The sequence below is a fragment of the Melospiza melodia genome, chromosome 16 (assembly GCF_035770615.1).
Source record: "Melospiza melodia melodia isolate bMelMel2 chromosome 16, bMelMel2.pri, whole genome shotgun sequence".
NCBI lineage: Eukaryota > Metazoa > Chordata > Aves > Passeriformes > Passerellidae > Melospiza > Melospiza melodia.
Genome location: NC_086209.1, coordinates 8,450,916 through 8,523,004, shown reverse-complemented (window position 1 = coordinate 8,523,004; position 72,089 = coordinate 8,450,916). Strand labels below are relative to the sequence as shown.

General features: G+C 46.2%; 1 protein-coding gene across 2 annotated transcripts; it reads right to left on the bottom strand.

Annotated features, from left to right (window-relative positions):
* Nucleotides 1–17,038: 17,038 nt before the first annotated feature.
* GPR50 (G protein-coupled receptor 50) lies at nt 17,039–61,573 on the bottom strand. 2 transcript variants are annotated; one of them, XM_063170526.1, is made up of 4 exons: nt 61,399–61,435; nt 60,911–60,996; nt 28,037–28,097; nt 17,039–21,457 (listed from the first exon to the last, which is right to left on the bottom strand). In XM_063170526.1, exons 3-4 carry the CDS (start codon nt 28,038–28,040, stop codon nt 20,589–20,591), a joined length of 873 nt encoding a protein of 290 aa, XP_063026596.1. In that variant the 5' UTR covers nt 28,041–28,097; nt 60,911–60,996; nt 61,399–61,435; the 3' UTR covers nt 17,039–20,588. The 2 variants fall into 2 exon arrangements, with proteins under 2 accessions (XP_063026596.1, XP_063026595.1); XM_063170525.1 differs by lacking the exons at nt 28,037–28,097; nt 60,911–60,996 and having other exon boundaries at nt 61,399–61,573.
* Between the last annotated feature and the right edge of the window lie 10,516 nt (nt 61,574–72,089).

Sequence of the window (72,089 nt, the reverse complement as noted above, 5' to 3'; positions counted from 1 at the left end):
TCTCACTCTTACATAAAACAGGTTTCTTGCCTGCTGGTTTTAATGTGATACTAATTGTTAGAGTCATACAGGCTCACATCACACTGGGTAACTGCTACCAAACAATGAAAAGGCTTTTACTTCTCATTGCTGAAGCTGGGAAAACATGGATGGGAAGCTGGAAGTGCACAGACAACTCCCACATCTCTGTGCTCACCTATTCAAAAATGTAATGTAAAGTATCATGGCTGCACTGTCACTTTATTCCAGTGAAGAGGGATCAGCTCTTTACCAGTTCTCACAGCTGATGTCACCAGTCCTGTGGTGATCAGCACATCAAGTCTGGTACATTTGTACTGCAGTGATTCCCTGGAGATGGAGCCAAGTCCCATGGGGTCTCACTCAGGAACAAATCAGCTCCCTAAGGATCACAAAGAGTACATTTGCAGTAAATGGCTTTTCCTCCTTAGCTCTGTACTCAATATTCCATTCTCCTGTTGCTGCTGGAGCAGTTTGTGTGTTATAAACACAAACCATTGGGAAGGTCCTTACAGACCCATCAACCTGCTCATGTATGTTCCAGTTCTCAGGGCCATTTGCTCTTCCTCCTGCTCCCCAGTGCCTCTTAGCACCACATCTTACCCCATGAAGCATCATCAGCTGCAGCATCATTGCCGTGCCCTAAAGGAGGTGTCATTGAACACCTAGCTACCTCTTCCTGAATCTCACTGCTGCGTTTCCAGAGGTGGATTCATGCTGGCTGACATCAGGTGCTTCACATCTGCCTGGTCACACCCCTGACAGTGCCTCACCCAGGTAGCCTGGCTGGTGGGAAGAGCTGAGTGCCAGATCTGAGCTGGGTGGTGCCTGCTGCACAGGCAGACAGGCCTCGTGTCCCAGCAGAGAGCTGCTCCTGCAGCTCCACAATGGGGGGCTCTCACTGGCTTGTTTTATCAAACATCCTTTTGCCGGATTTTTCTCCTGAGAAGCCTCAGAAATGAAACGGAAACAATAATTATCTGATGGCTTGGAATGTGGTCTGGAGGTTGCTTACCAACAGGTGCATCTTTGATTGGTTCCATGTGAATTGTTTTTACTTAATGACCAACCCCAGTCCAGCTGTGTTGGGATTCTGGTCAGTCACGGGTTTATTATGATTCTTTTCTAGCCTTCTGATGTCTATTCTCTCTTTCTTTAGTATAGTTTCAGTATATAATTTTCTTTTAATAAGATAAATCAGCCTTCTGAGAACTTGGAGTCAATTCTCATCTCTCCCCTTGTCCTGGGACCCACAACAACACCACAACAATTAATAACCACGGGTGGTTGCCTTCCACAGAGACAGGATTGCAATCTCAGTGTCCCCAGTACCTCCCCCATGGTTTCTCATCAGGTTACTGGTCACCACTTTTCTTTGGAGACATCTGATTTTCCACAAGCCTCACTGCAGCTCATCTCATACTCCAGACCAAAACTCTAGAAACTGCAACTGGCACCAGCCCAGCCCTGCACCTGGCCTTCATTTCTCATCTGAAAAACACAGATACTCCATTCACCCCACAGAAGCCCAAACATTAAAAAACATGTGAGCCATTATTTGCCTTCAGCAGCAGATTGCCTCCTTATTGCCCTCTGAGTGTCATCCCTGGAAATCCCATGTCATCCCAGTGTCATCCACCAGTCTGCTTCCCTGGAGGGTCATGGAGCCTCTCTCAAGTGTTTTGTTGGCCAAAGCCCATCTACCAGCAGATAACACCAAGCCAGCTCTCAGCAAGAGCAGCTCTGGAAAGCTTGTTTACAAGAATTTTAGTCTAAAACTCTTGTAAAAAAACTTTGGACAAAAGTACAAGTTCTAGTTAAAAAGATACTCAGATATTTGTCTGAAATTCACTCTCAAGCTACAGCCAGCCAACCCATCTCAGCCAGCTCAATAAACTACAAGGGTTCAGGAGGAAAAAAGGGGTGGTGGATTTTTTTCAACCATAAAAGCCAAACATGAAAAATTAATATTTCTTGGGTAATACTCCATCATCCCAGTGAAAAAACAGGGTTTGATTTGGAGGAAGTAAAATGGCTTTATTTTCTAGCAGCCTTTACTTTCCCAAGCAAACAGGGATGGGAGCAGAATAAGAAAAACACCCACTGAGCTAAGGACAGTCCCAGCACTCAGCAACTTGCTGAGCACTGAGGCTGCACTCACAGACTGATGGGTCCCAGGGGTGGTTAAAGGAATAAGGCCATCAGGAAGAACTCAGGCTTTTGGAGAGCAGTAGAAGAATCTTCACAAGACATGGGGAGAAAAAAGCATATAAATAGCAGCTATCATTAGCAGATGCATACAGACTGGAAGGGAATGCAATGCACCATACCACAAATACTGTTGTAAGATGTGATGAGAATATATCTGACATATTTCCATTTTTTAAAGGTTTATGCATACTATGGTTGCACTGTACCCTAGTGGATGTCTGTCCACATAGGAAATATTTTTGTTGTTAGCATCTATACATCTCACCATCCAGAAAATGCACCTCCTCAAACAAGTGTGGGTATTTATTTCTTATTGGGCTATTCAGCAGCAGAACACCACCAGCACATCACCAGGATATGCTCTGGAAATGATGCAGTGCTCTCTGTTGGAAGAAAACCAGATCTAAACCAAAAAACTTTTGAAGTTTTCATGATAATTAGGTGCCTGTAACATCTCCTGCCTTCCAGGGAGGGAGGGAAAGAAGTAATTATCAGCCATCCAAACTCCCTGCTACACAAAGAGGGCTCCCACGCTGCTGTCATGTGTGACAAGAGCCAGTTCTCTGTGGGCAGCACCTGTCCTATCCCTGCCAAACAGCAGCTGAGCGAGGCTGCCTCAGCACCCTGGCATGGGCCACCCTCCTGCACAGCAAAGCTGCCAGGCTCACACTGAGCAGCTCATCCCAGCAACCTCCAGAGCACTTGGGAGAGACAGGGCTGAGTGCCAGCCTCAGTGCCCACAGCTGCCATCTGCAGAGATCACATCTGGGATCACATCTGGCCAGAGCAGAGAGCAGCACAGCAGCTTGGAGAGAACCTGGGATTGCTGTCCTGCCCCACGGGCAGCAGCTCTGCTCTCTCAGCCCTTGGATGGCTGATCCTGCCTCAAGGAACAGCAAAAGCTGAACATTCATTCTGTGCTCACAGATCTCAGTAGCGTTTCAGCCAACTTCAACAAGGGCAGAAGAGATTTTTCTTAGTTGGTTTTTTCTTCCGCTCAAAAATAGGTGACATCAATTTGACTTGTCAGTTTTAATTAGTATTTGCATTATGTTCTGCTCTAAAGAAGTTGTTCTGTTTTGACAAACAAGGGAGAAAAAAATCTGATCCATAAATCAAGCCTAGAATTTAGGATGTCAACATGAAAGGCAAAACTAATTAAGATGCTTCACAGGAGATCCCAGCGCTTCCCACATACACCAGTACATGATGTTTTAGACAGGCATTATTTGTATTTGTGTATGTACAGACACAGCCAAATAGTCAGGGATTCACAGAATTAAAACTGACATCAATTAGTGCCAGCAATGGAACACAGACCAAGACTTGTAGCTAAGTTCAAGCCTAATGACACTGGATATTGCTGCAAAAACACATCAAGAATCAATCCCTATTTCAAGTAATACAGTGTAGTGACTCAAGACAAGGATGTGAAGAAAGTGTTGTTAGCAGCAACAGCTAATGAATAGAAAACTGACAAAAAAGTGCAGATTCTCTAGACTGCACTGCTGTAGTCAGTCAGTATTGCATACAGATATAACCCCAGGGACACCAGCAGAAATAAGGATAATTTTTAAAATGTTATTTGACTCATTAGACATTTCAGTTGACTCTGAAGCAGACTGACAGAACAATTTTTTTTTCTTTTTTTGAAGCATCTAACCTAACCAAACTTACAGGTGAAGTGTACAGTCAGGGCAAACTTGTATGCACATTCCAAAGATTCTGTTTAATGTTTAGTGCCATTTCTGACACTGCAGAGTGTTAGAAGCATAAATGATGTAGAGCATTGAGGAGTATCATTGAGAAGTCAGTGAAAGCACACTGGGAGGTTGTTCTCCAACCCTTTGAGGAGCCTTCAGCTCTTAGAGCAGGAAGAGGACCCAAAAGATAGAAGCCATTATCAGTCCTAGAGCAATATTCAAGTTTGAATCGTTTTTCCGCTTGCCATAAATTGTTTAGATGCCACTGATGCTTTTAAACAAAGTGAAATGTGCACAGGACAGCTCTACTGAACAGAAACAGCAGAAATATTTCCAGCTGTGTGTATTCCCCTTTGCTCCCTCACCTGATCCCAGCAAGGCTTCCCACAGCACAGGGACAGCACAAGAGCTTCACTCTCCTGTTTTGTACTTCTGGCATCACCTGAGCTGGAAGCAGAACCTGCCAGCATTTACCAAGGCTTGAGTAAGGATAGAAACAGTAACTTTATTGGAATTCAGCACAAAGACAACCTCACTGAAGGGGGAAAAGCTAGGTAAGATGAACAGTGCAAAACAGCCCAAACTGTGGCATGCAGGTGAGTTTCACTGGGAACTCAGAGTCACTAGAACAGCCTTCTAGGAGCTAGAAAGGGCTGGAGTTGCCTTTCTGGGTTTAAGATGGAGTTTTGTTCTGCCTGTGACAGTCTGTGTGACACAGCTGGATGCAGTGGTGAGTGCTGGGGACACAGGCAGGACCCATGGCCAGGGTGACCTCTTGTACATTCCTTGTGCCAGCATCAACTGATGGCTTGAAGTGTGCTTGAATTTGAGCAAGAGTATTGGGGAAGCCTTGGTGGTAGAAGGGGTGGGCTGAACAGAAAGGAGAAGGGAGGAGAAGGCATGAATATTTTTAAGACAATACCTCAGTTTTGCAGGACAGGAGCTATTTACTTGTTGTACAGGCAAGTTGGGAATCAAGCTTTGTACTGAAGTAGCAATTGACCTCTGATTACAGCAGTGTGAGCTCTGCTGCTCTAATAAAACATCAAAATCAAAGCTGAACCATGCCACAAAGGCAAGATTTCAAAAAGATAATTTGTTTTGGTTTTTGTTGTTTTGTTTTTTGAATGGCTGTGACCTGACCACAATCAAATGAGCCAAAAAGCAGTTGGTGGGTGTTTTCCTTAGAAAACAGAGAGAAGAGTGCAGACAAGAAAGGTAACTCAAAAAAGGGAAATATTTCCATTAATAAAAATGCTGGAGTGTTTCAGTAGAAGAGACCAAGAGCTTTGGTTCATCTCCTCTTGTGTCACAAGCTGTCCCCTCAACATGTTACTGTGGTAGGACCAAGGCTTGCCAGAGGGCAGACATGCTCATGGCAGGGAGAAGACACCAAAACAAGCCCTGCATTGAGAGCTCTCTGACTACCCCCATGAACCTTGCCCCTGTAGAAATCACCAGGTCTTATTCCCCCTGGGTTTTCTGAAATGCTCTTTGGTTTTATCTAAACCTGATTATGGTGCTCACCCACAGACAAATTCAAGCTACTCCAGGTATTTAAATCTCTCCTCACAGAAGGTACTCAAATTCAAGTTCAGGGCTATAAATTTAAAAACAGGAGACCCAAGATGGGCCTGAGCATCTTTGTACATGGGCAGAGCAACAAACTCCATCTCATTTGTCAGATGGGAACCAAGGTGACAGCCTGTGACCCTCCAGGGTTAGAGCCCAAAGATGAACAGGGCAAGGCTGAGTGACACTGCTGGGCTCTGCGACCTGTCCCTCTGAGCACCTTCACCGTCTGTAGCTGTGTGCACAAAATCCTCAAAGCTGAGGAGCTGAGCTGACATCACCCAGGGTGGGACCTGCTCCAGCATCCCAACAGGTTCACAGCAAGATTCCCCATCATCTCCCAAGGGCTCCATGTCCCATGCCACAGCCACAAAGGGATCTGCAGCAGGGTGAGGAGCAAGCACAGCATGGCCACATCACCTTTTGTTAAAGCTCCAGCTGAGCAGAACAACATCACACGAATTAAGCCCAAGCATCAGCCTACTGGTCTGCTTCCAGAGTTAAAGTCTTTCTCTAAACACAACACAAAATGAAGGAGGCTTAAAAATCTCACCAGGCTCACATAAATGCCTCTTCTTAACCATGAAATACTGATGTTAATATAGGACATGAATAATTGAGCTCCTGATTTCTCTGGAAATCTAGCCTTACCAAATGTTACAGGACACATAATTTATATTTGGGTAGAGGAAGAAATAACAAATGGTTTCACCTCTTAAACCAGTCTCATAGGCAGCCTTAAGTGTACCAAAGTACAGTAATTGCTAGAATGGCAGCATGCCCACATTAAAGCTTAATGTTATAATAAAAAGAGTTTTTATGGCTCTTCTTTTTAGAATTGATTCACCTTAAAAAGTAATCAATAAATACATTTTTTCACTTTATCACTGCACACAGTTGCTTGGTACTTTTTAGCTTTTCCTTCACTCAGCTTTGCTGGAGTCCTACAACAGTGACCCAGCTGGTTATGGATGCTCTAGGCACCCCCTCAATCTGCAAATGGCCTGGGACAGATGGAGAAACAAGGGAAGGCAGGAGCAGTAATCCTGCTATGTTTCTGTCTGTCAGACTCCTCAGCCCCATTTCCTATCACTAGACCCCCAAGCACATTTTATTCCAACAAAAAAAACACCTAAAAATAAACAACAGAAGGGGGCTGGCCAGGGCTTGGCTGGCTACCAAAGCCTCTTCCAGACTTTCCCAAGAACTGCTGGGCCCTGCAAAGGACCCCGCGCAGAACTGCATCCACAGGCCAGGCCAGTGGTGATGGTGCTCCTGGCACAAGGGCTGCAGAGCTGTGCCTGGCTGAGCACATGGATCCCATGGCCAGGGAGCCCTCAGAGCAATCACTCTGAACCATCCTCCGTGCAGACTTTATGGTGTTACCCTTCCCTTTGGATCATGCCTTCCACACTGTTAACAGAATTTAAAACAGGCCTAAAACACAACATCTTCATTTCACCTGATTTAACCAGCTAATTAGAAATAAGTCCAAAGAAGAAGTGATTGCATTTCCCTTTACAAAAAGAAATAGCACCACAGCAATTATTCTTTACTGACAAAAGAATATTCTGATATCTCACCTAGGGCCAAAGGCAGTGCAGTGGGAGCCAGGCAGGTGCTCAAAGATGCCCATGCCCAGCCTAGTCCAGAGCTGAGGTGCTCTTAATTCAGGCTTATATTTCTCAGGATTCCTGCCTAACTCCATATATCACTTTAGGGCTGTATTTGAGCACTGAAGTCACCCATGCCCCAGTGACAGGGCAGGAAACAGATATCTAAGGGCAAAGAGTCAAGATGTCACTGCACAAGCTGCTCACCTGAAGCTGGCCCAGGGATGAGCATTTTGGTGGAATTTCACACAGCCAACAACAGCCCTAAAATCAGTTAAATTATTTAGAAAAGGATGAATACAAAAGCTCTGGATATCTTTCTGAATAATGAAACCCAGCAGATAATATAATTGAATAGCTAATTTCACAGCAGCTGTGAAATCATCTGCAAAACATTTACCCCTTGTGTGTCTCATCCCAACTACATAAAATCAACCCCAAGCGACTTAGAAGCAGCAGAAACTCAGTCTAGATGACAAACCAAAGCAGTGGATGCAACTTTACAGCTAATTGTGACAAATTCTGTTTGGGCCAGTCCTGTTTATGTTCTTTATCAGTTATCTGGGTGGGGAGATCAAGAGCACACTCAGTTTGCCTATGACACCCAGCTGGCTGGGAGGGCACGAAGGCTCTGGGCAGGCTGGGCTGGTGAGTCCAGAGCCATTGTGGAAGGCTCAACAAGGCAAAGGGCAGGATCCTACACACCCAACAACCCCTGCAGTGCTCCAGGGTCAGGGCAGAGGGGCTGGGAGGTGCCCAGAGGGCTGAAGGACCTGGGGGTGCTGGTAGAGAGCAGCTGAACAGAGCCAGGTGTGCACAGGTGGCCAGGAAGGGCAGGGGCACCTGGCCTGTGGCAGCAGCAGGGCAGGGACCATCCCCTGTGCTGGGCACTGGGCAGGGCACACCTGGGATCCTGTGCTCAGCTCTGGGCCCCTCAGGACAGGGAGAATGTCCAGAGAAGGGAATGGAGCTGGGAAAGGGGCTGGAACCATCCCGAGAAGGGAATGGAGCTGGGAAAGGGGCTGGAACCATCCAGAGAAGGGAATGGAGCTGGGAAAGGGGCTGGAACCATCCCGAGAAGGGAATGGAGCTGGGAAAGGGGCTGGAGCCATCCAGAGAAGGGAATGGAGCTGGGAAAGGGGCTGGAGCCATCCCGAGAAGGGAATGGAGCTGGGAAAGGGGCTGGAGCCATCCAGAGAAGGGAAAGGGGCTGGAGCCATCCAGAGAAGGGAATGGAGCTGGGAAAGGGGCTGGAGCCATCCAGAGAAGGGAATGGAGCTGGGAAAGGGGCTGGAACCATCCCGAGAAGGGAATGGAGCTGGGGAAGGGGCTGGAACCATCCAGAGAAGGGAATGGAGCTGGGAAAGGGGCTGGAGCCATCCCGAGAAGGGAATGGAGCTGGGAAAGGGGCTGGAGCTGATAAGGAGCAGCTGAGGGTGTTTGGCCTGGAGGAAAAGCAGCTCAAGGGGGACCTTGTCACTCTGACTGCCCCTGGCTACAAGCTCCTTTCAGGCAGGTGTACAGTCTCTTTTCCCAGGTGACAAACAACAGAAGAGGAAATGGCCTCAAGATGCTCCAGGGGATGTTTAGATTGGCTGTTCGGAGAAATTCCTTTAGTGGAAGGGTTGTCAAGCACTGGAACAGGGAAGTGGTGGAGTCACCATTTTGGCAAACAGTAAATGTAAGAAGATTTTCAGAAAGCTGTAAAAGTAGGCCTCAGAAAGAGCAGAGAACTTAGAGCTACAAAGTCTGAAATAGAAAAGTTACAACAGTGTAGCAAGCAAGGACATGAAACAATAGTTTGAGTTTTAGGTTCAGCTAAGATAGACCTTAAGACTGTAGAAAAATATGCCTAACAATACAGTAGAAGGTTTTAAACTTAATAATAGAGTATTGTGTATTGTTAATGGAAAAGCAGACAAGCAAGCATTGTGTGAAGCAAGTGTACGTGAGCTTTTAGTGATTAGCTAGAACAATCCTCTGTAGGCTTTAACAATGTGCTGTTGGCTAGAAAGTTTGTAAAATACTCTATAACAAAGAAATCTTCAGCAAGGCATGAGCTGTTGCCATCTTTCAGCTGTCTCAACCATGTAATGAGACTGATACACAATAAAACTCAAAGAATGTATCCCAGTTTGTGAAAATCTCCAACACAGCCATTCCTGGAGGGATTTAAAAGACACACAGATGTGGCACCTGGGGATATGGATTAGTGCAGGATTTGGCAGAGCTTGGTTGGACTCGGTCTTTTCCAGGTTCTAATGGTTTCCATGATTCTTCCATGGTTCTAATCTAAGTGATGAGATATTCTTGTTGAGAACACAAGCTACTATGCCTCAGTTTTGACAGGTTTTCACTGTAGCTTAAAATACACATTTTCTACATGAATATATCTATCTCTCACTAGTGCACACAGCCACTGCTATTTTCCCTCAAATTAAGAGACTCTAGCAGCAACAATACTACCTGTGTGAGTTTATATGTGTATATATATATATTAATGTAATATCTCTAATTTCTCTCTCCAAATACAGTCTTTCACTGCATTTAAGAATATTCAATACAGACATTATGTAGTTCTGTAGAGCATAGAAATAATTATAATACCTTTTTCATACATATGCACACCATTTTTTAATGGTATAGTGAGACATCATGGATATTGTTAATTTTGCCTGCACGTGAACTGCTGGAGCAACGTCCAATTTTTTTAAAAGATCTATTTATATTTCTATCATTAAATCACTTCTCACTTTCATTTTTTATTGCTACTTTTACCACCAACAGTCCTAATTTTCAACTGATAAAACCAAATCATTCTGGATTGGGCACAGTTCTCCTCCTACACCAATGTTACATTAGCATAACTACAGCTTTCAGTGAAATTAGTCTTGTTCACTTTGCTGGGAAACAAAGAAAGAATCAGTCCTACTGTTTCCTCCCTAATACTCTTAGAGGAGGAGTTTAGGCCAAAAACACATATGCATGACCCAATGCTGGAGGGAGAATTAATCAGTGTGGCCAAAGAATATTGCAGCAAATCTGAGGTCTCATTGTCACTAAGTGTTTTCACCAAGAAAACTGACTCATTTCAGTTATCACACCACCTTGCAGACACTAGAATTAGACAGTATACTTTAGTATGAACACCAAATAAACCAAAATAAAATCAGTCCTACATCTGCATTGAAACAACTCCACAAATCCCAAGAGGGAAATGATAAATGAGCTTGACTGGACTCTAATGTGTTACAGATAATTGCACATCCAAGCAAATCAAGCATGGCTGCAGATCTGATCTTTCCCCCACTGATTTTAACTGTTCTCACAACAGTTGTTCTGTTACAGGAAAAAAAATAATTAAAAAATCAGGGACTGCAGCAGGTGCCAACCTGTTACACACACCCAGCCCTGGGGTTTGCCCCAGGCCAATATAAAACCATGGGCTCTGCAGAACTATGCCACAGCTGACTTATCCAGTCCTCTACACTTCTAAAACCAATACTCACCTTTGATTTTTCACTTCAAAGGTCCTGCTTCAGCAGGCTTAATGAGAAACAAAGAAACCACAAAGCAAATTAAGGATTAATCATTGTGCAATTCCCTTAGATAACTTAATTGTCTCATCCTCAGTGTTTTGCAGTGTAATTAACTACATCTCAGAACCAAAGGTAAATCACACTTCAGTTCAAGGTCACAAAACAAATAGAGAGAGGCAAGAACAGAGGCAAATGTCCTGACTTGTCACCTCCACTCAGTCCCCTGCTTCAGCCACTAGGTAGCATCCCCTCCTCAAGCTGACACAAAACCCAGGACACCAAAGCCAGTGCTAGCTGCTAACTAAAAATATGAGAACAGAGGCTGGGAAAAGGAACCTTTCCACATTGGTCACATAAAGGAACTGCAGATTAAGCCAGTGTTTGATGTGCAGTGTGTCTGACAAATAGACTTGTGTACAAAGCTAGCTAGCTCTTTTTACACATCCTTGTAAAAACTTACAGCAACTATGGACTTTAAAGATTCAAGCACCATTTCTGAACTCAGCTGTAATTTACTCTTCCTTGCTGAGCTCTTTATCATCCTAATGGCCCTGCCAAAACTAGAATAAATTCCACCAGACATATCATTAAGGTATTTAGTAATCACTACAAGTCAGTTACATAATTCACTAAACACAAAATACCCCAAAATGCTGTTTCTGTCCCTTTACAGTTACTGAAGTGCCTTAATGAAATTCTATTTGGCTGCAAAGTCAAGATATGGATGGATTTACATATAACATAGAAATACTCCATTTAATTAGCAGCTGAGACATTTAATGGCCAGTATTAGTGTTAAACACTGAGACATAACTCAGCTGAAAGCTCTGAATTCAGACAGTTGATCAGGATTCATTTCACTTCAAAGGCTCAAAGGTAAATTTCAGATGAAACTGCACAACTAAGAAGTCTGAGCTAAGAGATCAACACTCAGAATTGAGAAGTTCTACAGAGATTGCTCCAAAGTGGCCATCCCACCTCCATCTCAGGCTGTAAGGGGTATTGTCTGCTGCAGCCCCAGGGGACAGTGAAGTTAGAGAGGTGCAATTACCCAAAAGTCTGATTACCAGACTCCACAGGGCATGGAGATGGAGACACTGTGCCATTGCCATCCCAGCTGTTATCACCAGCTGTGCTGCTCCAGCCCAGCCCCATGCCCCTTCAAAGGGGTAACAGCAATTCCTCAAACAGCAACACCCACAAACACACCCCAAGGCAAGCAACCAGCTCCAGGCATTCGCAAGATGCTGCCTCTTGGGGTGGGAGCAGTAAAGACTATTCATTTTTTTCCAAAATTTCAGCATCAGAAAACAGAGTGAGGGAAAGGCCTGCCATCTGAAATGACACATTTTGTCAGCCCAAGGACCCGCAATTAAAAACAAAGTCTTTATTTCCTCCTGGGAGTAAAGCCTGGTCAAATCTCTCCAGGCCTCAGAGGGATCAGCAGGGGAGAAGCATCCCCACTCCTGAACCCTTACAAAGCTCTGAGCAGCACCAGTCCCACTGCAGAACAGATAGACAGCACAACTGGCCTTGCTTTCATCTACAAACGCCACTTTTTAAACATGCTGAGCACAGGAAACCCTCCAGTGTCTGTATTACCAACCTCCTCATTCTTTTTCTGCACAGTCCTAAGAACATGGCAAAAATAAACTGAGCCTTCAGCTTCCTGTTGAAAAGCAAAGGAAAAGCTTGTGCATGGCAACTAAAGCAAAGCTCATTTTACACTTCTCAGTCAGGGATACACAAAGTGCAAACCCCTGCATTCCCTGATGGAAATACAGGGGCTGCAGGGTGACCTTACAGCATTTCCAGCATCTACAGGAGCCACAAGAGGCTGAAGAGGGATTTGTACGAGGGCATGGAATGACAGGACAAGGAATAATAGCTCCAAACTGATAGAGGACAGGCTTAGATTAGACATAAGGAAGAAATTCTTCCCTGTGAGAGTGGTGAGGCCCTGGCACAGGTTATCCAGAGAGGCTGTGGCTGCCCCATCTCTGGAAGTGTTCAAGGACAGGATGGGGCTTTGAGCAACCTGGTCCAGTGGAAAGTGTCCCTGCCCATGGCAGGGGAGCTGGGATTGAATGAGCTTTAGAGCCCCTTCCAACCCAAATAACTCCATGGCATTTCCTCAGTAAAAATAAAAATACCAGCTGTCTTCCACACGCACCAAAACCCACATTTTTCTTTGTTGCTTGTAAGTTATTGGTTTTCAATTGTTCAAGAATATGTGAATCTATAAGAGTTCATCTCTAACCACCCTGCATGTGCCTTTATGCTACAGAGCAGTTTCAGGCAGCAAAATGTCAAAATAAACAAGATAAACAGGTAACTGTGACACGTTTTCCCAAGGGTAGAAAAACATTAGCAGCACCTGCTGCATTTTCCATCTGTTCTGAAGTACCCAGAAGAAAAAAAACCCAGAACTTTTGTGTAGCAAATTATTTTAAATGTATGACTGGTCTTGATTCCTCTAGGAAAACCCAGGCTGTGTCAATAAATAAATAATCATACATATACACACTTCTATACAATGAGGAAAGCAGTATAAGGTCTACTCTAGATTCCAAAGGGCTTCCAGTCAAAGCACAGTTCTTTTTCCTTCATCTATCTATTATTCTCTTTCAGTGGTGACCGACAGGGAAGGGATGAGCCCGGGAAGGAGGGGAATTTCTGGCCTAGGAGACATCAGGAGAGTCTCAAGTGGAATCATTCGCACTCAAGGTTTGCAGACAAAGGCCCTGCTACCACTCTCAGGCAGGGCTTGGTTATGACCAACCCAGGCAGGGTTTAACCTGTGTCATTGCCTAAATATTTAACATTTCTCACGTCCCCAGGCAGGGCTAGGTGTACTTGGTGTCACCAGCTCAGTCAGGAGCACAGGTGGGCTGGGAGGGCACAGCCAGGGCAGGGCAACAAGGACAGGTCCTGGGTGTGAAAAACACCTCTTGTCACCACTGTAATTCCTCCATCACCACCAGCAGGGCAGAGACAGCCACAGGCTACGAGCACAGAGCAGCTCTGTTCCCCACAGGAGATATCTGCCTGCTGGAACACCTTTTGACTTTCCCACACAGAGCATTGTGCCAAGGAAGCAATCCTCCCTGCCACCCCCAGCAGAACTGCCCCATCCTGCCTCAGTGTGGTTGTCTCCTGGTTTAGTCCCACCAGACCCCACTGGAACTGGATGTGGCCCCAGTTTTGCACCACCTCAAGGTGCTGGAGCCCTGCAGTGCCCCTGGGGCTGGCACAGCAACCTGCCATTGTTGTCTGACTGTAAAGCTTCCATACCTTCTCTGTGAGCTCTCATGGGTAGCTCCTCACAGCCAGCTGGCTCCTTCCTCCTCACCACAGCACTGCCAAGTGACTCCAACTCTCTCTGAGCTCCCCAGCCCACCTTTATAACACTCAGCCTCATTGGACACACCTGTGCCCATCAAGGGCAGGCCTGTTCCCAATCCATGGTAATTAGCACAGCTGCAACTCCTCAGGGGTGAGATTGCCTGCTGCACTAGCTCTTATGCTTCAATCTTCAATCTTCAATCTCTTATTCTACAACCCATCTTCCCACAGCACAACAGCCTCCTCCTCTCCCAGCCATTCACTCCTGGGAAAGCAGAGCCTCTCCCCAGGGGGATTCCAGCCCTTGAGGGCTTCACTCTGCCCAGGGCCAGCTCATTAGCCCCATCCTATCCCTGCTGGCCAAGCTGCGCCCAGGCTGCCATTCCTACAGCTTGGGGCTCCCTAGAGACAGACACAAACCAAAGGCAAATTGTCTTTTGGGAGCACTTGACAGTGACTACTTAATTTCATTTACAATGAAATCGTAGCTGGGGAGGGAAAGAGAAGAAAGACCAAAAGCAAAATCTTACTAAACTACCAATACATGTGTTCATTGAATAGTTTCCAAAGTGTGCTCTGGTTTACTCTAGGTTTCTTTCATTTTCCTTACTGTATTGACTGTTTCTCTGCAGCCAGACACTCATTCCCTGCCATCTGCATGTCCCTGTGCCATAAAAATCCTTGGGTCATTTTTTATATTACAGGGTTTCTTAACTTCATTGTCCTGGCCAGGTCCCACTTTAATACAATCCCTTCAAATATTTCTCTCTTATTTCAACCAGAAATGTCTATTACAATTACTTCCTACAAATTGTTTTGGAGCTTTTTCTACACCCTTTTTTTAAAAATTGCTAACAGCTGTCACTTTTCAGCCAGAAGATAGTTGTATTTTGATGCCACATTAAACCTCTATCCTACACTTATCAAAACCAGTGGAAACCTATCTCGAGGCAAAGCAACCTGCCTACAGTTGAGAAAACAATTTTGCATCCTATTTCCAGTGAAATTCAGAAATTTTGCTTGCAGGAGAAGCACAATGATGAAGGAAGGACATAACAGTTTATTAAATGTGCTATGTATAAAATACTCCACATACAAAATAAATTATGTGCTTCAACTGGACAGACATAAAATGTTTGATGGCTCAAGTCTATTTAAAAGGTAATCCAAGCAAGCCGTGACTGTGCAGACATTGCACCTAATCTAAAAGACATTAAAGTTTCCCTGAACTCTTAGAAGCAATCATTTGAGTTAAAAACCTTATCAGGAGACCATGCTTGGCAGAAAATATAGAAACATATTTCAGTTAATGGTTCAGACCCACCTTGTTTGCTCTGGAAATCGACCCTGTACTGTAAATTCTATCTCTGCTGTACAGTACTTATAGCCCATGAATAATGGATATTATAAACAAGCACTTGAAAATGAAAATTCAGTTAACAATATTATGGAGCTTCCATTCACAAGTGTAGTTCCTGAGTGATATGAATTTTATGGTTCTTATCACCAATGAAAAAAATTTGCATATTCCATCACAGAGTTCTTACAAGAACCTATTCTGCATTTCTCATCTCAGGGTTTTTGTGGTAAGAAGTATTACATTAAGTCCAGTGATTTACATTTTTTCAATAAATTTCTAAATCCATATGCAGTAGCTCTTTACTGACTGGTTTCATGTTATAAATTATAAGCTTGGAGGTAAATACATTAGGACAAATATTGGTTTCTAAATAGTCACTATGAGTGAGATTTTATCCTGGTATTAAATTTCCACACCTCTTGTGTTTTATATCTCTGTCTTATCTCCCAGTTACTATACTTTGTGACAAGTAAGTAAATAAATAACACTGCCTTACTTCTGACAGTTCAATTCATTCTGTTCCACATGGTAGAAACAGCAGGTACAAGTCCATGAAAGGCTTTTCTGGCAGCTCTGCACAGAGAAACATTTTGAGATTTGCCACTGTCATAAACACTGCTTTTAGCATGTCACAATACCAAGCATTTCAGGCTTCATTGTAGAAGCAGCAGGTGAAGTCCAGTGCCGTTGGAAAAGATTAGGGGAAAAAAGTAACAAAACTGCTTGGGGATGTAATTGAATGAATATTCCTGGTTCATTCAACATGTCTGCTCCATGGCTTTTCAGCAGTTCTTTGGTTTAACAGATGTTCTTTGTTTTCCTAGATAATCTCAGCCTCTAGTACCTTAACACCATGGCTCTACGTGACATCTGGTTAGGAAACAGGAGCTCAAGTTGCAGTTACCATTGGGCCCCTCCATACTCCCACATTCCCTGCTTCACAACCAGCTCGGGGACTGCCCCAGAACAGCTCCAGTGAAGTCAGCACAGGAATATAATCAGTGCAAGCTGTGGATAGAACCTATTGGCTGAAGAACTCAATGAGTACAGCAAAACCTGCCCCAAAACAGAGGTGGGGGAAAGAGCACAAACAGAACATCTTGGGTACAGCATCCTCACAAAGCTCTGTGTGTGCCAGCCCTCCCTGTGCCCCCAGCCCGGGGTGACCCTCTCTGTCCCACCCCTTCCCTACAAGCCAACACCACCTTGTGCCCTGACTTAGAGCCCCCCGGCTCCCACACCCTCCTGCTGACAGCTCAGCTGTGCTGTCCTTCCCAGGAAAGAGCAAGGGAAGGGATTTGACAAACTCTGCTCCCACAGCACCCCTGGACAGACACGAGGGTCGGCAGGATAAGGACACTGCAGGGGCACACAGTGAGAAGAGCAATGGCTGTGTGGAGAAAGTTTCTTCCCTGATGAGGAAAGCCAGAGTGCATCAGGCAGCTGGCCCACAGGCAAGTGGAAGAAAACATGTGGATCCAAGGAGATGTCTCAGATGCCTTGGTCATTCACCTCCACGTCCAAGCTGGGCTGCTGAGATATGTGTGAACTCAAACACGTTTGTCAATTCAGTCTGCTTTCTAGGAGTCAACAAAACTCAAGCTGATGTTCCAAATATTTATTAAAAAGTAACTTCTACTGGAGAAAAAAAAAATCAGTAAATAGTCCAATGGCAGATTTATTACATTTTTAACAGGTAAAGGGAATTAATCTATTTTATGAACAAAAATGGCAAGAGGAAAGTATACTGAAGGATTCTCAATTAAACATTAAAATGGAAACAGTATATACAATATACATTTATATATAAATATATTGGTTACATTCTTCTTAAATTGATGAAACAACATTCATTAGCAACATCCAAAAAATATTTCTTTGTGGCAAGAGATTAATCTTTCTTCGCAGCAATACTGCCTCTCTGTAAGTTTCCACCACAACAATTTTAGAGCTTGGGACTAGAATAGATATTCAACACACCATATCAAACCCAGAGCAAGTGATTTGAAACTAGTTTATATGAGATCTCAATGAGACTTAAGGCCAGATATGCAACAGGTGGAACTGGCAGAATGCAATTAAAATTGTAGCATCTCACTGAAATCTCAAATTTGGACTAAAGCTAGATTCCCATAGGGAAACTGTGACACTGCTCAGAATTCTCAGCTAAAACACACTTCCCTTTTTCTGTAAACAAATGCTAACAAAAATAAACTCTCTGTACCCTGTTAACCATTTCCTAACATAAAAATAAGGAGCTGCTTGGGTAGTTTTAAAATAAGTCAATATAAAACTCCATGCTATCCTAAGCGCTGCCTCTCTCAAAGTGCTAACAAACTGCACAGTGTTTCCTCTTTGAGGCTACATTCCCTGCTTCCCATGGTTCATATGGCAAACCTCAGCTCCAGCAGACTGAGCTCAAGCCTCCAGCCATGGTGGCTGAACCAGCCCAGCCCTGGCACCTCCCTGGGACACCCGGAGCCTTCTGAGCAGGTCCTGGGCAGGGCTGTGCTCCCCGTGCTGCCAGAGCAACCCCAGCTCTGCAGGTACTTCACCTGGCCCCTGCAGAGATCTGGGCAGCAGCTGGGCTCAGAGCCTGTGGCACAAGAGGAGCAGATCATTTTGCATAGTTTGGTTGAGTGGTGACTCTGTGAGTCCTGGGGAGATGCCCTGTCGTGCTCCTGCTGCTCCCATCCATTCCTGCCAGCTGGAGAAGGGACTCTCGCAGCTTGCCTGTTCAGGACCTCTTTGGACTTGGTTTGGTTCAAATACTTGCTGGCTGTTAACTTTGGAGCCTGAATAGGAAATAGTGCAAATACAAGCTTAAGGAATAAAATAATAATAAACCCCCCCCCACATTTCCTCCACTGAACATTCAGTTAAAAAGACAAGAATCCTAAAATGAAACCCCAGCTTTGGGATATTTGAGATATTTGGCAAACTTGCACAAGATTCTTCACAATTGTGTTAAAGCAGAATATTTCACTTGGCACTAGATGCTTCAAATAATTTGCTAATGTGATTCTAACTAACACTGTTGTGGCTAATTGCAAATGACTTTGAAGGCAAGTCATGGAACACGGGACATCTCCCAGGCGTGGTGGGACAAACACTCCCTGCAGCTATGTGCCCTCAGTGCTTTTCTTATCCAAGTTTAATTCAAAATGATTTTGCTTGCATGGAATGGTGTGAATTCATCCAGGGTGGTTTTTCTGGAAGGCGAACAGACAACAGTTATTTCTGAGGGTCAAAATACCTTTATTTGGCCATGCTGAGACAGATTAAGAGGCCAAAACAGAACTCAGTTTGATTCCTATTATGGGAGGCTGGCTGCAGTGCATTTTAAAACAACATTCATCTGAAGTGGCTGAGATGTTCAAGTTTGAAACTTCCTAAGTGCCAGGGCACCCTATTAATGCAGGGCCCCCCTGTTACTGCAGTGACCTTCACCACATGGCAGCAGAGACACTCAGTCCTCATGGAGGCAACGCAGCATGCAAAGTTCCTTGGCCCACTTCAGAAAGAGCCTTAATTTCTCTCAATTCCTCTTCCCCCAAAAAAATCAGCAGAAGGGACATTCAGCAGCAAGTTGGTTTCAGAAAGCAGTGCACAAATGGCTTATTATTTTCACTAAGGATTAGGCACACTGCCTGCTCCGGCTTTGGGGAAATCCTACATACATCTCCAGGAGCCTGTGAAGTCTGGTCTCAGTCTTTGAGGCTCAGTGCTGGGAACTAGTCCTGACTAGAACCAAAGAGAGAAGAGTGCAGTCCTTGAGCAGGGGCAGGGCTGCCTGCTGTCCTCGTTAGACCCCCAGGGCTCAGACCTGCCCCTCTCCCTGCTGTGCCCCTCAGCACACCAGCATCAAGGCAGGGGTGCTCACCTGAAGGTAGAGTTGCACCAGGGGAGTCTTACCTGTTCATTTTATGGGATTGTTTCAAAGCAGGGTCCACATTTAAAGCCATAAAGAGATGAATTCACAATGAAGCTAAGGAAACAAAGAAGTCCTATCTACAGACAGCTGCCATCACACACACACACCCCTTTCATACTCCATTAAAGAAACAGCCTTATCTTTGCCCATGTGCTTATGTCTAATGTGATACTGGCTTCCCCAGAACTTCATGACATGGTTTCCAGTGATACAGATAGCACAGCCCAGGCTTAAACAGAACTGATGCATAATTATGCTTAAGCAGCTTTCGTCTCCCCACTCTGTGAGTTAATTACAGTTCTGTACGTGAATAAAATGGGAAAACAACCTCTACTTTTTCTCCCATCAGCAAATTCATGTGCTGTGATGTGCAAAAAAAAGGATTTTTGTAACAACACTGCCTTCCCCTTCTGCCTTTGTCTGCAAGTGTAAATGTTACTGGAACTTAAAAGTCACAATCTGTGTTACACAGATGGGACTGTGCTATGTTCATCTTTTTTACTGTGATGTTCATGTAGCAGTGACTAGTGAAAGATGTTTGGAATGACTGCTGGCCATGATAGGATACTGCCTAAATTAGAATCAGGCTCCAAGTATCTTACTGCAATTAGATTATGTCATATGTCATAAACTTACTCATAGCCTGGGAAGGAGAGTGCAGGGGTACTTAATGTCTGTAGATACTCAATTAAAATGAGTGCATCAGACACACACTGGTCTGGCTTCTGCCTGCCTCACATCTAGCCCAGGCTAGCTCCTAAACCTTAAGAGAAAAGAAAAAGGAAAACACACACCATGCCCATACATACACCTGCTGGCTAATATGGTTACTTATCTATAATATAAAAAGCCATGCAGTTTACACTTTGTTTGATACAGTTCAGGTTAAGTTAATGCTAGAAAAATAGAATTCAGAGGGAGGGGAGAAAGGTTTGTGTGTAATAAATGGCAATTTTGCTGCCTCTCGAAGGTTGCATTTCAAGCATAACTGCATTTCTCCATGCACTCTGAACGCTTCCCTTTTCGGGTATTGGCATGCTCGTGGCAAAAGCAACCAAACCGATTAATTAGGCACACAGTGAAAGATGACATATAAAAAAAAAAAAAAATTCAGTTATTTCCCTTCTGGAAATCCTTATTCAAAGCCTTGATGTCACAGCAATAAGCTAAGCATGAAAGGTTGCAGACTCCTTCCTTGCATGAGGGCAACGCCAGCTGTGCAACGCACACAGCTAGAAAGGCTCTTATGTATTATATACACAACTGTAATCCAGAATAAATAGTAGTCCTGACTCATAGGTGTATTTCAGCGTGGTTGTTGTTGGTTGTTATGGCTGGAGAATGCTTGCTTTTCATCCCTTCTGTCCCGCCCTTGGACACATCAATGAACAGCAGCCTGGGAGTCCACAGTGTCAGCAATATCCTTTTGTATTCCTTCCGAAAATTCTGGTTAAGAAGTCCATAGATCACAGCATTGAGGCAGCTGTTAAAATAGGCCATAAAATAGCTCAGGACAAAAAGCCATTCCGGAATGTGTGGCTGCACTTTTGAAGGATTAATTGAAACAGCAAGGCCAATAAAGTTTAATGGTCCCCAGCACACAGCAAAAAGGACAAAAACCACAAACATAGTCAAGAAGTTTCGGATGTCAGCCGCCCTGAGTTTCTGCTTGCAGTCTTGTCTGACGCGGTGTTTGACTTGAATCACCAGGATCCAGATGCGCAGGTAGCAGAAGGTCACGACGGAGAGCGGGACAATGAAGTGAACCACCACCACCGTGATGGTGTACGACGTGCTCACCGTCTGGGCAAAGGTGCACGAGTAAATCCGGGGGTCATACTGCAGGGAGCCAACAAAGAAGTTTGGCACAATTGCCACCACCGTGAGCGCCCAGGTGAGGCAGAGATAGCAGCAGGTGTTCTTCAGGTTGAAGAGCTTGTCGTACCGAAGGCTGTGGCAGATGTAGCAGTAGCGGTTGATGGCGATCGCCGTGATGTTGAAAATGGACCCAATGACACTCAAACCCATCAGGAACCCACTTATCTGGCAGTGGACATTTCCCATGGTCCATCCATTGTGGAAGATGGCACTTAAGATCAGGGGGTAAGGATAAACTGCAACCACGAGGTCTGCAACGGACAAGCTGACAACAAAGATGTTGCCTACAAAAAAGAACAGACCACGAGAGGTTAGTGTAGGTCCAGATGGACAACTTGCAATTCCAAACTCCTCTTTAGGCCTAAGTCCTCTGATGGGCTTCACTCTACAGCCCATTTGGAATTTGAAACCCTAGAAAAGAAGACTTTGGTCTACTAGTGACAGCAAGGGAGAGTAACTAGGCATGATTGACCTGCATGTTCCTTCTTAGGAACAGTCTGCACTAGAAGCGTTACCTGTAACTTGGCTACAGCTGGGAGTCAGGTACCTGTGGTCCTCTAAGTTGTGTAGGAGAGAAGGATTTTGTTCTCCTTGTTAACCAGCCAGCTTGACTCTCTCTGACCATCATGGGCCAAAGGAGTGTGGTAGGCAAGTTATGTTTTCAGTGGTTTATTAATTTCATTGATAGCAATTGCACAGGAAAAGTCTCTTTTGTTCTCTTGCACGTAAGTAGGTATGCATTCACCAGAATTTCTGCACTGTTCATGTTAATGATTGTGTGTTCTTCAAGGAACCATGGTGCAGGCAGCCTTGATGTGCTTATCTTATTTGGTGTATTTTCCTGTCTTTTTAACGTTAAAGTTGTCCAGTTCAATATGGAAGGTCAGTCACTTCTTCGCTGTCTGGTCCTGGGCAGAGAATGTGATTAATAAGCTGCAGTCAGTCATCTCTGCAGAGTATGTGATGCAGCTTGTTCATTTAGGCTCTACAACAGAGAGTTGAGAGTCTCAGAAAGTATAAAATAATTTAAGCCTTATTGGACTGAAAATTCTGTATTGTGTGGGACAACACCTGACAGCTCCACTGTGAGGAGCAGCCTCCAATGACCCGGGTGACCAGTGACCTTCTAACAGCGCTTGCTGCTCATTTCATGAGTCTGGTGTATTTTCAGGGATGCAAAAAGCCTTTCTGTTCAGTCTGCCAGTCAGCATGGAGGACTGCATTAAGAAAAGGACCCCAAGGTCTTGTGGGAACTGGTGTAACTACAGCACTAGCTACAATGTGGAAAAGGACATCTGTCAATACTCAGCATTTCGATGACCACAGAGAGTGTCATGTCAGCAGGAGCTCAATACTTCAGTTAGAGGACAGCACACTAGAGAAAACAGTTGGTTTTCCTAACTCTGCAACTTTCAGGTGTATCTGCAGCAGTGGGAAGGAAAATATTACTAGACAGCAGATATATATACACATAGAGAGAGCATATATAGAGAATGCAGTTGTATGTAACACATTTGAGGTGTGAAGACCTGTGCCCCTATGTGATGCAGGCAACATCCCACCAAATGATCACACCTACACCTCCTCCTCAAACCCTCGTATCCTGCTGTCTAGTGGAGTAGATATATATTTTAAAATTACTAAAAAGAGGTATTTTTATGTAGTATCCCTGAAAGGACTCTCTTACACCTCGATTCAACCAGATCACAGGCTTTAGCATTTGGAAAAAACATGCAAGGGCTGTTGGAAAGCATGGCTGCATTGCCATTGCAGTTGGGTCACGGCTGTGTTTGTGCCAACAAAAACTATCAGGACAAGTCAACAGCTCATATCAGGGCACTTCATGCTGACCAGAAAGCAGTCCAGACTGGAGAACAGCACCTGGCAGTGTGCAGCTGAGGCAGCTGACACAGACTGTCACTTCAAAATAAGGATTAGCAGAGGTCATGTGAAGTGCTAAAATCTTTTTAGAGAGAAATTTTACATACACAGGTTTACCACAGCACACAGCTTCTGCATCTGCTGGGCCTCAGTGCTGCTTTCTTGCTGATTTAATAACTTACTGAGAGCCTTTTAAAATGCAGTTACTGAACCTGGTCCCCCATATAATTAATTCCATTTATGCCCATTTTCAAGGGCAGAACCAACTGTGGCCAGGTTTAGTGAGGCTGCAGGCAGCCCAGAGAGGGAATGCTCTTCTGCAGCAAAACTTTTATTCACTCGATCAAAAACATGCACTTCAACAAAAAGAAAATGTGACCCCAGCACCAGAATTTCCTTTTCTAAAACAATTTTCAAGAGAGTGAAACAGAGACAGAGGTATCAGCAATTTAGAGACTTCCAGAGGATACTGGAGATGGACTCCACTAACTGGACCACAACTGTCCCTGTTCACTAGACCTGTCCAACCTGGATACACATTTACACACTAGCAGCTAGAAAGCAAGTCTCTGCTTTTGCTGGGCATGAAAGAGACACATTCAATGTCCATTTCTGAACCAGGCAGAGCAGAACAAAGCTGAATGTTCCCTACTTAAAACACCACATCCATGGATTTAATCCAGAGCTTAGAAAAATCATAGGGAAAATTACTATTCTTACTTCACTGCCAGCTGCTGGAAGAAATAAGCAGTTTCTGTTGGTCTTTCTTAACCAACTTGAATATTTGAAAGTAAAAATAAAAGGAAAAAAAATCTATAGAAATAATATTCACAGGATGAACTTCATAGTTTGGATTCAATCCAAGAGCATGGTATTGTGTGTATTATTTTGACACAACTTCATTGCAAGGAGAAAATGAGACGGTTTTATCAAGAAAATAATCATCTCCTCCTCCACTCAGGGGGCAAATCTGCCCTGCTCTGTACCTTCAGTGGTGCAGTCTCACCTCTCCTACCCACCAGGCCTATGGCCCAGGAGGGCGCTGGGTGCCTGCAATACAGCCAGAAAGATTCACTCAGCACTGCTGCACAGAAACAAGATCATCTCCCAGTTTATGTGGCAATGTGCTCAACTTCATCCCTTTCTTCTGGTGAGGAGAAGGGGCAAGGCAGACCCATAAAACAGCCACTTGCAGGTCAGTCCTGCAAACCAGTGCATTTTTAATGGTGAGTACTGAAAAGAGGGGGCACACTGCATGCCACCAAAGCAGAACATGCCCTTCAAAGCATGGGAACTGGCTGTTGGCTAATTATTAAAATAGAAGTAATCTGAGTTAAACATTGCCTTAGCCTTGCAGTCCCTGGTTTGCTGTGAGACCACCGTGTGCTGAGCCCTGCACCAACAGCTTGTGTCCTTCCCTCTGTACCATGAGGTTGGACCCCCTTCCCAGAGACACTGCAGAATGGGAAGCCATCTAATATATGTGGCTTTTAGAAAAGGTGAAGAGCAATCTCCTGCCAATGATCCCCAGTACTGCTTTTTTTACATTTTCCCACTATAAAACAAAAGAGCCTGGCCCATAAATAATACCAGTAGGGCTTTATCTCCAATTTAAATTTATCTGCTTCTGCAACAATATTTTCAGATGTATCTTTTTCTCTTTGTTGGCATGTGACTATATTTCCTCATTAGCTTTCATATTTTCCATCCCTTTTTTAATTTCTACTTATTATAAACTGGCCCATGTGCCACTGTGCTCCATCCCCCAGTTACAGTCATACATGAAGAGGCAGGAATGGGGGAGAAAGGCAAATGTAACACTGGTAATACAGACTTCTCCACATTTTCAGAGAAATTACAAATTCTTTTACATTACAGAAGTCCAACACAAAGCTACAAATTACAGAGGTACAACACAGTGTACTCCACAATTGCTTAGGGAAAAAAAAACCCAACTCCAAGCAACCTGAAGCCCAGCTGCAGAGCAGATTACAGGCATGTGCAAGTGATGCCAAAGGGAATTTATTCCAGAACATCTCATGCCTTAGCACTTCTTTGAGTTCTCCCTCTGCTCCCATAAACCTATTTCTGCCCACTCCAGCAGTCTGCTCCTGTACTCCAGCAGTTGCCTGGCCTTGCCTCTCATTCTGCCTGGATTATCCAACAACACAGGTTATCTGAGGACATACCAAGCCCTGGTTCTAGGAAATGTGGAAATACCTCAATGAATTCTGCAAATCAATAAACCACATACGCAAAAGTCTTTACTGGCAGGCTGCCCCAGCAGCACCTGACTCATCCAAACAGGTATCATTCTGCAGAGCCTGACTGAGCATCACTGTACAAACAGCAGGGTCACTGGCACTGCCTGCCTCAAGAGGCTGTTGGAAATCCCCTGGTGCCCAAGCTCCTGTTGCACAGATCCAGCCTCTCCCTGGTTTTCCCACACAGCAGCTGCAGGCTGTCCTTTACAGGCTGTGGTTTAGCACATCCTGAACTGAGAACCAGAATTAAAAGTTGAGGGTGGAGAAGGAGATAAATTATTTTTCTGAAAGCTGTCACTTTTTGTACATCTCAAAATGTCCAAACCTCTTTGTTATTCATATGAAGTTCTTTTACAGAAGTATTACAGAACTACAAAACTGTTTCCTTCAGGTGAACAAGGCAGAGATGCTCAATGGAACCTGAAGTCAGCACTGTTACCTGTACACCCCCTGCTGAAACTGAACTGTCCTGAGTGACAGGATTTGCACCAAAGCAGAAACACAGCTGTGGACCAACTTCTGCTCACCTGGAACAGTCTAACTCCAAGTGAGCCTGCTGTCCCAGCTGCTGCTTCCTCCCCACTCTGTTCAGGGATTTGAGCTGTTCCCAAATAGACAGTGCCCAGCACAGCATTTTGAGGCAAACAAAACCACACACAACAGCTTCAGAGGCAGCAAGTGAGAAGCTGACCCATGGGCACAATGGATGAGTGCCATGGGGCTCACTGCATGACTGGTCACCTTGCTGTTCCAGCCTCTTCCCAGCAGTGAGATCAGACCCTGGTGTCTGTCCAGCTTCTGCCACATTAACTGACAGCTGTAGAAAAGCAGGTCTAAAAACCTGTATTATAAAAATGTGCTAAGATACACAATAACAGAATTACAGAATCACAGAATGAGCTAGGTTGGAAAAGACCTTTAAGATCATCTATTCCAACCTATTACCTGACACCTCCTGGTGCTAGGAGGCACTGAGTGCCATGTCCAGTCTTTTTTTAAACACCTCCAGGGACAGTGACTCCACCACCTCCCTGGGCAGATGGTTCCAGCACACAATCACTCTTTCAGTGGAGAATTTCTTTCTGACATTTAACCTAAACCTCCCTTGGCACAGCTTAAGACTGTGTCCTCTTGTTCTGTCAGTTGCTGCCTGGAGAAAGAGACCAACCCCAACCTGACTGCAACCATCTTTCAGGGAGTTGTAGAGAGTGATAAGGTCACCCTGAGTCTCCTTTTCTCCAGGCTGAGCACCCCCAGCTCCCTCAGTGGTTCTTCTCAGGGTTTGTGTTCCCAGCCTCGTTGCCTCCTCTGGATGTGCTCAGTGTCCCAAGGTCCTCCCCAAGCTGAGGGCCCAGAGCTGGGCACAGCACTCCAGGTGTGCCCTCATCAGTGGCAGGTACAGGGGCGCAGTGACCTCCCTGCTCCTGCTGGCCACACCTTTCCTGACACAGGCCAGGACTATTGGTCTTTCTGGCCACCTGGGCACTCTGCTGGCTCATGTTCAGTCTGCTGTCCAGCACACCCAGGTCCCTTTTACCTGGGCATTGTCCAGCCACCCTGTCCCCAGCCTGGAGCACTGCAGGGGTTGTTGTGGCCAAAGTGCAGGACTTGGCACTTGGACTTATTAGACTTCATGTTGTTGGACTTGGCCAACCCATCCAGCCTGTCCAGGGCCCATTGCAGAGCCCTCCTACCCTCCAGCAGATTAACACAAGCTCCCAGCTTGGTGCCATCTGCAAATTTACTGATGGTGGACTCAATCCCCTCATCCATTTCGTCAATGAAGATATTAAACAAAATGCTGAAAGTTTATTGATGTAACTGGTATGTTTGCAGTGACTTCTTACTACTGTAATTATACTATAAACCACAGTGTATAATAAAGAGAATCTTAAATTTTATGTTTGTTCATTTGTTCATTCAGGCTTTATAAAAAAATCAACAGACTCAGGTCTTCCAGATAGATGGGATTTAAGACACACATCAGCCTCAGAGACATATATAAAATGAGGTTCAGTAAACAATTTAACAGGCCATGACTGTAAAGCAAGCCTCTGATGACCACTTACCATAATCTAATACTTTCTGTTTAACTTTCCAAAGCTTATGCTCACTGCAAAACAGAAACAAAATGGACTATTTGCTTCAAGCAAAAAAATAAAGTCATAAAAAGCTTTATTCAGCGTGCAAGAAGACTCTTTATTAGCTGTGATGGCCTCTTTTTCCTGTTTGTTTTTACCTGCCACTTGCTGTGTGATTGCTTGTGTGTCACTAACACCCAGCCTGCAGATGTAAAGTGTGTGCTCAGTTCTGCTAAGTGGCAGTTCATAGGAAACGCTTCCAGATCAATTTTCTTCTTTTATGACATAAAGATACCACTGAGCATGTGCAATCATACTGACCATGCACTGCTGTAATTAAGTGGATGCTGTGGTGTTGGGGGATGCTGAGCCTGCAGCCCTCACTCTGAGAAGCATTTCTTACACCACAAACTCTGAAGGGTCATTCCTGGGTACACAATATTTACCCCATCAAAGTGCATTAAGAACAATCCTTCTGTAGGGGAGTGGGACCATTGCACTGATCCTTACAAGCTCCTGGCTTCCACACTACACACAATGACACAGGAGGAATCCCAGACTGTTGTCATCTCTTTCCACCATTCTGATAAGCACTGATACCCTGATGCACCCACATGACAGCTCAGTGTATACTTACCCATTATGACAACTGAAAATGTTTGACAGGGGAGCACAAGTGAAAATCAGCAAAATTCTCACTGAGATCCAGGCAAACAGAAAAAAAAAAAAAAAAAAAAAAAAGATTTGTTGTTCAATTCATTAATCCATAAATTTTAATTGAGGATTTTATTTGTGTATTGAGGGAGTATGCTCAAAGAGAGGAATAAACAAAAGAAAGGGAAAGGCATTCAATTAATTATCTGCTATCATTACTCCATTAGCATTCAGACAGGGATAAAATGTGGTTTCCTGCAGTTAAACAGACAGTGCAGTTGGGCTGTCAGCTGCTCTCAAATCCTGACTGTGCTGCACAAAATGATACACAGGATAATAACAAAAAGGGCAGGAGGTATTGCCAACCCACAGCATTCTTAGCATATAAGATTAGACAATGTGGAAATATCCAATTTAAGGACATTACAAAAGTCCTAAAAATGCATTAAACTCCAGAATAATTTCACTCCTGAAAACAGTCCTTTGAGATCCCTCAGCACAACCACAAAGCCAGAAAACACCAGTATGCAATGGGCTACCAACTATTAGCTGGTTTGCTGGCATCATTATTCCCTGTGGGAAAACTGGGGGCACTTAGAGCTGCTCCTGCCTTGTGCCAGCCCTGCAGATGCACAGAGCAAGGCCAAGGCAGTCCACAAAGCAAACTCTCCTCTGCCTTGCTGTGACCAGGCACTTTGGCACAGCTTTGGCATCCCTGACTCCACGAGCCCTCTCATCAGTACATCCCTCCAGATCTGAAAGCTGCCCTTCCCTCTGGACCTCTGAGAAAGGAGGAGAAAAACCTCAGAGATTTACTGGAGAAGAAAGGACCAGCCCTGTAGGGCTTCAATTACATTTGTTATGCACCATATATTATCATGGCTGGTGGCTCAAGGATTGTTTACATTGCCAGGTGAAGGACTGGATTTACTGGATTTTAAACTTTTAAGTCATGACTTTCTAATTGTCTTGCTGCCAAAACCATATTTGAGCCATGCTTTCAGCCACTCTAACTGAATGCAGAAATGGGCAACAGTTGGCAGTGTTCACACCCCAGAGATTCATAAGTTTCATTTGGCTAAGATCAGCCAGATTCACAGCCTTAGCTGAGCTCAGAAGTCTGTGGAAATGAGCTAGAAATTAGAGAACACCCTGTTAACATGATTTCATATCCTTCCTTACATCACTTACCATTGCACTGGAAGCAATGTAAAGGGGAGGATTTTTCTTTTGCTGCTACACAAATGGTAGCTGGACATTCGCTCTCATATGAATAAAAATTATTAAATTCTATCTTCTTCTGAACACCTAAAAAGTGGTCAGCCCTCTTTTGGTACCAATGCAGAGCAACTTCCCCATCTTCAGAATTTCAAATACTTTATAAATAAAAGGAAGTTTTTACACCATCCTAGGGAAACTGTATTTGGCAAGTTTCCAAATGTTGTTACCCATTAATCCTCACACATCCTGCTCACCTCAGGCACTCCCTCCTGAAAATGTGATCTGAATAGAATATAAAGAAAGGAAAAACAATATAAAGATGACATTTTACCTACCTTCAACATTTTTCAAATTTCTAAAATACCATTTAATGTTTATTTAAGTGTCTTTTAATGATTTCTTCCTGTATTTTCCTGTAAGCTCTGACCCTTCGCATTAGGGAAAACCACAGTGCTGTAATTCTTACGGATTTTTATACTTAGCTCTTGCTAGTGGGATATTTTTCCTGAATGCAATTATGGCAACTGAATCTGCTAGTAATGGAGAAGGAGTAAGTGGTGGTCTTGATCCAGCTCCTAATAAATACAAAAGAAGTGCTAAAAAGTGCCCTTTCTGCTTATGAGCCCCAGATTTCTGTCCTTTCACTGTTATATCCACCAAACTCATCACCTGCAGTAACACTGTGAGACAGTGAGCCAATCCACACAAAATCCTGATTCCTTCTCCTATCAATTCCAAATGCCTGGACTAAAGATGGGCCTGGAAATCCTGCCTGCCTTCACAGCACGTCCCAGCAAGGCTGATGGAGAGCAAGTGTCAGAGCCAAGAGGGCCTTGGGGCCATGTTCCAACTTGCATGGAGTGAGAGGGAGCCTGAGCACCTCTGTCAGTGCCAGGTGATCTGCAGAGCGTGTCTGACTCTGCAAGGACAGCAGGCTGGTGGCCACCTAACCCTAAGGCAGCTTCTTGTGGGACACAGGTGTCTCTGGGAAGAGTCTACACAAAACTCCACACAGCCAGAGGTCAGTCCAGGTACCCACAGTAGCAGCTGGCACCCTGGATACCACTGTCACCCCCTGAATTCCAGCTGTTTGCCCTCCTTTTCTGCCTGAAACCCCTGCTGAGTGGCACTCTGTTATGTAGAGCAGCTGCCCCATCCACACCCAGGCTGTGCAGGAAGCACAAGCCACTGCCCTTATGTTTACCCTCCCACACTGGCCACATGAGCTCAGGGATGAGCTCTACCAGCCCACGTTAACTCCAGGCCATTATTTATCACCTGGTTTGTAAAGTGCTCTCAAAGAGGAAAGACCCTGTATAAACACAAATATGAATTATTGCCAGCATCCACTGAAATGACAAACCAACATCCATCCTCTCCCAGTCCTAGCAGCTGTACCACCAGCATTTGCCATCTGTTACTATTCTAGAAAAAAAATCTGCCAACTCAGGCTTAGTAGACTTAATAATGCTCTTTTGCTATTGGTGTTGGTCAAAGGGTGCTCCCAGAAAGGAGCTGTGTGCAAGCAACCAACTCCTAGGCAGCTGTCAGGCAGAGCATACAGTCAGATATGAACACAGAGCTCATTTTAGTGATAAAAACCTTGCCTGACTGCCCTGGAGGGCCCTGCTGAACCACCACAGCTGAGCCTGGGAGTTGCTGCTGCTCCTCCTTGTGCCTCACCAGCAGTTTGTTGACTAAACCTTAGTGCCAGCACCAGTCACTACAACCATGGACATGCACTGCAAAGGAGCAGATGCCACAATTAATAACTTGTCTTGACATAGCAGGGATGATTCTCTCTCCAGTCCCAGCTCTTCCTTCTTAGCTGGGGAGAATGGGAGGTGGTTTTTTCCCCCCTGTAATTCTTTTGAATTGCATATGGAAATAATGAAGTTACTAAAGAAACAGTCACCACACAAAAATGAAGATCATTTAGTGTTTAACTCATTCTGAACCAATTCTAGGTTTCCTGAATGAAGGCTTGGGTGTTAGGGCAGTAGCAGGGTAACGATCACCTGTGCTTCTGCACAGCATTTGCCATTAGACTTAGGGAAAAGAAACATAATTTGGATCCAAATTATCTCCAAGGTGATAGCACAGTTGTAGGCTACAGCACAGTCCTGGTATGCCACACAGTGCTGTGCCCCAAATGATTGGCTTTCTTCAGAAGACCTTAACATATTTAAAAAAAAAAAAAAAAAAAAAAAAAAACCACAATACCCCATGGGCTAGATTTAGATCATAGAATTCCCTAGAGCCCATTTTTTCTCCTGTGGCCTCACGCTGAAGCTGGCATGAAGCAGGTACAGCCACAGTACACACAAGCAGTGGAGGTGAGGCTGGAAGAGAAATGATGCCATGAGGGACAGGAAAGCAGCATGACCAGGGACAATGGAAAGGGCTGAGATACCTGAAGAACTGCTCATCCAGCTTTCACAATCTGCTAGAAGAGGCCTAACAAAATGGACAGGCAAAGAAAGAATCCCAAGATGTCATGGCTTCATCAAGACTGTGTGAACTGTGAGAGACACAGTGAATGCAAGTAGGAGAAAAGAAAGTAAAAGAAAATCTGTTCTGGACCTCCTGGATCAGTCATAACTATTTACTAATCCCACAGGAAATGGAGAGTTACTTTCACCTGGAAACACTTTAGAGACTCTGATACAATTACACAGGCAAAAGTCCAATGCAAACAGTTAAAGTTGGTTCAGTAAGAATATAATGATACTGGAAAATAAAAAAACTCTCATGCCCTCATTTTCCCAGAAAGGAGTCCAAAAACATTGTTTCCCAGAACATCAGCAATAGTTTCACTCCAGATATTCCACAGGGTTTACAGAGCTCATGTCAAGCCTGGGTACAGGATGAACAAGAAGAAACGATCAATGATATGAGAAACTTGGACTAGGGAGTCCCAAATGTATTGCTGGATGTCATCTGCTACTGTTCTTTTCCTCATGACTTACAAAACACTGAGGTGCCATGTGTGGGTCTATAAAAGGAGAGAAGATGTTTTTGCAGTAAAGTCCAGAGTAAATGAGTTCCAGCATGAGCCTGTGTGAACAAATGGCTCAAGTGGGTGTGCTCCAACACCGATCTCAACGGGAGTCTAGTGGTGGATAATGTCCAAGTGGCTTGAAGGCAAATAAGACTCCATGGGACAGTGACACCTAAATTACTGAAGGCAGTAAGTAGTCAGACTTAGAGGCAGCAATACACACATTCAAGGGCAGATCTCACACCTGTGGATGATACTTGAAGAGGCTGGCAGACACTTTGCTATCAACAGCTTCCAGTAGAAGAGCACTGCTGGATTCTGATCTTACAAACTATGTTTTGCCCTCAGCAAAAAAGAAAAAAAAAAGCTCCACAAAGAATAAAAGGTGCTGTAAAAAAGACCATCCACATAAGGCAAAGAAACTCTGACGTATTTAGCTAAATTGCCTAATCCTGGAATACCCCTGAGTCCTACTCTCTAATCTGTAGTGATAAGGGTAGGCCTACTTTTAGAGTTGTATAACCACCATCAATTGATTATGCTTTCAGTGTCCCCTTAAAAATTTTCCCCTCCTTTCACTTTTTCTCCCTAATGAAATTTCTCAGGAAGAAATAAATCACAGACATTTCTTCTCTCTGAAACTACTTAGCATCCACATCCACACCTCCATACTTCAAAGTGGTAATGTGTTCACTTGAGCCTCACGATTCCCACTAGGAAGCCAGGAGGATGCAGCCCTTTAATGCTAACCCTGAGTGACCTTTCAAGCTAGTTGGAGGTTGGTAAAGGAGACTCTGCTCTCCACCTCCATGTTTGTGCAGCCAAGGGTGTGACTATAAAATCCATCAGCAACAACAGAGCTGGAGGGACCCTGGGAGGTCAACTGAACATCCCCCTCAGCCACAGTTCTTAAAAACTGCTAAAAGGAGGAGCCTTTCTTCACTTGGGACAGGCTGCCTAGGTAAATGGTGGAATCACCATCCCTTCAAGTGTTCCAAAAGTGTGAGGATGTGGCACTGGGGGGATATAGCTCAGTGGAGAACATGGCAGTGCTGGGCTAATGGTTAGACTTGATGACCTTAGAGTTCTTTCCTAACTTTAATGAATCTATGATTCTATGGTTTCTATAACTACATTGCCATTACTCAAATCCAAGCTACACCTTCCACCCTACTTGCTACCATAAAAAATGCTTTAGGCATGTGCTTGTTGAGTAAACTCAGAAACAAAGAAATAACTCAGCACCTTCAGTCAGTGTGAGATTTCTCCTCTCATAGGGGCAAAATAGAGGAAAAAGCTATAGCTTTTCACACTGCCTTTTGCTCCTGAAGTGTTGGAATTTCTATCAGTTTTAGAGGTCATGCTTTCATTTGCCACCCTCTCCAAAGACAAGAGAAATGGTCCAGTTTGTGAAATTTCTAAAAGAAAAACCATCTATCAGTCTGTGCAATTTCTGAAAAGTCCTCTTTATATTGCTTTATCTAACAGCATTTTTTGAAGGGCTGTCATTCATTAAGCATAAGATATTAATTCCTGCCTGCAAGTCTCTTCAGAGCCATTTATGACCCTCCATTTCCTCTCCTTAGGATTCCCCGCTACTTTTCATTTAATTGCTGAAACCCCATGTTGTTATCTGTCCCCAGTACAGTAATTTTGTTTATGAACTAACTCCGAAGTAAGAGAAGTTTTAAGGATTAAATGAGGCGTGGGCTTAATACAGAGTCTTCTAGGGAGAAGTATTTGTAACAAATACCGATGTCATACATTCAACATTAAATCTTCAGGGCAGTGGGACTATCACACATCATTAAAGATACTTTTTAAAGTGGGGGTTGATTTGGCAGGGTTAGAAAGGATGAGGGGTTCTAGTCCTCAGCAGCAGTGTAACGCAGACATATCGAGGTAGGGAATGCAAACCCACAGCATGTTTCCCACCTCCTCCTCCAAAGGGAACGCCAAAAGCACACAAACACAGAGAGGACAGGGAGACATAAGGCAAGGTTAGTGTGCATTACAAAGAGCTTCACAGAAATTCCATCCAAAAATTTGCTTGGCACATTGCTGGCAATGGAGGAGAGCTTTGCACACAAATGAGTGGAGTCCAGCAAACAGTCTCTGCTTCCCAAGCAGAGCTGGCAGCATGCAAGGATATGGTGTGTATTTCCCTGGCAGGCATGGGAGCACACCATGTTGGTTGTACATGCATTTAGGGAGCTCAAGAAACATCTTGAGAGTATGGGAGTCACCTTCAGCCCAGCAGAAGGTACAACAGTCACATGAAATGTCCAACACTGAAATAGCTCAGCTGAGCTCTGTGCGTACTCTAAGGAATCAGGGGGTTATCTGTAACGTCAGAGCTAGCAGAACCAGGATCTGCAGCTTCAATAACAGATTTACACAAAATAGCAGAGCCCAGCTCTTGCAGCAAACTCTCCATTCTGGACCAGCCAAGAGCCTCCCCAGGGCCACACCGTGCCCAGGCCATCACATCACCCAGCCCTACCGTCACATCTCCCCGCTCTGGGGCAGGGGAGGATGAGCCCCAAGGAGCGTGGGCCGTGTCTGCTGACTCAGCAGATCTCACACCCCTCATCTGGGAGCACAGAGCACAAACACAGAGTGTTTACTGCACTGCAGTGAAAAACAAACCTCCCATGACTGCCAGAAGTCAGTGTCTTGGCACTGGGAGCACAGGGCGTGGAGTTTAACTGCTAATTAGGACAGGACAGCAGCGGTGGGGAGAACAGGGGAAGAGGCTGGCTTTGGCTCCCTCAGGAGTTGAAAGGCTTTCCCTAATTCAGCCACATAACACATCCTTTAAAAGGAGAGCAATGGCTTCTTCTATGTTAGCAACAAAGCAGGAACTCTTATGCCAGCACTGCCTTCTGATACTAGCTGTCCTTTTATCATCTATTCAGGAATAAAACTCTCACAAGGCAGAGTTATATCAAATGACAAATAACAGCTGTAGGGAAAAGAAAAAAGTGTTGCACTTCATTAGAACTCCGTATGACTCTGACAACCAGAAACACACTGCCTAAGTGGCAAACACAGCCAAAAAGACAAGAGAGATCTCACAGCAGCTGTTAAACCAAATGGGAACTTGTTAAAATTAAGGGCCATTTCCCCTCTTTCATATTTAGTCTCAAAACATCATGTAAAGAAATTCAACCTCTTACAAAGACAGACTGAGTCATTAGCGCAGAGGAGATGCAACACCCTTGCAAAGTTTTCAGTTTAAAAGGAAGCAGCTAATACCCAAGCAGTTCCTAAAACCCTATGAATATGTTAATCTGGTATCAGCTTAAGCCCTCCAATATCAAAGTAATAAATCTTACCAGACTGAATTTTACTGCTGTTCACTTGGTGTTACAATATTCCATTCAACATGGAGGATGCTGATGGCCTGTAGAACAAACCACACATTTCCTTCTTCCCAGAGAGGTCAAGGCCACTCCTGTCACCACCTTTCAGCACTCCCAAATTCTCTATGCCACCAGGCACTGGTGACTACACCATGAAAGCAGCTGGGATTGCTGGGGGAACAGGACTGTATTAAGTCACACCTGGAGTTGATTTTGTAGAGGTACCACAGAAACCACAGAGAAATACTTGGGACTAAAAAGTATCCTGCAAGCCAAGCTGTACATTTTGCTAGAAGGATGCTGATTTCCAGAGGGGATGGGATGATTTTGCTTTAATCAGGCTCCTAATAAACACTGACAAACCAAACAAATTAAGTACATAACCAAGAGCCAGTTCCAGATTACCCCACAGCAGGAGAGTGCAGTGCTGACACGTTTTGTTCTCTATTTCTTCAGAGGACAGAAGGTGACTGCACTGTGTAATTCTGCATTTAATTAGTAAGAGCTAGTCTTATACTGAAGAACTGAATATAAGGACAAATGAGAGACACATCCTTGTCCAAGCAAGGACTTTTCCAGTTAATCGCCACACAGTGCGAGCAAACCGCTGCCTCTGCATGTTCCAGCTTCCTGCTCTGCCAGCAAAGATTTGCCTCCAGTGGATTCACTGCTGTCTGTGAGCACGAGGATGTCATTGACTGGAAGGCAGAACAGAAATTGAAACATTTCCAGCACGCTCACCTTGTGGCTCTGGGGAGTCCTCCCTCCCCGAGCACTTTGTACAGCTCTGTGCACAGCGGGCCCAGGGGCTGTGACAGCAACAACAAGCAAAGAAATGGGAGATAACTGGCAGAAGCACATCCCTGTTCACCAGTCCTGGAGCTCCCCACAATCCCCCACACTGGGAGGAGCTTATATGAGAAATGCTGAATGCAGCACACGCAACTCTAAATTCCATAGGCAACGCTCTTCCCACAACTCCATGGGGTCGTTCCCCCACCATGGCACCAGAGGAACATTTCCTGCTGAGAGGATGATGCTGACTTCAAGTGAAACTAACTCACCTTCAGTGTATCAGGTTAGAAGATGAAAACTCATTTTGGGAAGAAGTTATTAGCAGAAATCTCCTCTAAACCAGTATTTTCCTCTAAATCCCTAATTGCTTCAGCAACACCAGCAAAGGCAGGGATAATAGCTGGCATACATGTTTCTTGGAAGAATTTGAAAAATTTAATACCAGGGAATTAGAAAAGAATCCTCAAAAGATGGACATGTTAGAAATATTCCAAAGGTGAAAAAAGTCTCCATCACTGGTTGGACTTCAACTGACACCAGAACCTCTGTCTATGAGGAATCTCCAATCCTCTGTCACAGGAAACTCAAATGAGGAAAACAAAAGCTGCCAAGACAACCCCAAGCAAGCACACCATGGAGCCTGGAACAGGTATCCTGAAAGGAAACCCAGAGCTGGCACTGAATAATGATGGGCACATAAAAGTGCACAATTAATAGAGGCAACTTCTACTACAGGCATGTTCTGCAGCAGTCTACACAATGATTAGGATTGCACAGTCCCAGAAATTAGTTTTCAAAGAACTGGTACATTCACAGAAGAAGAAAAAGTTGCCATAAAAAAATAAAACTGAACAAAATCTGCTTTAAAAAATTTTAAGAGGGCAGTAAACCTAGTTTTATGCAGAGCAACCACCAGGCAATGCTGCAATACAGCAGTGAAAAGTTACCTAAACTGTCACCGAAGGAGAAAAAAAAAGACAGACAAAGAGGCTGAAATGGTATTAGCCAACACAGATAAATTGGTTGACTAATGGATTTGATGCTGACTTAATCTCCTTTTTGGCAGTGCCCTGAAAAGCCTGCTTTTTTGCCTTTCCTTACCTAAATGAAATTAACCTATTCCAGAAAATTAAGAACAATTTATCAAGTCACTGAAGACAGACTGCTTGTTGGATCTGGATCTGTATTTTCCATCCAAAACGCAAGATAAACTTTGCAATTCAGAAAAACCTGAAAATGGAAGGATTGGTAAAGTGTGGCATCTGGAGTGCCACTGCTCTTTCCTCACACACTTCCTGGCACACTCCAGCACACAGGTTGTACAAACAACCTTCTGTTTGGAACAAGAGTGTTTGGCTCCTGCTTCAACACAATTTGTTCTTCATTACCTCAGAAAATTTAATTTCCAGTGCATCAAACAAGAAGAAATTTGGGAGCAGAATATTTCACTGTGACTTCAAGCTCTTTTATTATCATTATAAAACTAAAGTGTTGGGTTGGGGCTTTTTTCAAGAAAGTTTTACATGAAGACCTTAATTTCTGAAGATGTCAAAACTACTATTTTGTTCTTCCTCTCAACACAAAAAATGTTTTCTGCAAAAAAGAATCTAGGAAATTGATTACATAATTTTTCACCAACAAAGGTTTCTTCTGTAAAACATTATCACTCATTTGAGGACCTGCAGGGCTGCCATTGCTCACTCCCTGGAAGAAAACATGGAAACAAATCTGCATCTCAGCATTTCAGAAACATCATTGGTTTGAAAGCCAACAGGGAAAAACCTAAGAGTAAGAATTAAAGACCATATTTTTTTCTAGTATTGCCTGGTCACATTCTAAAATGAAGGCTGACAAAGAAAAGTTGGCTGAAGAATCTGCTGGAGCCAGAATGCTCCATCACAAAGGAAATCCCCTCAGGGAAAGCCCAGCTTGGCACATCATTCCTCTCAACCTTTGAGCTCTGCCCGCGGGATGCAATAAAGATACAATTACCTGTAAAACCTTTAATGGCAATTTTTAACTTGGGACACGAAGTAGGGCAGGAGGAAACATGCTCAAGAATTTTAAAAAGGGTTCAATTAAAAGGGTTTTAAGTGAGAAAAAGGCTGATGAAAACACATAGGTTGCACTGTTTGCCTACATCAATACAACTCAGTGGAATTCCCACCCTCCTGCCAGACTCAGAGATGTGACTGCAAGGTTTGGCATCACCCTTGAAAGCAGTGGGAGCTCATGGGCAGTGTCCCCTCCTTCTGTAGTGCCTGCTTGCTGCAGCCAGCAGGACAGCTCCCTCTCTGACGAGAGGCTGCATTCAATGGGTAGAGAAAAATCAGGAATAAGAGCAGAACGTGCAGGACAGTGCTCAAAACTGGGGCTAGTTCACTTTAAACCCATAAGCCACCCTCAGATTCCTTCTGGGGTGGATGTGACAGCAGAAGGAAAATGACAGCCCCTGCCAACTCCCTCTGTTGTTTTCATACAGGATTGGGCCGAAGGCAGACAAAGCCCAGGAGGCAGCTGAGAGGGAGGAAGGGGACCAGGATGGATGGAATGCTGGGGAAGCTGGGGTGTGGGCACTGCACACTCTCTCTAGAGACCCAAAAAGTACAGTTGTCTTCAACTTTTGACACTTTGGGAACCATGCAAGACCCCTGTCAGCAGAAGCACAAGGCTCAGCCCTGCCCCTGCAGACAGCAGGGCAAGGCATAATGACACATCTGCATTTCACATTATCCATTTAAGCCAGGATTCACATATTTTTTCCCCTCAGACTGCTGTGTCATGGGAAGACAAACCCAGTTCTCACTGAACTAGTGTGACCTCTGCAAGGAGAAGCAGTAGGTCTTAGAATGCTCCTTCATTTCCCTACAGGCAGAGCTGGAAATCGAAATGCTCTGTCCCAGTGCACGCAGCCCGAGCCAGGGTGAGCGTGCTGGAGACTGCATGGGAACAAGCCCTCTGCAAACAAACCCAACCTTGCTGTTTCCTGGATGTGCTGGGTCCAGCCTCTTTGGGCACATGATGAGAAAGATGCTTTGTGCCTTACCTCACCACAGTGCATCCCACAACACGTTCTGGGGTGACGTGTCCCCAGCCCACACCCACTGGCTGCACGCTGTGACAGTACCTGCTCTAAATATTTACCCTCCCTCACTTACACATTCTCCTGCAATGTGCAAATGGTGTAGAAAGATGGTATCAGGATTAATTTGGATTGTTATCCATGGACAGGGGTTGTAAAGGAAGGCAAAGCTGGCTCCTCTCTGTATTAGGAAGAAAAGGGAAAACACGTTGGGAAGGTAACTATGCTGCTGACACCATTTAAAGTCCAGGAAAAGAAAGCCCTAACTTTAGTAGTCTTCTGATCATTTACAGATTTCTTTCCATGGATGTGGTCAGATGTTTACAACAATATTTGCAGCTGCTGCAACAGTCATATAAACATTGAAAGGACAAAAATTCAAAAGTTCAAATAATGACATTCCTTTAATTATGATTAATGTTCATTACTAATGATCCCAGAACCAATACTCTAGAGATGTATTTTGCAAACTTGAATGACATAATGTGAATTACTCACATAATATCAAAGACAAAACTAGATAGTTCATAAAGCCCAGGTTGGAAGCCATGAATTTCAACCCAACTCTGCAGGGTATGCAGTTGTTTAGATAATTACACAGATTTTGACTCTGGCAAAATCATGTGAATGATTATCTATCTAAACACATTTCCCGGAGACACAATCACAGAGCCCTTAATGGAGAACACCACACAACTACATATGGAAAAAATAACAAAAAATCAAACATACTTTTTCATAGAATCATAGAAAACCAGGCTGGAAAGGGGCCCCAAGGATCATCTGGTCCACCCTTTCTTGGGAAAAAGAAATCTCCCCAAGACATTGTTGAAGCACTGAAAAGATGTGGAAAACTGGAAAGAACACTCATTCTAAAAGCATAAATCATCATGCTCTTAAAGATAACAGAATTGCATGATTATTTCTCACTAGGAAAAGCAGAAAAGCATTTTATGAGACTCATAAATCCACATCCCACAGACAAGGGAATCCTTACCATTCCTCTCTTTCTCATTTCTACCCCACTCCCTTGGTGCTCTTCTTCTATTTTTCAGCAAAATATAGGAAAAGTGAGTGCAGTGGGAAACCTCATGTGGTAGGAAAACGAACCCTCTTGGTACTTCCCTTCTCACCACAGACAAGTCTCAAGGGTAAATTCCCTCCTTTCTCTTTATGGGAAGGGACATTCCCAACAGGGCTGATCCTGGTGTACTGGAACACTCACACTGCTTCTGTGGCACCATCCCTTTCAAGAAGCTTCTGAAGGATGGATTTAGCAGGGGATTATAGGTAACCTTATAAGAAACTGTTTCTGGTGCTTTTCCATTCTTTAAACTCCCTCTCATCCCATCCCACAGCATTAACTGTCCTGGTTTCAAGTTTTAGGAGGATAAAGAGCATCAAGCACCATAAAAAAAAAAAAAAAACTGCAGAAAGTACCCACTCATAAAGTAACTTAAAATTCTTCCTGTTCATTGGGAATATACTTGTATACATCTGAAGTGTATGAATTCACACAGCTATGTCTGATATAATAAATAAAAGGTTTACTAATGCAAGGGGTTGCAATACATGGAGCTGTAGAAAGCTTACATTTTGACTGTTTTCCTTTTGCTTCAGTACCCTGCATTTTCAGGTCTCTCTAAAAAAAATGCCTTGGACTTTCTGAGGGCCACGAGAAGCAGGAAGTTTTCAGAAAGCCAGGTAAGTAAGGTCAGTATTTGCCACATGGAGTTAATGCACAGAGGTCTGTTAAGGCAGCGTTCTCTCATACCTCATGGAGACCAAAGGGTTGAGGAATGCTCTGAGCCTGAGAACAGCCACATCAAAGCAGACCTGAGGGTCATCTGGTGCCATGCCCTGCACCACCACTGCCAGAAGGAGCTGCCTCAGGGAAAAGTTCCATTTTACCTTATATGCACATTTACATTTTTCAGCACTAATAAGAGTGTTTTGACAAGCTGCAATCGACCTCCAGTCCTCAGTGAATTTTGACTTTTTGTTCCAATTTTAAACACCAAAACCCAAATCTGGACATGACAATTCCCCATAGTACAGAAATTAAGAGTCAAAGACATTCACTCCCTAAAACAATATACAAGGCCAAATTTGTCATCTTTCTCTCTCTTTCCCCATTTGGCAGAGGGGAATAATCCCATACAATGGCACATGTCTGATATGATTTTCATGGGGAAATTAGAGTCTTATACCTAGAGAAGGAGAAGCCCTACATTAGTAAGGTTTCCTCTGCCACCAAGGGAAAGAAACATTGCCTCCTGGTGATTAAGACTGTTAATTATTATCATACATTCTGAAACACTTTGAATTACGAGGTACATTTTCTTTAAATGGGCACCATCGTTAGTGCAAGTTGATTTGAACCAATGATTTATTCATGCCTTAATAATCCTGTTTGCTCCACATGCTCAGCACATTTTGCTCAGTATATTGTATTACTGGCTGGTTGCTATAAACAGTCCATTTAAATTTAGACAGAAGCTTTTGGAAAAGTTCTATTTCTAACAGATATGTGAATTAGAACTGCATTGTGATCAGGAGCTACTGGTTCCTTCTAAACTCTCTAACATTTACCTTTGTGCCTTAGGTTCTCAAAAATGTTCACAGGTTCTAAAAAGGATTCAGCACACACTGAAGTTCCCATTCAAACAAAACTTTCTATTCAGGCCAATCCTAATATTCAGACAATTAACGATCAAGAGAAAGTCTGCCAGACAGCACTGCCAAACTGTGAAATTTCTGCAAATAAATCAGAATCAGACTTCCCCATCGTGGTGTTAATAAAATACATCCAGCCTTGCCAATAAATCTGCTGAACCTTTCTCCATGTTCTGAAGTAAAAAAGCTTTGGCTTTACTGGCATTGTTGCAAAGCAGGTCTTAATCAAAACCGGCCATGGAAGAAGAGAAAAGAGTATTTAAAATTTGCCAGATACACTTTTGTCAAGAAATGATACCTTTTTAACCACTGTGAAATTAAAATATAGTTTTGTTAATGAAATTCTTCCAAAGTCCTGGCTTGAAGGTGTTGGAGAAAAAACCAGACTACACCACTGATGCTGTACAGAGCTCTACAACCAGCTCCTCTTGGGCTACCTCATATTTTAATTTTTAAAGATATTGACAGGAACCGAGTACAGTTGTTTGCTCTCCACAGTGCTTACAGCACTTTATAAGGGTCCTATGCTGTTCCCTCTCCTGAAATTTCCATGTTGCCTTTTCTTAACTGGTCATCGTTATCAAGATGACAGCTTTTACTTGGCTCTTTGGAGAAGGAAACATTTCTAAAAGAAGCATCACAGTCAAGTATGTATAAAGCTGGGAGAAGCAACACCTGCTCCCTGTTATACTCCTTTACTCAGAGCAGAAGATTAAATTACATGTATGTTAAGAGGCACTGCTTGTTTAAAACCTTTTTTTTCTGAATGATGTGAAAAATTAGAATCTAAATCAAACATGAATTAGATAAAGCCATAAGCTGGAATGATGGGGCACTGCTGAGGGTACACCTGGAATGCTGAGCTCAGTTTTGGGCCCCTCACAAAAAGGACATTGAGGGGCTGCAGTGTGTCCAGAGAAGGACAATGGAGCTGGGGAAGGGTCTGGAGCACAAGGCTGATGAGGAGCAGCTGAGGGAGCTGGGGATGTTCATCCCAGAGAAAAAGAGGCTCAGGAGGGACCTTATCACTCTGCACAAGTGCCTGAAAAGAGGTTGTACCCAGGTGGGAGTCAGGCTCTTCTCCCAGGTAAGTAGCAAGGGACAAGAGGAAATGGCATCAAGTCCTCCAGGGTAGGTTTGCATTGAATATTATGAAAAATTTCTTTACCAAAAGGGTGGCTAACCTTTGGAACACACTGCCCAGGGACACAGTAAAGTCATTATCCTGTCAGGGATTTAAAAGACGTGTAGATGTGGCATTTAGGACGTGGTTTAGTGATGAACATGGCAGTGCTGGGTTAATGGCTGAATCTTGGAGGTCTTTTCCAACTAGATAACTCTATGATTCTCTGATGTATTGGTATCCTAGTGATGCAGTCATTATTTTTGTTAACCAGCACATTTCAAGAAAACATCAGGCTATCAATTAGTATGCACAAAGTCCGATGTTTAGCTCAAACAGCTTGGCTGGCCGTATCTCCATTGTCTCAGAACAACACTGAAACATGCACCCTTGTTTGGTCCCTTTAGCCTTTAAAGCATCTGTTCATACAAACCCCTGCCTGAGCTGCCAGATTCACTGATAAAACAATTTACTTTTTTTAGAAGTCGCAGCTTTTGGTAAGATGACAAGGCACATGATACACTTGTACTCATACACTTGTATGAGTGCCTGGGCCAACAGGATTGGGTTTGTGTGTTTTTTAAACACTTGACTTTGAACGATTGAAAATAAAAATCTGGTTTTCAACACAGATAAAAGACAATAAAAGTTATATGAATAAATAAATATAAAGTAAGTAACTTATAGGTGTCACACTCTCAGGTTCCAGTGCAGCTGTAAATACAGACGAGATTGTGCATGGAGATATTCAGAGATTAGGGAGGAAGAAGACTGGCAGAAGACAGCAAATATTTTCCATGCTGTGAAACTCAGCTCATTGGCTTTACATTGCTTCCCAGAGTGAAACTCTCTTGGCCTACTTCCATGGGAGTGTCACAGGAGAGGGAAACTGAGATGAAGACTCATGGCAGGCAAACCTAAACACCAGACTCAGTCTCACCGTTTCCTTTTAAACCCAATGTAAATCCACTCACATGGACACCGGCTTCTCTTTCTCAACAATGATTCAGAACACAGATCTTAAGTCAGAAGGCAACAAGCTGCTTCACAAATTAATTTTGGACTCTTTTTGCTCTATTTCTGCCTTTTTGCTGCTTAAAACTAGCTGTGTTTTGTTGCTCTGCTGAACTGTTTTAATGCAGGTCATTCACCACCCAGGCAGAAGGGAAAGGGCAAAAGCAGAGGTGCTTAATCTCTTTAATGCACAATCTTGCAGCACTTTCAAAATCTGTAGGAAGATTGCCTTGTCCTGCTTTGAATTTTATCTGGCTTCTTACTTCTCAAGATGCTCACAACACAATTACAGGCAGACACTGTTCATCCCTGAAAAAATTACTACAGCAGGATTGTGAGGAAGGCAGGGAAGTACAAGAGGCATAAGGAACAGATCTGATGCATTAGCAGATACCTACTTTTTGGATTCATAGACTTAACATATTTAAACAACCCATAAACCTTTGCAAACTTAGGTGTTAATGGACTGATGAGTTATAATACACTTTTTGATAGAAAATGCAGAAGAATTGTGCTCTTGGTGGTGAAGATTGAAAGCTTCTGAATGTCAGTAGCTTTCCACAGCTTGGAAATGCACTTAAAAGCTAAAATGATTTTAGATGAAGGGAGAAAGAATGAGACAAAGAAACTAATACAATGTGAGGGGAAAACACAGCTCCACAGGTCTCACATCCCACCACCAGCACTTCTCACAAGGAAGAAGCATTGTCCCTGATGCAGCTCCTAAAGTGCAAACTGGGCACTTCTGACAGAAATAAAGTAAACCAGATGATGGGACAGTGTCATGCTTTACCTCAGCAAGTAATTAAACACCACAGAGCTGCTCACTCACGTCCTTCCAGTGGAGTGGGAGAGTGAATGGGAGGGAAGATAGAATTTGTGTGTTGAGAAAAAGACAGTTGCATAGCACAGAAATGGAAGGGAAGTAATAAAAATAATAGAATTAGAATACGCAAAACAAATGATACACAATGCAATTGCTCACCACCTGACAACTGATGCCCAGCCAGTCCCTGAGCGGCAGCTCCTGGGCAGCTCTGCCCATAATGTATAGGCTGAGCATGACAGCACACAGTCTGGAATATCCCTGTGGTCAGCTGGGGTCAGCTGCCCTGGCCATGCCCCTTCTGGCTCCTTATGCCCCCTTTGCTGGCAGGGCTGCATGAGAAGCTGAAAAGTCATTGAGGTAGTGTAAACACCAACACTTAGCAGTAACTGAAACATCAGTGTGTTATCAACACTATTGTCATCCTAAACCCAACGCCCAGCACTGGGCTCCAATTAACCCCATCCCAGCTGAAACCAGGACAGATGGACACAAACACACCTTAGCTTCTTTCAGGTACCACAGCGCTAAAAATCTCCTTGTCTAGGACAGAGAAAGCAGCACATAGTCTGTCTGAAGTGTATTGGTCTGGCAGCAGTCCCTGGAAAGGAGGCTCTTTTTGCAGTCCACAGCTCACCACCATCCTAAAAAAATCCCATCTTCTGTCTCCCTTTCACAAGGGTGAAAGATAAACATTACCAAGCCCAGTTTGGTGGAAGGGATATCAACAGCCCCGGGGTTTGTTCACAGCTACCCAGAAAGCCAGGACAAGAGCTTTCTAACCACTCACACCCTCCACAAATGGAAACTGAACACTGTTTTTGACAAGAACACAGGCACAGAGATCACAGGCAGAGGCATATGAAAGGGGCTGTACACAAGCCAAAGCTACTTTCATCTCTTCTGCCACTGAAGGACACTTCAGCTCAGACTGTCCTTTTACCAACACTGCAGGGAACTTCCACAACAGCTTCCCCTGTTCTATTCCTGGGCCACTTCAGCAGAGACCTCACCTTTAAAGTCGGCACCAGCCAGGCCAAAAGGTCCAGAATCAGAAGACTTTTATAGAGTCTTGTTTTAGCATGATTGCAAAATATCTATCTTCCTATTAGAGCAGAGCTGTTCAAGTAATGTTCAAGTCATTTGTGTCCAAAGAAGGATAAGAAGGCTGGTGGAAACGTTCAAAAAATGTGTAGATGTGACACTTAGGGACAGGATTAATGATGGACCTGACAGTGTTAGGTCAATGGTAGGACTCAGTGATCCTGGAGATTTTCCAATTCTACTTTGAGCTCTAGGATGACTAGAGTCATTCTCTCTCCTGGTTCCACTCTGTTTTCCCCTCTCTCCTGCCCCCAAGGACCTCTCAGCACAGTGGGAGAACAGGACAGACACTCAATACCCTACAGAGACACAACACCCACTGTGCCCAATGCCTTTGTTCCCAAGCCCTGCAGTCCCTGCTGGTGTGGCAGCTCAGAGCTATGGCATTGCAGCCAGGATGCCACTACAAATATAGCTGTACCACCAGCTCCTCACAGTATTTAGAGGGCTCCTAATTCAAATCCAACCCAGTTACTTTAAAAAGGATTCAGCACACACTGAGAACCCTGCTTTCAAGAAAGTCCAGGAGTTAAGACAGATCCCTCAGATCAAAAAGGGCCACTGGTTTCTGAAGAGGTGCAAGCCACTGCCACATGCTCGTCTGTGCTGGCATCCTCATCCACCTGCAGTCAGCAACCAAGTGCATTTAGATGCCCCCCACACAGCACCTTTCCCCAGCCTTCCTCATTTCCTGGTGAGAGATCAGTCTCAGCAGAATTAGAGAAGCAAGGGTGAGTGAAAGGACAAATACAAAATGAATGCTTAGCAGGAATTGGCTTCTCTATCTGTTCTTTAAAAAAAGAAATGCTTTTCTAGAACAACACAGTGCAGAATAACTGTTCAGCTTTCTATTTCAGAATGAATTGTCTTACATGTCCATGGCAGAAAGTTAAACTCAACAGAGGGCTGCTCAGCACTTCCTCTTCATTGACATGCTGTATCCTCCCATTCCAGTTTGGGGACAATTTTAGCCCAGGTAAGGAAAACCTGTGGCCAAGGGCTTGACACAACAACTCCCCAGGCAGGGACATCTTCCACTAGACCCATTTGCTCCAAGCCAAGTCCAAACTGGCCTTGAACAGTTCCAGGGATGGGGCATCCACAGCTTCTCTGGGCAACCTGTGCCTGTGTCTCACCATCCTCATTACCATCTTATCACAGGGGTCCCATACTGTTGTCTCCTATCACAAAAGTTCCATACCTTCTTGGTGTTTCTCATGGTCAGCTCCTCAGAGCACTGACTCTTTCTCCTTCACAAAGCAGCCACTGACTCCAGTTCCCTTCTCACCTAGCCACTCTTTTATAGCACTCTTCTTCTCATTGGGTACAGCTGTGCCCTGTTAAAGTCAGGCCTGCTCCTAATCTTTGATAATTGGCCCAGCTGCAACTCCTTAGGGGTGAGATTACTTTCTACACTATCTTTATTTTCTTATATTCTATCCCACTACATCCTCATACTGAAGAATTTTGTCTTAGTATCTCATCCAAACCAGCCTTCTGTCAGCATGAAGCCCTTCTGCCTTCTCCTGTTCCTACAGCCCCCCTCTAAAAGTCCCTCTCGAGTTCTCTTGCAGGCCAGGCCATGGACAGTTTTGTTGACTACCAGGAACTGAAACTCATTTAAAAACAGGGAAGAGAAAAATAGAAGAGTTGATTACAAACCAGGATCATATTCCACGAAAAACGTGTCAGAGTTTGATCATTTGTCTTCATTCCACATGGGAGGAAAAACTGGTATCTTTACAGATTTGTTAGAAATAATTAAAAGAATCACTTTTAAAGGTAAGAGGAAACTGTAAAAGACTGGTCTGCCAAAGCAATGGAAACAGCCCAGCAGCAGCAACTGGTTGTGTAATGCAACGATCAATCAGGAGAAATCCAACCTCTCCTGGGAAAAATTTGTCTCAAAAAAGGAAATAACAAATGAGAGAACTGGAGTCAAAATACCAGTAAGGAAGAACAGCTGCTGCCACAGCAAGACTGAAAGAGTCTAGCTCCTTGTAAGCCCTGTTTGTTGCTTCCCCACTCCTCTGTTTCCATATCTGTATAATTTATTCCAAAGCAAATTTATTATTTTAAAGACTCCATGGAGAAGGCTTTGTGTGTGCTAAGGGACACAGTGCTAACTATTTCTTCCTCTTCTCTATTATCAAAGGCTTTGCCTAGTCTGGGATTTTGCAAGACTTTTAATTAATGGCTTCGAATGGTACATCCACACTGGAAAGACTTCTCTCATTAGCTAATTAGTCTATTGTCTTAATTAGGCAAGTCAGTTTTATTTCCTCATTGCCTTGCAAGGGAAACCCTGGTTTTCTCACCTAGGTTTTCCCTCAAGTCAATTCCTGGCTTCTCTGTGCTCACTTGCTTTTTAGAAGGACTTAGAGCAAGGTGCAGGCAGACAGCATTGCCTCACCTTTCCATGAGAGCCTAGAGCAGGCAGGGAATGTTTTGTTCACTGCAGCTGTTCTGAAAACAGGGCCCCCTCGGGTCCCCAGCAAGGTCTTGGGTCATTGGGAACTGGCTCATCAGCATCTGTCAGGAACAAGAGTGCATTGTCTTACAAATTCTCTGTTTTCCTAAGAGAGTAACAGCAGTGCCGGTGGGGGTGGAATGAGATGACCTTTAAAATCCCTTCCAAAACAAAGCATTGTCTAATTCTATCCCTGAAGGGCCTGAAGGCCAGTACATGTGCTGAGATGCTCAATGCTCCTAACCTGGGTGAGGAGCGACCTGAGGTCAGGCACCTTCCAGCAGGCTGGGTTTGCTGGTCTGCTCTGGGCCCAAATGTATCTCAGCAAGGAGTGCAGGTGGATCCTGTGCAGGAGCTGCAAACCTGTGCCTGGCCAGAGCCAGCAGAGCTCTGCTGCTGCTCCTCCTTGCTCTGACTGCTGGCCATGGCATTAACTCTCAGCAGACAGGACTGCCTCTGCCAAGGCAGGGATTCACCCACAGCCTCCCACCACAAGTATCCCTCCTGTTCCCATCCACATGCCCCTCCTTCTCCCATCACACCTGAGTTTTTCTGCAATCCTCACACCACACTTCTCTCTTCCCTACAGAAACTCCCACGATGAGCACGGCAGAGGCAGAGTTTGCAATCCACATTGTCATGTCTGACCGTTTTGGTGCCTGTCAGCTCCACCTACTCTTGAAGTGTTTTGTCAGCAAGCTTTCCACTCAGTCCAATTAATTTTGACTAATCACTTTTGGTTAGTAGAAAGACTGTTTAAGACACAAGCCATAATGGTAGAGCTCACCACTGACTTAATGCTCACATCTTAGGTACAGCAGAAAAATATTTTCATTTCCAGTCTTCCCTTGAAATAACCAAGATATAATCTCTGCCTTGACAACATGTACTTCTGCATAAAGGCACCAGTATACTTCATTCTAGCTCAATTTCTCCCTGCAAAGCAGAGCACTGAAAACTCCAGAGATGCTGCCAATATTTTTGGAAAGGCCAGAAAGAAAACAGGCAGAACTAGTGGTGGAAAGCAGAGGATGGCTAACTCTTCAACTCATCCTCATTTTGGAACACCTCTCCTATGAAGGAAAGGTTGAGATTCTTGGGGGTGTTCAGTCTGGAGAAGGTTCCAGAGAGACTTTACAGCATTTCCTGGTACCTAAAGAGGTCTGTAAGAGAGATGGGGACAGACATTTTACCAAGGGTTGTTGCACTAGGACCAAGTGATAATGGGTTTAAATTAAAAGAAGGTAGATTTGGATTAAATATTAGGAAAAAGTTTTTTATAATGAGGATAGTGAGCCACTGGTAGGGGCTGCCCAGAGAGGTGGTAGGTGCCCCATTCCTGCAACATTCAAGGCCAGGTTGGACAGAGCTCTGAGTGACCTGATCTGGTTGAAGATGTCCTTGCTCCATGAAGGAGGCCTGGACCAGATGACCCTTAAACATCCCTTTCAATCTAAACCAATCTGTGAATTCTATGATCTTTGCTACTGCTGTTTATTGAGGTGCTGAGATCATACTGACCATTTGTAAATAAGCTAATGGTGCCACACTCAGTAGAGACAGATATTTTCAGTCAGATATTAACAGATACTGCCAGTGTGAGCACAATCTGCCTTCCACTGGAGTCAGAAGAGTGGAGGTGAGAGAGGAGCTTGAGAGAACAGCAGGAATACTAACCTTGGCAACTCCAGACTACTCCAAATGCTACTGGAAACCTCTTCCAGGAATATTCTGTGTTGTCATGACTTGCTTTCAATCTCTGTACCAGGAATTGGAAAGGGTGTTTGCTACACTTGAGGTAAAGCTAATGCACCTCACGCCCACATCTTCATAGCACCACTGGCCAAACTCTGAGTTTCAGCTCTGACCTCCTCCCTTAACACACAGAGAAGCCACAGGAGTGTCCTGGGGTGCTGTAAGGCTGGGCAACTTCACCTGGCTGGGCAATCAGTCACAGAAGTTTGCTGTTATTTGGGCTGGCTCATGTCAGCTCTGCAAAGAAGCCATCAGGCCAGTGTTGAGAGATCACCACCTTCCCAGCACTCCACAAGTGAAACACTTCAGAAAGTTCCAGAGCACCTCAAAGATGAGGAGGGAGGACGTTGACATGTAGAGACTGAAGAATTGTCTCTAGAGGTACTGAGGCTGAAGAACAAACTCAGCTGGCAAAGGTGCAGTGGTAGAGGGAGACTGCCCAGCCATTCAGCCCTGGCTCTGCTCCCTGAGGCACCTCTGGCAGAGCCAACACAGAGATATGACCCAGACAACTTCAGGGAAAAGCTGCAGGTAGGGAATGACACAATGCACAGCCCTTGTCCTCAGACAGCTCGGGGCCAGCTAATGACACAGGCTATTGTTCTCCCATTCTGTTTAAAAAAGCAATTACTTGTGTGGATGCTGGCCTTGGAGTACGTGCTTGGCAATGCCAGCAGATAAACAGAAAGGATTTCCATGGAATACCACTTCTGAAAGAAATACATTTAAGTTATTTTTGAAATATTATTAAATCCAGTAGTGAATATTTTGAATGTGGTATAATCCATTTTCCTAGAAACCAGCCAAGAAAAACTGACAGCAGCACAAGGGAAGTGCCACCATGCTGCCATCCCTGTCTCACTGCTCCCTCAGGGACACCAGCAGGAGCCTCACACACTCCCTCCTCCATCAGTGTGCCTTAAAAACATAGCTCCCATCAAGCCTGGATCCTTCCTGCTGATCCTGACCCTGCTCCCCTATGAGCCAGGGACCCTCCATTGGCCCATGATGCCCCAAAGCTGAGTGCTGCCAATGCAAGCCACTAAAAAGGACTGGGCAGGGCTATTTCAGCAACCTGCAGGTGGGACCGAGGGCCAAAGAACTGACCCAGTGAGATCTGGATGGCTCTTGCCATTGACTGGCCAGCAGATGAAAGCAGGAGAAGCAGGTGGATTGGGCGGGTGCAGAAGAACCACTCCTGAGCAGAGATCAGCATCTCCCAGTCTCCCACAGTTCTACCCTAAAGGCAGAGCCCAAATCCATACCCAGGCACCAGGACCCCAGACTTCTACTCTCTCTTACCTTCTATGTGCTGTTCACTCCACAAACCCTCCTATGCCATGTTTGTATGCAAGTCCAGGGACAGCCTAAGCTGCAGTGGTCACCTAAAGGAACAGCATCTCCTCCCCTTAGGGACACAGGACAGAAAGTTAGTAACTCTGCACAAGTCACTGGAGAATCCTGGACCACCTGGAGAACATCTCTCCCTTTCCTAAATTGCTCCTTCTGAATCTCCTCACGAGTAGGGCAGAGCTGAGGCCACCGGAGGAGCCCTGTGCCCCATCCTGGCTCATGCTGTGGGCACCCTGGGAGGCTGCTCCCTCCCACCTGCTGTCAGGCTGCATTCCCTGGCCAGCACAGCCAGGGCTCCATTTCCCAATGCATCCAAATGCCACGCTGCTGTGGATTTCACCCATCCCATTCAGATTCAATTTGATCTATTTTCTACTGCAGTACCTGCAGAAATAAAATTCTCAGCTGAGATCTGAAGGCCACACAACAGGCTAAGAGTAAGATGAAATATGTCAAACTGCATTTAAGTTACAGCTCATAAAGCCCATGGGAACTGCAGGCTGTGTGCCTGCTCAGTACCAGAAAAAGCAGTCCCATCAGACAAGACTGTCCTGGGATTGTGGCACAGCCTTCTCCTAAGGACTGTCCTGTCCTCCTCCACCCCTGCTCTCTGCTGTGGGACAGACTTGGAAGGAATTAAACATCCTGCACAGAGAGACAAAAGTAAACAAAAGGCAAACAACAAAATGCAAACAAAATGAAAAAAAAAAAAGATAAAAGTATACAAAACCCATCTCTGAATTAATTTCCATTTTATTTATAGGGCATGACATGACAGTTGTCCTTCTAAGCCTTTTAATTAATCACAGGGAACAGTTACTTTGAGCACATATGCCCACCTTCCCTTTTCCTGAAAGATGTTCCAGCTCATATTGAAGGACTGTCTGCAAGGTAATTAATTATTTACCATTATCTACGCCAGTACTTGGCTCTTGAGATTTTTTAGGAACATCAAGTCCTTGGGCAGCAATGCTCTTTGGGGCTGAAAAGAAAAGAAGAGCCTTTGGTAGAGACAGGGAAGGGCACAGGGCTAGGAGGGATTAAGAAAGGGAGAACAGGAGCTCAGCAGTGTGCTGAACACGGGTTGATCTCTTGTCCATAGGGTGGCCAGCTGGGGAGGCAGGGTGTTATTTGACACGATACAAGACACAAATCTGCACAGATCTGCCTAATAATAGGAGTTTTGTTTCAACTAATTTCAACCTGTTTCCCATGTGTAACAGAACTTTTGTCAAACACTGCAAAGACAAATAATCTTCAGTTCAGAAATGCCAGAATTACTGTTTCTAGTGGAAACCTGATTCATGGTGCATTGGTTTTGCTCAGCCTGGTTTTTGGTAGCAGGGGAGTCACAAAGATGGCTCCTGTGAAAAGCTCCTGGAAGCTTCCACCATGTCCAGCAGAGCCAAGCTCTGACGGCTCTGAAGATGGACAGGCTGCTGGCCAAAACTGAGCCAATGGGAGAGGCTGGTAATGCCTCTGTGATGACACATTTAAGAATGAAATCAAAAAGTCACAGGTTTTGCTTCTAGTCAGAGGAGGAGGTGAGAACATGTGAGGGAAAACAAGATGGAGACACCAAGGTCAGTGGAGAAGGAGGGGGAGGAGGCGCTCCAGGCATGGGAGCTGAGATTGCTCTGCAGCCATGCTGAGACCAGGGTGAAGCAGCTGAGCCCCTGCAGCCTGTGGGGATCCAGGGGGATGCAGAGACTCCCCCACAGCCACTGGGGATCCAGGGGGATGCAGAGACCCACCCACAGCCTGTGGGGATCCAGGGGGATGCAGAGACTCCCCCACAGCCACTGGGGATCCAGGGGGATGCCGAGATCCACCCACAGCCTGTGGGGATCCATGGGCGATGCAGAGACTCCCCCACAGCCTGTGGGGATCCATGGGCGATGCAGAGACTCCCCCACAGCCTGTGGGGATCCAGGGGGATGCAGAGACTCCCCCACAGGCTGTGGGGATCCCAGGAGATGCAGAGATTCACCCACAGCCTGTGGGGATCCAGGGGGATGCAGAGACTCCCTCACAGGCTGTGGGGATCCCAGGGGATGCAGAGACTCCCTCACAGCCTGTGGGGATCCAGGGGATGCAGAGACTCCCCCACAGCCTGTGGGGATCCAGGGGGATGCAGAGACTCCCCCACAGCCTGTGGGGATCCATGGGCGATGCAGAGACTCCCCCACAGGCTGTGGGGATCCAGGGGGATGCAGAGACTCCCTCACAGCCTGTGGGGATCCATGGGGATGCAGAGACTCCCTCACAGCCTGTGGGGATCCAGGGGGATGCAGAGACCCACCCACAGCCTGTGGGGATCCCAGGGGATGCAGTGATTCACCCACAGCCTGTGGGGATCCCAGGGGGATGCAGAGACTCCCCCACAGCCACTGGGGATCCATGGGCGATGCCGAGATCCACCCACAGCCTGTGGGGATCCAGGGGGATGCAGAGACCCACCCACAGCCTGTGGGGATCCAGGGGGATGCAGAGACCCACCCACAGCCTGTGGGGATCCCAGGGGATGCAGAGACCCACCCACAGCCCATAGGGGAAGGTGCCCACACCAGAGCCGGTGGGTGCCTGGAGGAGGCTGTGATCCAGTGGAAGACCTGATGGAGAAAGAGGGAGCCTTCTTCCAGGCTGGAGCAGTCTGTCCTTGGAGGGCTGCACCCCATGGGAAGAGAGAGCCACATCACAGCAGTTTTGGGAGGGCTGCTGCCCATAGGGGAGTTCATGTTGCAGCAGGTGTGGCGTGGCTGCTGCTCATGAAAGTGGACCCACTCTGGAGAAGTTCAAGGAGAACTGCCTCCCGTGGGAGTGACCCCACAGTCTCACAGGGGAAGGGCTCCTCTCCCTGAGCAGCAGCAGAAAATCTCAATGATGAGCTGAACAAACCCCCATGCCCTGTCTCCCTGCCCTGTCAGTCAGAAGGAGCCAGGGGCTGGGGGAAAGCAGTGTTTTAGGGGTTTGTTTTACTTCTCATTATCCTCCTCTGATCTTGTCAGTAATAAATTCATTTTGCAACCATAAATTGAGCCTGTTTTGTCCTTTAAGTGTTTTTCCTGGTCCTTATCTCACTCACGAAATGTTTGTCAATTATTTTTCCCCCTCTCCACTGCCCAGCTGTAGCAGGGGAGGGTGAGCAAAAGACTCTCGTGGGTGCCTGGCACTGGGCCAGCATCAAACCATGACAATTCCTCTCGAATCATGTATTTATCACTTGACCACATACCATCTGGCTCCCAAACCACTGGTACACCTGAAGTGCATGCTGAGCACTGCTGACTTACTGAATGACTAACAGTGCTTCAGCTCCACTCCCCAGCCACACATCCATGATTTACAGTGCTGTGTTCAAGTCCTGCTCCAACCCCGAGTTTGGAGTGGGAGGAGCAAAAATTTCTGCTGGGAGTTACACAGAGTTTCACAAAGGGGCTCCTGAGATCCAGCGTTCCTAAAAATAATCACATCTACATAAAGACTTTTTTCCCTGGAAAAAAAAAATAGAAAAGAAAAAAAAAAAAAAAACCAAACCCAAATATTGGAAGCTTTGACCTCACAGAGTTGATGGGATGGAATCCCCTTGGGAACCCCAAAGGAGCTACATGAAGGACCAATTCAGAAATATTTCTGAAGCTACTGTGCTACAAAGCAACTCAGGAGCTGCTCATGGCTGAGTGAGCTGCTGCTTCCTCTGGAGCCCTGGGAGCACAGCATGGGAGCAGCACAGCACGGGAGCACAAATGCCACTTGGAGCAAGACAGGGCAGGGGCTGAGCCCCCTCCTTGGCACTCTGGACACGGCCCAAGAGGAGCCCAGAGCAGCACTGCTGGAAGGAGGGATGTGCCAGGGCCTGGATGGGAACGCAGCCTGAACGCTCACCAATGCAGGAGCAGGTGAAGGTGATGCCATCAGAGACCTCTCCAAATCAGTCTGGGGCTGTGCCTGTGGCTCCAACACAGCCCAAACAAATGCCCTGTCTCTGTGTCTCACTGTGCAAGACATCTTCTAGGAAAAGACAGGTCAACACTGTTCTCCACTTTATTATACCTATTACACTCAAAGTTCACACTTCACCTCAATCCAAATTGATTTTCCCACAGGTTTCATCCCACTGTCACTCCTGCTTCTCCCACCTCCCTGCCACAGCCAGCAGCCCCACTCCAGCACCCACTGCAGAGCAGAGGGCTGCAGCAGAGGGACAGATCCATCCCCCCCTGCCCTCTTGCTCCCAGAGCCCACCATACCCCCAAGAGACCACTCTCAACACTTCTCTGCAGCAGCCCTGCAGCCCAGGCCCTCGCTGTGCTGAGCCCCAGCCCCAGCCAGGCTCCTCTGCAGCCCCAGTGCTGCAGGTACCACTCCCATGGCTGGGGCACAGGGGGAGTCAGCCCGAGATGGCAAACTCATCACCGAGCTCTTGGTGCATCAGCAACAAAGCCAAGAACAGCCCCTGGCATGGACAGCGCCCCTCTGGAGCAGAGACATCTGCCAGCAGCTCACCCCTCCGATGCCACAGGTGCCATCCCTGCTGAAGGGCAAGGGGCGCTGGGTGCCACCCTTCCACAGCAGAGGGAGTGCCAGCAACCTTCTGACAGTTTAACCAGCACACAGGCTGCTCCCCTCAGCAGAGCCCCCAGAAAGCCCAGCCACCTGCAGCAGGGCCCCCCTCACTTCAGCGCCATGGGCTGGGGGCACCAGCAGCACTGGTAGGAGTTTGCTGTAGACAAGTGAATCAGTGCAACAGATGAGCAGCTCCTGAAGCATCTACCCACAGTGTACAGCAAGAAGAGATGGAATTTCAGGCTTATGGCAGATGCTGGAGGGTTTGTGGTGCTAAAAAAAAATTAAAAAAAAAAAAAATCTCAACACCTACATATAATAGATAGCTTTCTAGGACAAGGAAATCCTGCAGTAGCTGGAAGAAAACCAATCACAGTTCCCAATTACATTTGAGGTAAGGAAACAGAACATGGTCCAAAACAACATCTCCTAAAGGTCAGTTTCACAAAACTAGAAAGAACCAGACACAAAAATAACTGAGAGAAAAGATCTAAATATAAGTAAGTGTGACAATGCTTATTGGATGATGTTTAAAGATGCCTTAGTAGAGCCCTCTTTCCCACCAAAAAAAGCAACAGTATATTTTTTAGAAAATATTTGGTTTAAAATAGAAATTAAGACAAGAGCCAAATTAAAAAAAAAAAAAAGTAAAAAATTTAAATCTACTATAAAATTAGAGCCAATTTTATACAATTCAACACATTTTATAAAGAAAGCTAAAGGATATTAAAAAAAACAGAGGCAATAGTTCTATCAGGAAAAAAGCAACAATCTATCAATACATTAGGCTTGATGCTAAAAAAGTACAGTGAAAGTATCCTGATATAGATGATACAGAAAGTACAAGTATTACGTTTTATCTTTGCAAATAAGGATGACTGAAATCTCAGCTATAACAAAATTCTCTGAGAAGCAAGTTGGGAAGATCCCCAGCACCATCTGCCAACCATCCTCACATCTGTAACGAGAAAACCTGGACTCAGAGCCTATGAAGGAGCTCACCCAAATTCCTAACATTGACTTCAAAAAAAAAAAACAAACCAGAAGCCTGTCCCAGGCCAGCCAGGAAGTTCCAGAGGTCTTGGGATAATAAATAAAAAGTCCTGCTCAAGCAAACAAAAACTTAGCCCAGTGCCAGCATTTCCAGAGGGCAAACGGCTGACCCGGGCAGTGCAGGCTGGTCACTCTGCCCGTGCTCAGGGATGGAAACACAACTCCTGTTAGTCAACACAGTTTTCTGGCTGCAGGGCTTGTCAAACAGATCTAGGATTTCTTCTGAGAGTTTGCATTTGGCTGACAAAGGTAACTGTTGACATAATACATCCAGACTTGTGTGTGACGCCCGACTTTGGCTGGGGTGACAGTTCAAGAACAAAATCCCCTCGCTATGCAAACAGCCCTGTATAGTGTATATCCAAAGGATTAAAAGCCAGTGACCTCATTAGAGTTGTACCTGCTCTGCCTGCCCCTAGAGAGGGTTTGGATCCCTAGAAATGACATTCCCAAGAGCAAAAAGGGCCTGTGAGGCAGCAGAAATTGCTCTCTGCACACAAAGCTCCAGGCAGCACTGCTGGGAGACATGGGTTTCCAGGGAATGCATGTTTGGGCTCTGTGCCTGAGTTTGCAGCGAGTTCAGAAGAACTAGAGGAGGGTATTGCCAGAGCCTCTGCCTAGGGAGCAGGCTAGCTCATTGAAAAATATTGGCTGGTTTTAGAGCTGATTTTCACACTTGTAAAGCTGGCCAGAGGCAGAATGGAAAGCTGTAAACTCAGCCATGCCAGCAGCCCTCGGCGGGTCCTGATCCCGCACGTGCCCCATTGTACACAGCTCACTACCATTGTTTCTTACTTGGGTCCCAATCTGTGCTCAGCACTCTGGGCACCTCCCAGTAACAACACTGGGCACATCAACTTACCTTACACCTTCCCACATGGAAAGAGAAGCAGGGTGATTTCTCTGGAAATCACTTGCTCTTCCCAACTCCCCCAGTGTCCAGAGCAATAGAAGGATGATCAGGTTTGTCAAAGTTTTCAGCTGCCAAAAAACTTCACCCCTCCCATAGAAACATAGAGACATCTTTCCTGTGAGGGGAGCAGGGTTACTCCTCACACCCTTCACCCTCAATCATGTCACTGCCCTGCACTGTGGACATACAGACCAAAGCCTGGAGCTTTTTTTGAACCTCTCTGACCACACAAATATCTCCAAGTGTCCAGGTAACCCTGGATGTAGGAAAGCCCAACACCAGACATTGTCCAGCATGACTGACTGACATTGTCCAGCATGACTCACATCCAGCTGTGGATGTGAGCTGTCTACCACAGAGCACACCTGGGCTTTCAGTGAATCCCAGTTTCTTCTGCCCACAGGCACCACTCACCTCCTTCTCTTTGCTCAGTTCCAGGCAAATGCTGATGTGAGGTGCTGCCCAACAGTCACACTCCTGTGGCTATGTGCCATTGCAGCTGTGGGCAGTGCTGAAGTGACAAGGGACAAGTTCTTCAAAAGCATCCAGGGTAACAGACCAAAAACCCCACCTCACAAGAGTGACACCCACCACAGCTCCTGAAGCAGTGCCAGTTACACATTCCAGCCTGAACCCAGCTTATCCTGACAATACAGTTTTAGCTCCAGCTGGGTGACCTTGCGTGAGCTTGCTCCAGAAACAGAAGACTTGGTCCTTCCAGGATTTGGCAGGAGCTGACACAGCCATCACAGGTGCCCTTTCCATTTATTGAACTGGCTTAGGCTGTATTTGCACATGAGCAGATAAACTCTTTGTCCAAAGGACCTCAATCTGGCTGCTGGGCTCCAGATGAGCCCCTCTCATTCACGTGGCAGCTCACATGTCAGGAGGAGCATGAACTGAGCTGAGATCCCTGACTTTTTGTCCTGCATCCAGGGAGGCTGGCAGACTGCTTACATCCCAACACAGAGATATGCAGGACTGCCTGAATACCCTAAGCACATATGATCTTTTTAGCAACACAAGATGACAACACTCAGATGCAGGTTAGACATTTTACTTTACTGAATCACCACCACCACTGGCCTGACCACCTCACCCCCCTGCTGCTGAACCCCTTTGCGATTTAGCACAGGAATTCCCAGTTTAGGCTGTGACTGAAGCAGGAACAGTGCTCAGGTGAACAAAACAGGATGGGTCTTGGGACTTGCCACAGCTTCAAAGTCTGTCACACTGAATTCCCCACTAGTCACACTCACGTTCTGTCTGCAACAAGAGCCACGTCCCCTCAGATCAGGAAGGTTAGCACTGTTTGCACTTGTGTTGACTTTATTCCTACACGCCGACAGCTCGTACAGAGAGCAGACAACAGGCTACTGACAAGGACTAAGATCTGGAAAATATCTCCGTGATCACTTCAACACAAAGCTGTTCTTTTTCACTTTCACGGGAGCTTTAACTCCACTCACAGTGGAGGAAGTCTCAAAACATGAAATGCATTCAAGTGATCAACGAATCGAAAGGTAATAAAAGCTGTTAATAGCTTCAAATCTGCTGGCAGCCAGATAACATAAACAGCTAGTTATCTTGGGAGAAGGGCAGGGTGCTTTTCTTCCCCAGAACCACCGATTACTGGCTTGCAGCACCCACATTTTAAAGCAAAGCTGAAGAGAAGAGCTTTTCCAGCTATACTGCAGTTTCTCATAAACCCAGCACAGCCTGTCTGTGTAGCTATGGGCAGCGTTTTATGTACCAGTTAAAAAGCAACTCACTATTCAGGGTCACTGCATTCAGTGCCTGCCCAAGCCAATGGCCATTTCTGTGCTTTCTTTCATTAATAAATCAATCAAATGCTAGAGGCACTGGAGTCAAATTGTCCTCTCAGCCTTATCTATCCGGTACTTTTACTGAACCTTGCTGAGTTACTGCTTATTTACTGAGAGGGACAGTGAGACATCAGCATCTCAAAATACTTGCAACTTGCACATCGTAAACACCACAGATATTTCATTAAAGCCACTTTACAAGCTATAAAACTGAAGGTCATTTTATGTCTCTCTCTATAAAAGCAGACAGTGATATAGTTCTCAGTAAAACATACTCTATGGTTCAATATAAGCAGCACTACACAGACTACTTCAAACTCCTTACAGAGCAACTTATATCCAGGATAAGTTCTCTGTTAATACAGATATCCAGTATTTCTTTGCTAAAATAACAAGACTTTGAAAGAAAGAAATTTACATCCTCAAATAATACAGCCTTCTTGAAAATAGTGAATAGTATCAGTTTAACAATTTTCCTAGATGAATTCATTAGGGAAATCAATACATAAGGCTACAAGGCAGACTTCCAAGTTACCCGTGGAAAAAAGACTTAAATTCTTCACTGTGCTTTCAGCACAGCAGGTTTGTAACAAAAATACTAAAACACTGAAAGGCTGGAACACAAAAGCAAGTGTTCAACGTTGTAATGGACTTGTCTTAAAAACCCGAGCTCTCCTGCTCAGCACCTGACGCGGCTCTCGGAGTCGTCCTCACCTGCACCTCTGCCCCGCTTCTCCCAGCGCGGCTCGCTGAAGGGACGTGGGTTTTACCTGAGCTGGCTCCTCCGTCTGCAGCTGCCTCTGGGGGACAAAAGTTTCGACAAGTCGGAGGACAGCAGCAGCAGCAGCGGGACGGGACGGGCAGAGAGCGAGCCGGGGGCCCCGCGGCAGCCCGGCCACCGGAGGGAAGCGACGGGCGGGCACTGCTGCGGCTCAGCGGCAGCTCGGAGCCCTCGGCGGAGGTGCCCTCACCGCCCCGGTGCCGTTCTGCTCTCGCCGCCGCCCGCGGGCTCCTGTCCCGCCAGCAGCGGGGCCGTGCGGGGCCGGGCCGGCGGAGCCCGGGGCGCGGTGCGGAGCGGTGCGGTGAGGAGCGGTGCGGTGAGGTGAGGTGAGGTGAGGAGCGGGGCCGCTCCGCTCCGCTCCGCTGGGGCCGCTCCGCTCCGCCCGCCCCTCGCGCCCGCCCCGCGCCCGCCTCGCGCTCACCGGCGTTGCGGAGCTTCTTGTTCCGCAGCACAGACAGGATGACCAGCGCGTTGCCCAGCACGTCCACCACGATGGTGAAGATAAGCACGGCCGCCAGGCCGGTGGCGGCTCCCGCCGCCGGGCCCCCCTCCAGCCGGCAGCCTGGGCAGCTGCCGTTGCTCCCCGGCCGCTCCATGCGCGCCTCTGCCCACCGGGGCCGCCGGGGCCCCTCCTCCTCCTCCCGCCCCGACGGCAGCTCTCACCCTCGGGCCCGGCCCGGCCCGGCCCGTCCCGGGGCGAGCCCGCCGCCCCCTCCCCGGCGGTGCCGCCGCCCTGCCCGGGGCGGAGCGGGGGGGCCGGGCGGGGGTGCCCGGTGCGCGCCGGGGGCACTGAGGCGCTCTCCGGGCCGATGGCGCCACCGCGCGGCGGCGGCGGGCGGCGCGGGGCGGGGGCGGGCGGGGGTCCCCGCTCGGAGCCGCCGGGCCCGCAGCCCCACCCGCCCGCAGCCCCGCCGGGCCCGCAGCCCGCCCGCCCGCAGCCCCGCCGGGCCCGCAGCCCCACCCGCCCGCAGCCCCGCCGGGCCCGCAGCCCGCCCTCCTCCGCTGCCGCCGGGACCCGCAGCCCCGCCGGGACCACAGCCCCGCCGGACCCGCAGCCCGCCCTCCTCCGCTGCCGCCGGGACGCTCGCCCGTCTCTGCCCTCGGGCACAGGTGCCGGCAGGGAGAGATTACGCGGCGAAGTTTCGCACCTCGAGTCGCTGAAGCCTTTCTCGGTGCCTTTGCTTCCCATCGCCCCGCGGCTCCGCTCCCAGCCAGCCACCCCTCGGGCAAACCCATCCCCACAGGGAATTTTTCAACCAATTACGCCAGAATAAGACCATTCATTTTCGGTTTAGTACTTTTAACCGATTGTAACGTGTGCACTGCAGAATCCCCAGCAGTAATTTAAACTCACCAGCCCCCTCACTCAGCGGCTTCTCAGCCGGGATACCCAGCTCCCGTAGCCGGGATATCCAGCTCTCTCAATCGGGATGCCCAGCTCCCAAAGCCAGAATACCCAGTTCCCACAGTCCAGCCCCATGGCTGGGGCTTCCAGGCACTTTCTGTGCTTTATTCCACACCACCATGAGCAAGAGGACACCAAACCATTGTGGTCAGGCTGTGGCTGCAATACCGCAACCACATGAGCTCTCAGCTTTGTTTAGAAAACAAAATCAGAAAAGAGAAAATAGGGATACTATAGAAGCATGGAATGGTTTGAGTTGGAAAGGACCTTCAAATCATTCAGTTCCAATTCCCCATGCCCTGGGCAGGGACACCTTCAGAAGCACCAGGATGCTCAGAGCTCCATCCAGCTTGGCCTGGAACATTTCAAGTGATGGGGCATTCACAGCTGCTCGGGGTAACCTGTGCCTCATCATCCCCAACAGTCAAAAATTTCTTTCCTATATCTAACCTAAACCCACCCTCTGTCAGTTTAAAGCCATTCCCTGCCCTTGTCTAAAGTCCTTCTTCCAGCTCTCTTGTAGCCCCTTTGGGGACTGGAAGGTGCTATAAGGTGTCCCTGAAACTTTCTCTTGTCCAGGTTGAACAGCCCAGCTCTCTCAGCCTGTGTTCACAGCAGAGGTGCTCAGCACCAGCCATGGGCAGGACAGAGGGCAGGACCATGCTCAGGCTGTCCAGCACCACCTCCTGCTCCTGCCCAAAGCCTCCCCTCTGTGTGCAGGTCAAAGTGTCCAAGCAAACATTAAGGTTGTGTCACAACCCACCGTGGGGGTTTTATTGCTGCCCGGTCGAGTGAGTCAATAACAGAGCAAAAAGCAAAACCTTTGGTGGCTCATTCCCTGCCAGCAGAGACCAGCAGCAAACAGGGTCTGCCCCGGCCTGGTGGCCCAGGGTCAGAGCTATCAAAATCCTTGAGTTGTTAAAGACAGTATTTTGCCTTGATATGTAGCTTCTTTTGGCTTCCTTTTGACATTCTGCACTGAATTCTGCATAGTTTTGAAAATATTTTCTCCGTGTAAATCAAATAATTTTGTTCATGGACTTTCAGCTGCTCTGTTCTCCTGTCTTACCTGCAGACAGGAGTAAGGTGAAGTCTCATGGACATATCCTTTCAGTCTCTTTCACTTTCATTCTTCTCTGTCAGTTTTGCACCATGTATAAGATGCTCTCAGGAGTATTTCAGCTGTGGAGAACAAGGATGTGACTTCAAAGGACCTGAACTTTACATAAACGTGTCTTGGCAAGAGCACCAAAGCTACCCAAAAAAGATTTTGGCCTCAGACTTAAAAAAACCTTGTTCACAGAGCAGTGCAAGGTAAAGGGGGTGTAACATTTCATTAAACAAATGCAACTGGAAAAACATTAAAAGGGCTTTTAATCTGGACACTTTTTTTGGTGTGTAATTTATACCTGCAAAAAGCAGCTTTTTTTCCACAGCCTGGGGTGACTGCCCTAGACAGGCAGGTCTGCAGAGCTCCACCAGGCATGTGTGCATCTGCATAGCTGCAGCAACTAATCTTCCATAAGAAACTTAAAAGAAATTATGATAGATGTAGTGAGCAACTGTTTTCATCACTGGAGTGATTTAGATGAATGATCTTCAGGCTGTTTCCTCCCACCTTGCTGCTAAATGGACTCTTCACTGCTTCAATTAAGACAAGGCAAGCAGTGGCAAGGGAAAAAAATTAAGGTAGAGGTATCAATGAGACCCTTTTAATTACACTTTACCAGAACTGCTGACATAAATCACGCTGAAATAAGAGGATCCCCAGTGTGTTAGAAGAATTTAGGCTCATTTGAAAGGATCATGAACATGATCACAGGAGAAGACACCTGAATTAGGACCAGAATCCAGAACCCTTCAGTGCCTGACTACACCAGGGAGAGTAGGTACATGCATGCAGACAGGAAGACCAAGTAGAATGTAATCAGTGCAAAATATTCCAGCACCATAAATGCACACTCCTTGTGCAAAATTGTCAGAGCTTTGCTGACAGGGAGGCTGGGAGGGGCAGTGCCTGGCCCCCTCCTGCCATGCCCATCACAGCAGCCCTGTGCAGAGCATCTCTCAACCCTCACTGAGCACGTCCAGTGGCACAAAACACCCCCATTTCACACCCCTGCCTACCAGGGCACACAGCTTAGTAAGAGTTAATCCAGGTATACTGCAATAAATGGAAGCTTACATAATTGAAAAATAGCTGAGGCATTAATCTTCCTTCTCGCTACCTTGAGTCCTCCTTAAAAAGATTATTTTGTCTTCAGAGACAGCTTTAATGCTACTTAATGAATCGCTTATAAATGAAGAATTTTTTTCCCCTCCTTTACAGGGACAGGCTGACTACTACCCTGGTTGTCACAGAGACAATTAACTTTTGTCAAATATACAAAGATAATAGCTGTTCTCTACAAATACTACTATACTGAATTTGGCATATTTAAGGCCAATTTTTCTTGCTGTTTTGACTAAGCATGCTTAGTGACAGTGACATACCCATTCCCTTTGCCAGAACTGGGGAACACCTCATGATGATTAGTGGCCCCCTGAGCACAGGCTGGAACAGGTAGGTTAGCACTGAATCAGGAAATTTCAGATTGGAAATTTCAGAATTCCAACATGAGCTCATTCAAAGGTATCTTGGTGTCCCACTTCAAAGGAGGGAGAAGACATGAAAAGAAAAGAGAGAGATACAAAATCAGAGTCTCAATTTCCACACTGCCTGTCTCAGTTGCAGACAGGGTGCAGGCAAGCCATCTTTGATGTGGAACTCCCTCCTTGCAAAAGCAGTACCAGGACCCCAGGGACCACCAGGACCATGGGGCAGGTTAGTGGTTTCCTCACTGAAAATAACTCCCAGTGAGCTGCAAGGGCAGTTTTATAGTCAGTCCTGACAACCCTAACCCTGAGCTCCCCAAGCAGTAACGCTCAGTTGTCTCCCTTGCCCGTGTCCCACCAAACACCTGCTCTGTTCCCCGGACCCACACACGCAGGGCAAAGATGCTGAATGAAGCTGAACCCTCTTCTCCCACCACACCAGCCTAGCCAAGTACCTGTATTTATTTCTAGCAAAAACAGCAGGCAATGAAAGTTGTAGTTTCTCAACACATGGGCATTTTGACTCAAGCAATGGCCTTTGGGAGACACACTAAGCAGAAGCAGAAATAAGGCTGATAAATCCTTTGCCACATGGACTGTTTCCACACTCTTCAGCCCCTGCACTCTTTAGGCCGCTCCTGGTGATGGGCAGAGCAGGTTTCCTCCACCCCTGAACAGACTGGGTGAGAGTGTAGAGGTCTCTGCTGCCTCCCATATTGATAGCAGCAGCCCGCAGGTGTTGAATGCCACAAGGATGCAGCGCTCAGCCAGTGCACAGCTTCAGCACATGCCTTTCCATACAGTCTGGTTTATTTGCTTAAGATTCTGATCTAGACCTCCCAGACAGTGGAGGTTCATTCCTCAGTGCAGTCTAAGACTCACTGAGCCCACAAACACGGCTAAAATAAGTCATTTTATGCCATGCATCATGACTATTAGCATAAAAATAAGGGCAAACACTTTCCATCCCCTACCCCTTATCTCAATTCTGCCCTTAAATCCAGCTCGTGGCCAGGAGGCAGAATCACTATTGTGCAGGGGGAATCACTATTGCCCACCTGCAATTCTTTAGCCAAACATATTCAGGAGCTGTTTCTCTCTCCCAAACTTTTCTGTGGCACAGAGAGGCAGCACAGCTGTTCTGTGCACGGCTAAGGGAATCCCAGTCCTGGGAGAAGCAGCACTGGCTGCTTCAGCAGCAAACAGATGAATGCAGCAGCTTGCCCTGAGCTGCCATCCTGGAGCAGATCAGCAAACCAGCGGCTCTGTTTATGCTGTGGAGCTTGCCCAGGAGCTCCAGACAAGCAGGGAGCCTCGTGTTCAGCCGCCTCCCGCTTTGTCCCCGGCAGCAGCAGCGAGCAGCGCGCACAGCCCGCTGGCCAGAGCAGCCCTGGCTCTAATCACCGCCAGAAACCCGACACAGGCCCGCTCATTCACCCAGCTTAGCGCTGCAATCGAAATAAAAAGGGAAAGAAGGAAAACCCTGTCTGCCTTTTGCACCCTGAATAGTAAATGGCACCATCAATGTTGCCTTACGATGCAACATCAAGCCACTTCCTTTGCTCCACAATGAGATTTAAGAATGACTTTGAGGCTGACTTGCCTTTTCAAATATCCCATTTTCCCCCCCATCTCAAACTCGAGGATGCAACATGAATGAAATCAGAATTAGCCTCATTACAAACAAGCAAGGGGGGCTGACCTAGATTCACTCTGCCTCTCGGAAGGAAGTGACGGCAAAAGTTTAAAACCTGTCATACGGGGCTGCAGCACATTTAGGTCAAAGTTTGTTGCAATCAAATCGTGCTTTCAGAAAAGGCTTTTGCTGGTGGGATGATTTGTATGGCAGTGGCTGAATTATGCATGGGATTTGTACAGTCTCTGCTGGCAAATAAATATGTGTGAAGAAACTCGGGCTTCTTCCTGCAGCATCATCAGTGCCTCGAACCCAGCTCTGCATCCCTGCTGAGATGCTCTGGGGACTCTCCCCTTCACATTCCCTGCCTCCCCAGCCCCCATTTGTGTTTGGATGCACACCCACCTGCAAACATTCTGCCCACATCACGTCCAAGCTGCTGCTCCAGCTGGGGATGGCACAAGCCATTGACACTGGCATTGCTTTCCAATGCTAAGGCTGAAATTCCTCTTCATGAGCTGCCTTAAGAAAGAAGACAAGGCCCCTCCTGCAGCCTGGATCGTGACTTGAGCAAACTTCAGGAGCACTTGCCACTAAGCATCTTGCTATGGGGCAGCAGTGTAGGAAGGACAGTGCCACACTTTTGAGCTCTTAATTATGTCCCAAGCAGCACCTCCGTGCCTGCAGTAATGAGGGCTCAGCTACATCCACGGCTGTTAGTGAGATCCTGTTTTACCTCACCCTCATTATGGGAAACGGCCTGCTCAGATCCAGCAGCCGTGGAGATGTTTCCTCTCATGAAGCAGATTGCCTTCCCCTGTCAATTACCAGCAGAGAGCTCGACAGCCCTGTGCAAATTGCTGGGTGAGAGCATAAATAGGAGCACATGAGAACCGATTACAGCCTTGGTGGCAGGCCTGCTAAAAACACCTGATGGGAACAGGAGGGTCACGAGCAATAAAAAGCAGAGAGGTGGTGGTGGCTGGCACAGCAGTGCTGTGGTGCCAAGGGGGATGTGGTACCTACCTGCCCCGGCACAAGTGCAGCCTCCCACAGTGCCAGTGTGCTGGGAACTCACAGAGGGCTGCAGCCAGCTGACTCCACAACCAAAGCTTTTTCTGCAGTGAAGAGATTCCCCTTCCTCAGGCTATCACTTTGGTACGGATCAGCAATGTGCAGCCCATAGGTGGGAAATTACTCTCTTCTCTTGCTGTACTCCCACTAAAAGCTCTGATTCCACTGGACCATCCAGCAGACCTGCACAGCTCTGCAGCATTTCCAAGAGGCAAGCACCAGGTCTCTGGGCTGAGGTTGCACACAAACCTTTACCCTGTGCACAGCGCTGGTGCTCACACTGCCCACAGCAGCTGCTCTTACCTGAGGGAGCCCAGGGTTAACTTCCAGCATAAACAGACTCTTGTCCTGCTGGGTGCCCATTCCAGAGAACAGGGTGAGAAAGTGTGTGTGGATTTTAACCAATGGTCTTGAAGATGGTTTATTCAACCCTACAGACCTTGCTGACTCCTCCTGGGCCTGTTTCACTGCCCTGCTGGACCCCTGGAGCCCGCCTTTACTCCTTCCTTTGGGCAAGGAGGTGGCAATGTCTCTTCTGCCTACAGGTTGGCTCAGGGTCAGGGACATTGCAGCAAAGGAACAACTTTCCTGCAGCAAACAGCTGAGTGCCCATCTTACAAAAATCACTTTGCTCTGCCCTATAATACATCACTGCTCATGAACTTACACTGGTCTCCAAGCCACTCCCCATTGTCTGGTTTGATCTTCAGCCTGCCACTGTAATGTGCACACCAACGCCCAATGCACGTGTGAAGAGCCCCTCGTGTTTGCTCTGTCCCACCCATCTCTGCAATAACTGCACCCAGAAACCTCCTCTGGGCATCAGCCCTGCACACTTACACCTGTCAGTGCCTTTGCAGGCTCTGCAGGAGGGCATTGATTCCTGCTCACAGAGCAGTTCTGCCAGAAGGAAAGCTATTGGTTTTGCCTGGGTGGGCTTTGAAAGTGGGCCTCTCTGTGCCCTGCAGATCCATTCTTCACCTTTCCACTCCTGCCGTCCCCACAGACCCACTGGGGTTGCTCACCCTCCTCACCCCAGCCCCTTTGCTTTCCTTCTACACCCTGCAGGCAGAGCTGCCTGTGATTTATTTCCTTGTATTTAATTCTGCTAAGTCATAGGCACCAGAAATCTGCAGCTGGCAACTCCAGGCCGCTTTCCAGCTTCTCCATCCAGACCTGCCAGCAGACGTTTTCAGTTTTGGTTCTCAGATCTCCATTACAGTCTGGTCTCAAAACAGTGGATCCACCAACCCTCCAACTGTGCACGTTCAACTCCACAGCCTTAAAGCTGCTACAAGTGAGCTGCAAGTTCCTCCTGCTCCTCCAAAGAGGAGGGTATCCCTCCAATGTGTCTGTGGCAGAGAGTGGTATCCTCCAGCTCTCCTTAGCACAGTTTGGTGCCTGGTTTTCCCCTCCTCCCCAATTGCAGGCTCATTAGCAGACAGTTCTCTTCAGATCTGGTGATGTTAAAGCTCTTCTTTATCAGTAACTCCACTTACCTCTGCAACAAGGTGAAAACAGTGCTTGAATTTCTGCTGCTTCCTTAGAGAATTTAAGTGGCACTGAGTTGTAGGAGCATCCATCCTCCTGCTGCCTTTCCCTCAGCTCCTCACTCCTGGTTGTGCTCTGCCCTTTCCACAGGCATTTCTTAACAAAACCTGGCCCAGGTTTTATTCAGTCATGGGGAAGAAATGAGAGCTTCAGTTCATACCTCATAGGAAATTCATTGAAAGTTGAAGGAATAACTTCAGAGAAGAGAAATGGGAAGAAAAAGGAAGGATATGCATGTCTCAGGTTCACCCCACTTTCCTAAAATCTGATTGAAGAAAGCAAATTTGGAGATGTTACAAGGTTTAACAGGGTTGTACACAGTTAAAACGAAACCCCAGTAGATGGATGAGCTCCCCCAGTCAGTTTGTCCCTGCTCCCAGGAAGGGAGTAAGCACTCTCCCCAGGCAGCGGGCACTCCAGCCTGCCATGCAGTGTGCACATAAGAGCCTGAAGGAAAAGGCAGGGCTGCCGAAGTTATGAAAAAAGAAAGCTGGATGCAAATTAGATCTGTAATACAGAGAGCTTGAAATTAAATATAAATTCAACTACAGAAAAGGTTGCCAGAGATATTTAGGATTTGTATGTGTACATTACATATATATACACATACACACACTCATATATATTTATAAAGACCAACAAATCCTATCTGTGTTCATCGTGGGCAAGATGTTGCTATAGTAATCTTAATTTTACATTCCTTGCGTTAAAAAGAAGATTGCAAGTTGTTTGGCACTCAGACTGTCTTTTTGTTATAACATGTGCTGCATTTAACCCAGTGGGACTCTGTTCTCTACCTCTTGGAACTATGGAAATAGAAATAACTGCTAACAATAATGTCATCATTACATGGCAGCCTTGGATTCAGTTTCCTTTAAAATAAAGGGAAAAGGAAAAAAAGGGCAGACAGATACAGAAATAGCCTGTGCATGTTAGCATTGAATTTAGGCTTGGACATGAAGATGTCCTTGAGGACAGGCAGAGACCCAGGGGGACACTGGAAGCTGCAGGGGGAGCAGGGGAGTCCTGGGTGGGAGCAGGGCAGAAGGAGAGCACCTGCTTCAGATTTCATGTGACACCAGCTGTACATCAAAGTGGCTCCACCAAAGCCAGGAAAGGCACCAAAGGGATACCAAAAAGGATAAAAACCAAGTGAAGTACCTGCGCTGCACACACACTGCCTGTGATGAGATGGGGAGCTTCTCCAAAAGCTGCCGTGGGACAAGGGGCTCTCTGCCCACAATGGGGGGCTCTGCCTGTAAGTGGGGAACTGAAAACAAAACTTTAACACCTCTCCCAAACCAGCCTCCCTCTCTGGCAGGAGCAGGTGGCAAAGGGCACCTGGCAGGAATGGGGCTGCCCCCAGCAGCTGCACACAGACACATGGCAGCCCCAAAGCCACCCCAAACACCTCTGCCCCCAGCAGCTGCACACAGCCCCAAGGCCAGCCCCAAAGCCACCTCCACCCCCTCTGCCCCCAGCAGCTGCACACAGCCACATGGCAGCCCCAAAGCCACCCCAAACACCTCTGCCCCACAGCAGCTGCACACAGCCCCAAGGCCAGCCCCAATGCCCCACAGCAGCTCACTCCTACCTTGGTCCCCTTCTGTGAGCTGCATGGGGGGCTGCAGCCTCCAAAATCTGGGGACCCAAGCCCTCCCAGGGAAGAAGACAGACAGCACTTTGTCTCCCTGGATCTGCTGGAGCTCCAGACCTGGGGAGGTGTGAGGTATGGATCCATTCAGCCCGTGTGCACATCCTGTGCTCTGCAGAGACAAGCGCTGACTTCGAACATCCCGACCTGACACCAGCTCCCAGGAGTGTTTGTTTTCTCCAGATTGATGGTGTTTACAACTCCAGGCATCTTCCCAGTCATCTGTGATCTCTGGCCATGAGTGGGTCTCTTTGGGACATTGGATGACAAGTGTTGCTACAGTGCCAAGGAGATGGGACTCCCAACTGCCTGTGGCAGGCAGATTGCTGTGAAATCATGATTTATCTGGAGTTAGATTAAGTTATGACTCTCTCTCCTGCCTGCCTTGGCAGTGGCAGCATGCAGGTATGCTGTATTTCTTCCTCTAAGCAGGAGAACATGGGGCCATTTACCAGCAGCTAGAGGTCAGAAGGTGCCCAGATGTAAACTCCAGGACAAAGCTTATCTGAGCACATTTGAGGGACAGAGCTGACAGGCGACAAACAGCCAAAGCTGAGTTTGCTCTATTTAGGCTCGTGCCACTGCTTGGGGAAATACAGGAAGGGAAAACAGGTGAATTATTGTCACCTTCAGACTTAAACAAATAGAGGCTTCAAACAAAATTGCATTGCTTAGACGTTCAGAGGGGAAAATATTTACCTCGCGTGCAGAAATAAATGTTAAAGTTTATGAGTCACATAAAGCCTTTTTATGCTGAAAATCCCTTCTGGATGAGAATGGGGATATTTCTCATTGTGGTCTTGATCCATCCAATTTATTTGTGGATCAAAAGGATCAGTGAGGGCCTAATTCTGCAGAAGATCTGGCAATGGGAAAAGTTCTTTCAGTGGGGGCTGGATGCCCACCTGTTTCTCCCCATCCTGACTCACACAGGTCCCTCTGCTCTGGCAGGAAAAGCTGTGGTTGCCTCTTTGCACTGAGGGTTTTTGGCTGCAGTAACAGGCCTGCTCTGTCATGTGGTTGCTCCCCAGGGGCAGGGGATGCAGTGGGGCTCCTCCAAAACCCCCTGCTCACAGGCCAAATCAGGCTTTGGAGGAAGACAAGGAACAGAGCAAGGTGGAACACAGGAACTGGCAAGCTAGGCAGGGGGAGGGTGCCCTCTTCTCTCTCTGACTTCTTGCAGCCCTGAGCACCCAC

Coding starts and splice junctions, on each gene's coding strand:
- GPR50 (XM_063170525.1), bottom strand. CDS start 61,573: ATGGAGCGGCCGGGGAGCAACGGCAGCTGCCCAGGCTGCCGGCTGGAG. Junction 21,458..61,398: donor CAAGAAGCTCCGCAACGCCG/GTGAGCGCGAGG, acceptor TCTTTTTTGTAG/GCAACATCTTTGTTGTCAGC.